Raw genomic sequence first — 72,089 nt, 5'->3', positions numbered from 1 at the left:
CTGGATCTGTGTGAGGCAGGCCTTGAGCCTGTGGATATCGTGGATAAAGGATATCTTGAGGTGGATCTGTGTGTCATCTCTGTATTGATGAATGTGGATGTTGTGTGGAGAGAGGAAGATTCTGAGTGGTTCCATGTAAAGATTTAAGATCACGGGGACAGGATGGATCCTTGTGGCACTCCACAGGTTATGGGTAGAGTTGGTGGACTGAAGGTGGTTATTGGCTCCGATGTGTTGGAGGTGTTTTGTGACTACTGCTTTCTCAAGGATCTTACCTAGAATGGGAAGATGGGTAATGGGGCAGTAGTTGCTGAGATCGTCGGGGTCCAGTGTTAGTTTCTTAAGAAGCAGGAGGATTTTCCGGTCTTGAGGGTCGGGGGGAAGGTGCCTTGAGTTAGGGAGCTGTGCTTCAGTCAGACGGGTCTTGAGAAAGGTGGTGGGGAGGGTGTCATCCATATACAATGTGGCCTTGAGGGATGCTAAGGTAGCAGTGTGGTCTTCCATACGTAGTGTCTTGAAAGTTGTCCAGGTAGTTGTGGTTTAGCGAGATGGGATGTGTAGTGTGCTGTCAGTTGTGGCGTTTATGTCTATGTTTTGGTGGATCATGTTGCTCTTGTTGATGAAGAAAGAGTTGTTTGCAGTGCATTCTTGAATGGAGTGTGCAATGGGTGGGTCGGGCAGAGGGTTGATGCAGTGGTTGATGGCTTTGAAGAGGGTTCTTTTTTCATTGTTGGCCCTGGCTATGGTGTTCTGGTAGTAGTTGGCCTTGACAATCTTGATCAGTAGCCTGCATGTAGCACAGAGTTCCATGAGCAGGAGGTGGTTGTATGTGCTGCAGGATTTTTGCCAATTATTTTCTTGTATTCTGATGGTTCATTTGTTGAGGTTGAGTTCTTGAGTGTACCAAGGTCTGTAGGAGTAGCTAGGGGCTTTGAATTGAAGGGACTCTGAATGTTAGCATCCCAAAAAGCTCATAATTGTAGCATGAACATGTAGCTCATCATTTTAGTATACATATGTAGTGTGGGCTTGGACTGCAATAGGGGATCAGGGGAGTGAAACTGATTTTTGGACCCAAGAGTGTGAGTCTCAGTCAGAAATACACAAGGCACATGGTTGTTAATACATAAGGTGCATGGTGGGAAATGCACAGAGCGCAGAGCATGTGCTTAAAATTGCATATTATTTCAGGATGATATTTCAACTGACTGAGTTGCATCGAAACTAATACTAATATTTCAAAAAAGGTAGCAGGCGCTCCTCTCCAGAAAGAACATGGCATGATAACCTGTTCTGAGGTGAGAGTTTGCAGCACACACTTTTTGCTCACTGTACCTTTCACAGAGAGACAAAGCTTCACCTCACTGATGAGGCCCAATAAGGCTGAAACACGTGTATGGGGTTGCTTTTGGTACTCTTGTTCAGAGAGGGATTGCCATAGCATTTCGGTGCTGGACTGCCCATGTGGGCGGGACAAAGACTGATATGCAAATTTATATTTCCCATCTGTGAAAGGTACAGTGAGCAAAAAGCGCGTGCTCCAAACTCTCATCTCAGAACAGGGTATCATGCCATGCTCTTTCTGGGGAGGAACGTCTGCTACCTTCTTTGAAATGTTTACAAGGAACTTGGGGTTGGTCACCCTGAGTTACCTGGGGGCAACCAGACGTGGACTCCCTGCTCACTGTGCTCAGAGAGACAAAGCTTCACCTCACTGATGAGGCCCAACAAGGCTGAAACACATGTAGGGGGTTGCTTTTGGTACTCTTGTTCAAAGAGGAATTGCCATAGCATTTCGGTGCTGGACTGCCCATGTTGATGGGACAAAGACTGATATGCAAATGATTATTTCCCATCTGTGAAAGATACAGTGAGCAAAAAGCGTGTGCTGCAAACTCTCATCTCAGAACAGGTTTTCATGCCATGTTCTTTCTGGAGAGGAGCGCCTGCTACCTTCTTTGAACTAATACTAATATATTAACATACTAACCCAACCCCAGTAACATGTCCACTTAATAACATTTAGTGCAAATTAGTTTTATCGAGATAACCTGAAAACAATTTTGGAAACTGCATTGTGCTTTGTATAATGGAATTCAAATGTGCAGACTGAGTTTTGTGCCGTAAGTTAAACAAATATGAAGATCCGCTCTGCTGAGGTGAAGCATTGCTGAATCAGGAAGCGAAAGAGAAATGTTACATTTTTCTTCTCCAGAAATCCAGTTAGTACAATGAGGAAAAAGACAGAGGTCGGGTGATGTGGAATGATCTGCAAGGGGAGGTGTTCCCTTGAATGATAGGGGGAGCTATTAAAATGGCATTGAGTGGGTGTAGCTTGGTCAGACACCTTCAAGTGCTGGGAGAGATATCTTCGGGCTAAGACAGAATTGACAGGGAGCTGGCAAGTTGGCAGAATCCGGAGCTGGGGGCCGTTGGGGCGAGTCCTTATCTAAGCCCCTCAGTCCCACGGTAGAACAGACAAGAAGGCTGAGGAAGATTTCCATGCCAAGCTGAGACAGAAATATCACCAACAGATTTAGGTAATTATCCAGTAATTGAGGAGCGTGTAGTGTACGTCAGGTTTTGTGATAGAAACATGTTTGTTTTTTAAAGTAATTCACAATCTATATTTTACGTGGACTCTCATTTATGAAGTGAGCCTTTGTTAAATGACAGGCTCCTAACTGCTAAAAATTGTGAGAGAAATATTCAACGTTTCCTCGTCAGACTGTGCACTGGCCAGCCAGCAACAAATGTGTATGTGAAGCTTATTATTAGAAAAGCTATTTAATGTGTGTGAGCTCTCCAATGAAGTGCATTTTATCCATATCCAAGTATAAGTCACTGTAAAGTAATATAGCATAATGCAACTGTCTGGACATTTTCTGAAGTTTAACATTTCATAAATCCACAAAAGAGAAGAAAGAATTGGGTGTGTACTCGTATTATGTGTCTGAATTGTTGTTAGTACATAGGTCCAACAGTTGGTAACCAACTATTATAGATACACACAGACCGGAATAACGGTGAGACCATTAATATCGTATTACTACGCACCTAAACAAGTTCTGCGCGTACCTTTAACTCCAGCATAGACACAAAATAAGAGGCCCCGAATGAGCAGCATTGTTCAAAAATATTAGGACAATATGTCGTTCACAATGGAAATTTAATTTTCGGTTGGGCGCATGGCCTGGTCTTTGTTTTCAACATTTTTCAGCATTTCTATGGCAATCCTAATGATTTAAGATTGGGCCAACACTGCATACCTCCATGCGGGAAAAATAACTAAGTTTGATACTTACCACAGTACATTTAACTGTGTCTGTCTTTCAAAACTCAACATATGTACACAACCCTAAGAGTGGATCAAAAAACAAAAAACCATAGCTGAGACCATGAACAAACGCATTTCCTTCTTTCTTGCCCATAGATACAGAGTGCCACCAGTGGATGACATTGTTCCCCTAATACTGGGGATGTACACGTAAATGAAACTGGTTAATAGAATACTGACTGTGTTGGAGCCAATGCAAGGTCAGTCTAGCCTTTTCCACCAAATAACAGCTATTAATAAACTCAATATTAAAGAGGTGATGATCACATGACCTCTTAACCAATTGAACAGATTTAAACCAATTTTTCGTTTTTCCAGTATGATGTGTTTTTTGTACCAACATTATAGTACTTTTAAGAATAGCATGTAATCATTTGCATATTCTTAGCCAATCAACTAGAGGTGACCCTTGTTTATTCTTTGCATTCCAGGTTCCCTCAAGAGATTTTCCAGTCCATGGCATTTTGAAGTGTGGTTAAGTACAAGCCACCCTAGTTTTTTATGCTCATTACACAAATGAAAGTACCAGTTTTTAAACAAAGACAGTCCTGATGAAAGTGGCTCTATCTACATTCGCCCCACTGAAACCGGTAGACAGTGGTTGCTATATACAGGAGGCGCAATTCAGACTACCTTTGGTTCCCCACTCACTGTTAAGCCAATTCAATACAAAACATAGAGTCAGGAATTGTTTGTCTTCTTGTCTTTTTTGTTTCTTTGGTTTTTAACCCAAGTTCACCAGGGTTTATCAGATATTCTATGGGTCATTAAATTACTAGATACCCACACAAGATTTCTGAACAATTGCCTCAGGTGATCCTTTTTAACATCTTTTCTCTTCCCATACACCTACTTAAATGGGAGAGTGTGGTCAAGGAAGGACAAAGCTGAATGTTTTGCATATTGATTAACTGACAGTAACTCTTTAATGTGGTAAAACATAAGATAAATTGTTGTTCTGTGAATTAAGTTACAACTATTTGGTTGTGAAATTATCAATTTATTTTGAAACTCAGCCACAAGGGCATTGCACGGTATTGTACATGAAATATTGCGGGAAGGGGGCATAAGCTATCTACCCAGAGTGTATCAAGTCCAATGATGTGTTGTTGTTAGAGACCCTGGTAAAAACAATTGCTAGGCAATATTCTGAATCTAGTCTCACCATGATAGAATTACCCCAACAAATTACCACAATATACTACCACCATAAAATATCACTCTTTATCACCATAACAAAAAAGATACCACAAAGTATTAATATAATTCCAAAAATATATCCAATGTATTTGATGCATTGGCCGGGAAACCTTAAAAAAGTTACTGAGCATGGCATTGCATTCTAAAGCATAGCCATATTGTGCACTGTGCACTTATTAATTGAATTAGTGTTGTGAAGTGGTACAATACTGTGTGCTCATTTGAATCACACAATAGTGTCACCATGTCCCAAATACAGGTTGTGTTTCTCTGAACTGGCAAGCTATCTTGAGGCAAAGCTTTTTGCCCATGCAGTTTGGTCTCAGAAAATGAGACAATATGGAATGACAGGATTATCACAGAGGTAGAAAAAGAGGCAGTTGAATTGATGAAAGGAGCATTGCCCAGGTGTGCCTTCTGAGGCTATTCCAAGCACCAGAAAACAGGGAGGAGAGAAACTGCATTATCAGATAGTGCACAAAGTTGTGGTTTTTGCTACATGGGTCCTTAAGAATGCAAGGAAATTACAATGACAATATTAGAAAGTTACAATGCAGTTTGGACAATGAATCTGATCAGGTGCAGCAGCTAAAAGGAGAATTAAGACAGAGAGAGCTAGACACAGATTTGCAATCTACATGCAGGAATATAGTTAGTTGATTGGCTCAGAAAGAGAAACAATTTAATGAGAGTGATCAAGAACTAACACACTTAAAAGCGATTTTAGAAGAAATAAGGCAAGACAAAGAGGTTGCTATTTCAGAAATACAAACCCCTACAGAACATAACATGGAAAAAGACAGAGAATTCAGGGCTATGGAATAGGAGATATTCAAATTACTGGAAGAAAATGACAAAAGGGACAAGGCATTTGATCAGTGTCAGGCACAGAGCAGTGAATTACAAACAATAATAATTAAGGTCAGGGATGAGAAATCTGATCTGTGTTATGTGGCCGAACAGCTTCATAGACAGTGCAAGAACTGAGAACAGCAAATGGTCTCAAATCTCAGGAAAGGCGACAGGGCACTACATTTCATGCAATTGAAATCAATCACAGCTCTGTCCAAGGAAACAATGTACCAACAGCTGTTCCTGTGGCCAGACCTGGGTGTAGCCCAATAGTGGGGTATCAATCACCAGCAAATAGTTGCAATCATTCCTGCCCAGAAGAGAACAGAAATGAGCGACAACATGACACACACCAGAATGCACCATGTAGTCCTATCAAAATCATGAAGTCAACCAAGACTTTGATTAAACCATTCAAAAAGGGAGGCAATTGTTGCATGGAAGAGCATTTAGAAACAGTTCACGATATATTTAAAGCCCTCCATACCTAGGAAACAATATACACAGTACTTTCACCTAACGCTTGATTTAACAGCTGCTAGTGTCATTCGGGTCTCAATTAACAGGAAAACTTGTCACGGGCATACTCTGAGAAAGAGGTTAGAAATCAGTTCTCACCCTATCAGTCTATACAGGATGCCAAAAAAGCAGCTCATACTATGACTGTGACGCCAGATATGTCCCCTTCCCAATACCTTCAAAATGTGAAAAGAGCATTTTCACGCTTTGATGTGGCCTTAAACCCTAACACTCTAGAATCTAAGACTGCATACTTTAATGGACTCCAAAAAGACATTGTATCCCAGTTAATTTGTGAATTTGATAGGGAAAACCCACTAGAATGGATAATAGAACAGTGGACCAAACTATATGAAGTGATATTTGGTGAGAGAGGAAGGGACTAAAAATAAGCAGACACAATCAAAGTCTAAACAACCCGTGCCGGTGATTCTAGAGGTAAAATCTTTAAAGATGCTGCTTGAATCAGCCCAGACTAAGGCAAGAAACAACATTGCACCTAGCCAAAGGGGCATGCTTCCACAGAGGACATCACCCCAAACTCCTATGTTCCAATTCATTGATCCCAGCAATAGGGAGTCTTACATTAGCCCTAGATATTTAGGTAATTCTTCCCGGGTGGGATTTCGCCCTGATATGTCAGGTCTAAATAACAATCAAAAGCAAATGTACAATGGCCCATACCAGACACTAGGGACTCAGAGTAGATTTTTACCTAATAATGGCCACTAAGAAAGACCAAGATATGTGGATAGATTAATTGAAAATGCAAATTAGCATAGGGGACAATTCCCAACAAATAAAAGACAAAATATCAATTATGTCCCTCGCCAATAGATCCAATCACCACCACCAGTCGACCATGGTCAAAGGATGGTCACTCCGCGTTCTCCGCCTCCTGTGTCACATGAATTCAGAGATAACACAAATAGAAATCAATCCCCTGAGAGGTACCAGATTAGGCTTAAACAGGGTGAATTTAACCAGTACCAACCTAGGCCACAAAGAGGGGATCCAGAGATATGGACAGGTTTCAATGCTTAGAGGCCCAAGTCAAAATGTTGTCTGAACAGGTAGGAAAGTTATGTGCAGTTCAAAAGCAACAGCCAAATGAAAGTGCAGAATGTCAAAGGAGGGATCTTGTGCGTTCTGACAGTGAGTGACTATTTAATAACCCCTGAACTGATGAAAACACAGATGGCTGTGAATCACCTTTGAATAACGGTTCTGAACTGCCTACTGATTTGAAAATAAGCAAACAAATGAATGAAATTGAGACAGGGAATTCCAACAAACACAAAAAGGGAGTATGGTTCAATTTAGAGTTGAACCAGACTATTTAGGTGTGCAAATGAAGAACTAAAAGGGGAAAATGACAAGATAAACCCAAAGAACAGAGAAACAGATTTAAAAAGAGCATCCAATGTGAAAATAAAACACAAGACGAAGAGTCAGGATCAACAGTTACACTATCCTCACTTGATAGTCATAATACTGTTTATAACCATATGGAGAAAACTGTAGCTCAAAAGGAGGGTGCAAGTCAATCACCTAAGGAGTATTTTGAACCACAGATATTACAAGAGGCAGAAATGACAGGCACCATGCAAAACACAGATAAGTGTCATGCGCCAGAAGCTGACAGGTTGTCACGTGACACTTGTGAAAATATCCAGGCAAGAAATTGCAGTGTGAATACTGGTGGTCCCAAGTAAGGGGGTAGTAAGTGGCTACAGTCCAAATGGGTTCTGATCCCAGAGGAACAGACAAAGAAATTCAAAATGAAATGGGCAAAAAGGAGGGAAAAATGTCATTTCATATGCCCATTTGCCTAGCAAAAAGTAAAAAAGGGCTAAGAAGAGTAAATCTGGAAATCAGCAAAAAATCACACTTTTTATGTGTACTGGAAGAGGTTGAAGACAGGTACTATGCTCCTATTACTATTGAAAAAAACTGTAATGCATTTGCAATGATTGATGCAGGTGTCCAAGCAACGATAATGTCAAACGAACTAGTGAAAAGCATCAATGAAGGGAGAGTCCCACAAAATCAAATAAAGGTGAGACAAAACGAAGGCCCTGTGCACAATTTCAATGGGGAAGAAATACCTATCGAAGGTGTCACTGAGGTTGACATGAAGATAGGGAAGCATCGGATGAGACAGGAAGTGTTAGGAAGTGTTGATCACATCCATCAATTAAATATCCTGTCTCATAGGGACGAATTGCCTGAAGAGGTTGTCGCCCCTCATTGATGGGGTAAGTGGGGTATTGTGGTCCTTAGCTAAAAAACCATTGAGACCTAAGAAAATAATGACACAAAACAACAGTGTAAAAGTATGCCATACCGTTGCTAAATCAGAAAGTGCAGTAGAAGTATATCTTCAGAATGGCTGTGCCCAGCGTCACTGTCATTCTCGTGTGTCAGGATAAAATGCAGGGAGAAAAAGAGAAGCAGTCTTTAGAGATTTATTTGGACCGCAAGAAAAAGTGGCAAACAGAAATAGATGAAAGTTTTTATCTAGATGAAGAAAAATGCAAACCAAATGCCACTCCAGAGATAAATAAAGAAAAGCACATTTCAACCCTTTCAGAAATACACATGGGTGATGGGCAGCCATGGATTTCTATTCATGTGAAAGGGCATCCTGAAATGATAGAAGCCACGTTAACACTTGAACATGAAAGAAGTTTTATTAATGAAAAGGTACTCCAGCAAATAATTGACAGGGAAGAGATCCCAAAGTTCAGAATAAAGAATAAACACATTCTTGGCCTAGATCATCCCAAATCGGGGTAAAGAATTGTAGGAAAATACATGCTAAAGATTATAATTGGTCCTAAGAGTATTCATCACAATGTATGGGTCGTGAGCGGGACACAACAAAAAATCTATTTGGGAAATGTTATCATGCACAGTATGTTTATGGTATTAGACTTTCTAAATCAAAAGGTTTGGTCCAGATTGGGTTGACCCACACCTGAATTTGAAGACAAAAAAAAGCTTACCATTGTGCCCAAATGGCACCATATGCAGTTGAACTGCAGGTGAAAAAGGATGTCACCATTCCCGCGTTTACCAGGAAAGTTACAATAGCATTAAAGTACAGAAAGGGACAACAGATAAAAGGTTCTGATGCATTTGTATGCCTAATTGAATCCATGAAACAGCAAGGGTTAGAATGTGAATATATACCATTTGTTAAATGACATGCTCATAACTGCTAAAGATTGTGAGAGAAACATTCAAGGTGTCCTCGTCAGACTCTGCAACGGCCAGCCCGCAACAAATGTGTAAGTGAAGCTTATAATTAGAAAACTTATTTAATGTTTGTGAGCTCTATAATGAGCTCTATAATGAAGTGCATTTTATCCATGTCCAAGTATACGCCACTGTAAAGTAATACAGCATTTTGCAACTGTCTGGACATTTTTCTGAAGTTTAACATTCTATAGGGCAACAAAAGAGAAGAAAGAATTGGGTGTGTACTCTTATTATGTGTTTGAATTGTTGTTAGTACATAGGCTGAGGTCCAACAAGTGGTAAGCCTATTTTACTACAGGTGGTAATTCACATTACTGCACGTGGTAAAACATAAGTTAAATCGTTTTTCTGTGAATTGAGTTTTCAGAAGTGCTAGGCGTGTTTGTGTGTGCGTGTACAACTATTTGGTTGTATTTTTAAACTAAGCCACAAGGGCATAGTTATGTACATGTACATAAAATATTGCAGGAAGGGGGCATAAGCTATCTACCCACAGTATATCAAGTCCAATAATGTGTTGTTGTTAGGCACCCTGCTAAAAACAATTGTTAGGCAATATTCTGAATGTAGTCTCACCACGATAGAAATACCCCAACAAATTACCACAATATACTACCACCATAAAATACCACCCTTTATCACCATAATAAAAAAGATACCACAGAGTATTAGGTATAATTCCAAAATATATCCAACAGGTCCTGAAGGTTTAGACTTGAGGGTATGCCTTTTCGCTGGGATATGGTGGTGGATGTTTGTGAGGGTGGTGTTCAGTTCTTGGAGAAGAGCTGCAGTCCTGGTTTGTCAGAGGTACATCAGCCCATGTGAGTTGGATTTTGGTGAGGTCTTCTCTGAGAGCCTCCACTGGGAAGTTCTTGAAGGATCTGAACGCTTGATTGCTATGTTTCTAATGGGTTTACTTGCAACATGTGCTATTCTTCGATACATGTATTAGTCCACATATTGATTTATGTATTGGTTTCTCTAATTGTATTCAATGTACGTTTACATGTAATTGACCAATGCAAAGGAGCATAAACTATGTTAGTAATGTGTTAGGCATTGGAATTAATGTCCTTAGAAATAACACCAAGCAATTGAAGCCACACTGTTTCTGGTTCCACATTTCAAAGGCGCCTCTCATCATTTTCATTGTCAGCTTAGAAGTGTTTTTATGTTGGGATTGGTGGATGATAACCTGTGCATAAGCTGCTTAGCATGAAGCATACATTGGTTCTATGTGATAAAATATCTGAAACAAATACCAATTTTTAAACAATTTTACTTCATAAATGTGAAAGCCTCTCTACTGCAAGAGGTCCACTTCTTGATTGCTCTTAGTATTCATTATTGTATTTTATTGTTTATGTATAACAAACACACTTAATACCAGCAAATGGTTTCCAAGCGCAGGATCAGGGTCAAACCTGTGTTGTGCCGCATTGTCTTGCTTCCAAGACAACCGCGTTGCCCCTGAGCTATCCTTGCTTATGGGTAACTCAGGGATAATGCCACATATTTTATAATATGCAAAAATTGAGAGCCACTCTAATGAGAATGAGCATGGGAAACTAACTAGCTCTATTGTGGGCTTACCACTCAGGGTGGTCTTCAACCACATTTGAGCTCAGTATACTTTCCACAGAGGAGAAAAATCATTCTGCATATCAGTCTGGTCCTATTCACCAACAGAGTCCAGCACCAAAATACTAGGCAATTCTCCAAAGAACAAGAGCAGTGACTCTTGCTGGGATTCATCTGTGAGGTGACTCTGTGTCTCTCTGAGCTCAGTGATCAAGGGGACTTCATCTGGATTACCCTTTGTAATTTAGGGTACTACCCCAGAAATATACAAAATTGTGGAACCCCATCTACGGAGGACAAACATGGCACAATTACCTATATATGGGAGGTTGTCATTGTAAGGTGGGGGATTAGATCCCTCTCAGGTATCCCAGGGTTGATGCCAGAGCCAGCCCTGCCTAAGAGGTGAGGTGTTGGATTTAAAAAGGTCATATCCCTTCCCCCTTTGCCAGGTTCTGTGAACAAAGTATTAGTGCCTATCACCCTAAGCCTGAACAACACCATTCTGGCCAGTGTCTTTCTCTTTGTCTTGTAGGTGGTAGGTGCTGTGACATGATCAGCTGAGATGGAAAATTCAGCAAGTGCTAAGAGTGAGACCAAGATGAGCAGACAAGAGACAGAACAAAACACACAGGAGCATGGGCAAAGCAAGCCGCTTCACAATCTGGTCCCATTGAGACAACACTGCAAATCCAAGTGTGGAACACTCCTACAAAATCTATTGTCCAGGAGAAAGCCACCTACACCATCAGAATGCCAGCGTGAGAAGGCAACCGAATGCCCAGCAAGACTTGCATACGAAAGGCATTGCGCTCACCTGTAGGGGAGCCACAGAGAGGCATCCTCAGAATCCAGCATGCTTGCACCACCAGAATAACCTCACACAAACTGGGACATGCCTATTGTGGGCCGACATTACTGAATACCGCTGGTCATGCAGAGGAAAAGGGGGGTGCGACTTAAAAAAAATCAATTTTAAATCCTTGCCTGAATGTAACAACTCCCAGTGGAAGAGGACATACAGTAGTTGGCCCGGTGAACCAGCAAAGTGAGAGAGCAAATGGAGAGGGAGATGGGAGGATAAAAGGGAGACTGGAAATAGGAATGTGTGGCTTGTTTGGGTGAGGTCAAAGGAGGAGCAGGAGGACAAGAAGCCAGGTGGAAGAAGGACGGAGTAGAGCAGCAAGAAGCTAAATTATTGAAGGAGTGTGTAAGCTTAATATTTTGTAATTTTGGGTTTATGCAAATCGGACCAGCATTATATTTGCTACTGAATGTGAACTCTCCTTTGGTGACTTGATATGATATGCTATGATAAGTCATTTATAACGCACCTGTACACAAGTGTTTCTAGGCACTACAAGACAAGGAAGGGGACACAAAGGGAGGACAAAACAAACAATCTTACTAGACCCTGTGTCATTCAGATTGTGCAAGTGCAAGGGGAGGGGAGAGGAGATGTGCCAGAGGCAGAGGGGGAGAAGTTCAGGGAGGCAGTGACTGTGGGGTTGCAGATACAGTCCCCAAGTGCGCTGTAAACCCAGAGGCAGTGCATGGGGCTACAGGTCGTGAGGGAACCTGGTACCCATTAAGGTTCAGAAGTTGGCCAGGTGGCCAGTTGGAGCAGCAGGCAAGTACATCAGCAAAGGAGAGAGAGAGAAAGCAGAAGTAAAAAGGAAGGCCTTGAGTTCTTCCGGAACCTTGGGTGGTCTGGCTCAAGTTTGAGAGCGGCAGGGAGGCTATTCCAGAGTGGGGCACCAGCCAAGGAGTGAGATCTACCACCACTCTCTGCCTAGAGAAGCGTCTGACCCTCAGAGAGTTGGAGGTGGATGAGCTAACGGCTTGAGAAGGAGGTTGCTTAGGAAGAGAGTTGGATATAGTGTGCTCCCCAGCCCCAGAAAGCCCTGTGGACAATGCAAAGTGTCTCATTGCTAAGGTTCTAATATCTTTTTTGAGACATACACTGATGGTGAAAAGTAGACTAATTAAATGCAAGCAATGAGGGATGGAAAGTATTTTATTTATTTTAACTGTGAACAATTTTAAAGTACTTTTGGTATAATGTTCTTGATGTATATGTGTTCTATTGCTAGCGTTTTTATGGACACTTGTTATTTTTATGTGTGTATGCTGTTTCATATTTGAGTACATTTTTTATGAATTGTGATACTGTTTACATATGTACTTGTACTTTAATGGATAATCTATTGGAATAAAAAATAAATGAATGTATATTTGGGAAAAGTGCTGGATGGTCTTCAGTGAGCTATTAGGAATAACTATTGTTTCAAAAAATGTAATTATTATGATGATTTTATCACTGGCTATGCACATGACCCACCTTTTCAAGACCGTACAAGAGAGCACCTCAAGACCTCTGGAGATACCTAAATGTTGCCTGTAGAAGGCCAAATCCTCCATCAATCGTATTTCCGGCCTTTGAATCTGCACCATTGTACCAACATTCCACTTGGTACTGGGTGCACTGGAAAGATGTCATCAGCCAGGGCAACAGGAGGTTTCCTGGTAGGGTTGCAGAGGTTACATAGCAATATTTTCAAGTAGGAATCCTTCCTGCAAGCAGTGATTGGGGTGTACCCTTCATATGCCACGAGCATCCCTGTGCATGTTTGTGCTTCTTCAAACACCAGTGAAGACTGCAAGGGTGTGTACTGGGAGAGGGGGGTTACGGGGTACATGATAGTGGGGTAAAAGTGTCTTAGGCAGGTGAGACAGAGTTGTGGCCTTGTTGTTGAGTTTTGTCTTGTCCTGCTATCATGTAGGGGATGTCATTACGTACATAGCATGCATGCCATTCCTCCCTTATGGATGTCAATGCAGTTTGAAAAGGCACTGCTGCCCAAGACGTTAGCATTGTATGTGGATCCAGGAAATCAGGTAGAGCAGTGGATGATTGTAAGGTCAGTGACACATGTTATTCGGATTTTGATGTTGTTTTGTTGCTTCCTGTTTCCGAACAACTGATCTCATGCCACGGGTGGGACCAATGGGATATATGCGTATTCCAGGTATAGTATATTTGGAAAGTGTTCTATGTTGTATAACCTCACATTGGTGATATTAATGCATTCTGAAAGGTGCAGAATAGAATGAAATGATGTTGTGGTTGCAAGAGCACATCTAGTGCCTGAGGCAGTACACCATTAAATGTGGGCTGTAACCTTCCATGCAAAATGCCAATTAAGTGTTTGAATATGCTAGTGGCACAGAAATGGGCAATGGTGTGGGTGTTAGATTCACTCTATGTGTACCCCGGTATCAACAGCAAGATATGCCTGGCGATAATTTGGTCCAATTGATAAAAGATGTTCAGTTGGTGCTCCGTCATTGGCCATCAGATTTCCTCCCCTGTCCTACATTTTCCACAATGTCCTGATGGCCTGCTTAGACACAGGTGGCTCCATCATGCCTGACTAGGATCCTTCTAGTACTTTCTCATCCAAATGACAATCAGAATCACCATTTTCCATAATCCACGTACACACAATAAAATGTTAGCCTGTTGTAAATATTAGGCTCACGGTAAAGAATTAACAGCACAATATAATCATTTGGTCGGGATAGAAAAAGAAGAGAATTCCATTTACATTCCTTAGCACTTTATGTGCAACACATATGCAAGTTATTCATCATCCTGCAACAAAATTAAAGGTTTAATAAAACGTTATGTGCAGCACATATCCAAGTTATTCGTCATCCTGTAACAAAAAGGTTTCATACAACTGGGTCAATGCAGAATGAGCTTTATCAATCCCTCAATACAATCTCCATTTCAATATTCATCAGGGAGTCAATCGATACATCTGTATTATTATCATATCCACTGAAATAGCCTGCTTTTAATGCTCACATTTTCCTTGTTAGCATAGTGTCTATAACATCAAATAATGAATCCTGCTAAAAAGTAGTAAGAGTGTGTCAACAAACTAAAATTACCACTCTCTCTTCGAGTCTTCTTTTCTACAAAAAATGCAAATTAGTCCCTCAATATGGGGTTTTGTGACATTAAGAAGAAAACTAAATGCAATGATAATGTCATCATTCTACAGAAAACTGTAAGCTGAAATAATAATGCCACATGTTTTGGATGCAACCAAGTAAAGGAAATACAGTGTGCGTTATTTAAAACTGGGAAGATTCTTGCTAATTTGGTTCTATTAAAAAGGAAGAGTGATCAAATGGAGCTGAAAACCAGACCATGTATTATACATCACATCAGAAGTAATGTCATCTCTTTCTAGAAAGACTTATTGCTTGTTGCTGTTAAAACATTTAAATGGTTCAAATTAGTCCTTTTTCTCATACATCTAACATTAAAAATCTGTGAACTCAAAATTCCTTAAAGTGTTAATTCCATGCATAAGAGCCATTCCTTAAGCTTTTTGTAATGTAAGAATCTCCATAACTCTATTTACATACCATTTAGATTAATGGAATTAAGACAAGTAGATCAGCTGTGTTTAGTTAAAACAACAGGCCCTGTTTCTTACACTTCAAAAATAACCATAAATGCATGCATAATGTTGGAAATCCACCACAAAATCATTGTCGTGTTTTTAAAACTAACCTGAAAGACAATAATTCCAGTGATTAATGGGTGCCTGACTGAGCATTAAATGCTTTTTTCAAAGAGGCATAATAAAGATTCCCCCTGTAATAGCGCAGGGAGCTCTTGATTCTATTAAATATAAGGAGGTGAGCATTAAGCTTCATCTTCTCTTTTAATCTACGCTCCAGCAGTTTCAACAAATAAATAACATTTTATCAAAATAACATTTTTTTTCAAAAACTTCAAGTCCCATCATTCCCTGGAGTCTCATTCTCTTGTCTCTGTGACCTAGTCCTTCCTGTTCCTGTGTTCCTCCTCTTCTTTGACTGCCTTGAACTGCAATCTTCTGTAACTTCAACTTGCCAACGGGCCCACTAAACTTTGTATTTCCTGCTAATGAGTGGAATCGATCTCTTGCTCTAGAACTTGCAACTCGTTCTGATTAACCTCGACTTTCTCGGGTGCAAATCAGCTGTTCTTTAGCTCATCTCCTAATGTCAGGAATAACAATAGAGGTATGTTAGGGCTGGGAATACACACCCTATTCTGGGAGGAAATGATCATCATGGTTACTTGCAAAACATACATTAATTATTTCATTATCTATTTCCATTTCCTGTGTATTTGGGTCGAGAATTTAATGCTCGCCTCCTTGTCTTTAATAGAATCAAGAGCTCCCTGCGCTATTAGCAGGGGGAATCTTCATTCCATGTCAAGACGGAGGCGAGCATTAAGCTTGTTCAAAGCTTCTTACTACTGCTTCTGCTATTGTGTTGATTGGCCTAAAATAAAACGTCCTAAACGTATCGCTAGCCCAATCTGCCGCTTTCATGATGTCTTGTAGTGCCGCGCCTTGCCCTAGCGCTTTTGAGGCCATCGCTCCTCTGACTGAATGTGCTCCAAACGTAGCCATGTCAATGCCCACAAGGCCCATGATGTCTCTGACCCATCGTGCTATAGTGGCTGTTGCTAGTCCTTTGTGTGGTTTCCTGAGCGCTATTAGCAATTGAATTATCCCTACCGGCCTCAATTCTGCTGTTCTACACTTGTACTCTTTTATGCATGTGGCTATGCACCATTTTGGGTGGTCTTGCATGTATGGATATGTTATTGTAGAAGAATCTGTTTTCGTTCTTCTGGCCAGATTGAAAGTTACTCCTTCTGGCCCATATGTCTTTCTATTTACTTCCAAAGCTTTAACGTCTGCTACTCTCCTGCATGATACCATGCACAGTAGCATGGCTAGTTTCCCTGACAATTGTCCTAGCGATAGATATTTATTACTGGGCCAATCTGCTAGTAGTTTCAATACTACTGATACGTCTCAGAGTACCTCGTACTTCTGCTGTGGTGGTTTCCTAAATCTTATTCCTTTTAGGAGTCTTATCACAGCCATGTTCTCTCCTACTTGCATTCCTTCTAACGGCAGGTGTCCTGCTGAAATTGTGGACCTATAGACTTCTATAGTTGTATATGCTTTGCCATCTTGTAGGAGCTCTGCTACGAAATTCAGTATTTCGACTAGAGGGGCAGAAACGGGATGAATACTTCTCCTTCTGCACCATGTCGACCACTTATTCCAAGCTGCGTTGTAGCTCCTTCTGGTTGAAGGTGCCCATGACTCGGTGATGAGGCTTGCAGCTTGCGCCTAAATACCTGGGAGATTCCAACGTCTCCTGCTATCTTGCACACCATCAACGGCAGCGTCCCCTTCACTCTCAGGGGGTGATATGACCGAACTGGGTCAGTGAGCAGGCTCACTCCTTGGGGTAGGAGTCTCGGATAATCTGTTATCATTTCCATGAGTGTTGGAAACCATACTTGTGATTTCCATATTATAACTACTAGTATCAGGTTCGCTGTTTCTCTGCATGCTTTCGCCAGTACCCTGCTCAGCATTATGAATGGCGGGAAAGCATACAGAGTCTGCTCTCTCCAGTCTTAGAGGAAAGCATCCACTCCGGATGCTGCTGGGTTCAATCTCCAGCTGAAGAACTTTTCTTTCTGTGCGTTCAGTCTGGACGTAAACAGATCTGTATGAATCGGTTCCCAACGTTCTTCCAGCTGCCGGAAAATCTCCTGGTCCAGCATCCAATCGCTGGAGTCTGAGAGGTACCTGGAGTTCCAGTCCACTATTACATTCTGCGACCCTGGCAGGCATTCTGCTACTACCGAGATCCCTGACTCCAGACAGGAGTGCCAGAAATCCTTGGCTATCTCCGCCAATAACTTGGATCTCAACCCTCCTAAGTGGTTGATGTATTTGACTGCTGAAATGTTGTCCATTTTCAACAGAATACAGGAATTCTCTTTTCCTTTCGTAAAAGCCTTGATCGCAAATGATCCGGCTAGTAGTTCTAGACAGTTGATGTGCAGTTGGAGTTCTTCAAAACTCCACCTCCCTCTTGTCTGTAGATCTCCGCAACAAGCTCCCCAGCCTGCTCTGCTGGCATCTGATTCTATTATCAGGTCTGGCCGGTCGCCAAAAATGGCTCTCCCGTTCCATGCTTCCATGTTTGCCAGCCACCACTCCAGTTCCGTTCTGGATTCCTGGTCGATGTGTACTAACTGGTGATACTGCAGACCCTGTTGTAGGTGTCTTATCTTTAACCTTTTCAGAGCTCGATAGTGTAGTGGCCCTGGGAATATTGCTTTTATTGAGGCTGCTAGCAGGCCTACTTCTCGTGTGGAGTGATATGACAGTTTTGCTGAGGCATGTTCTTATTTCCCTCTTTATGTCTCTTATCTTTCTGTTTGGGAGTTCTAGGGCTGGTATCCTGGTATCTATGACAAACCCTGGGAATTCTAGCCTCCTGGTTGGTTTCATCTCTGACTTATCCTGATTCACTAGGAATCCCAGGGATGTCAGGAGCTTTACTACCCAGTCGGACTGGTAGAGAAGTGTCTCTCTGCAGCTGGCCATCAGAAGGATGTCGTCTAGATGTATAATCATACGTATCCCCTTCGCCCTGATCGCTGCAGCTACCGATTTCATGATCTTCGTGAATGCCCATGGCGCTGATGCTAGACCAAACGGCATTGTGGCAAATTGCCATAATTGCCCGTCCCAGTTGAACGCTAGGAATGGGCGAAAATCTCTTTGAACTGGTATCGTTAGGTATGCATCTTTCAGATCTATCCTTACTAGCCAGTCGTCTTGCCTGAGTGTGTCTCTGGGCAGATGGGTCCCTTCCATTTTGAAATGGTTGTAGACTACCCATCTGTTCATGTTCTTTAGGTTTATTACTGGCTTCACTTTGTCTTTTCGGTGGACCAAAAACATGTTGCTCACAAATTTTGGATGTGATTCGCATGGCTCTATCGCACGCTTCTCTGCTAACTTCTGGAGTTCTGCGTGTAATAGTTCTTTCTCTACTTGTGTCATGGCTAGAGGACGCGGTGTTTGACATTCAGCGGGAGTCTCTATAAACTCTATGTGCATGCCTTTCGCTGTCTGCAGAACCCAGGCGTCACTGGAAAGCCAACGCCAATTCTCCCAGAATACCGCTGTCCTCCCCACAACTGGCGGGTACATAAAAACTCTCACCAGTGGGGAAGTTGTGTCCTCTCCCTTGTCCTTTTGCTCGCCTTCCTCTAGGGAAGCGATCTCTTTGCGGGAAGAATGAGTCTGGCTGTCTGTTCTCCCAGTAGTTATTTCTATTTCCTTGAGGCCTTCTGAACGCTTGATAGCGACCGGTTGCTCGGCCTCTGGACCGACCGGTCCCGCCAAAAACTCTCCCGGGGAAGATTTTCTTCATGGACGCTCGGGCCTTCTCTAGGGAGGCATAGGTTCCCACAAACCTCCCCATTTCTTTACCAAAGGTTTCTCCGAACAGGAGTCCTTGCGCCGCTTCACCTGCCTCATATGATGATAAATCCCCTAATTTTTGGCCGATCTTGAGCAATAGCCTTCTCCTGCGTTCAGACGAGATTGTGCAATTAGCATTGCCTAAGAGGCATACTGCCCTTTGAGCCCAGTTTGCTAGGACTCGTGGGTCCACTTCTTCTCCAGTGTTCCTAGCCCGTTCGGCTAGGTCCATAATCTTTGCTAATGGTCCTGCGATGTCGAGGACTTTGTCTTGACAGCTTTTCCAAGAGTGGTCTATGCCTTTCCTCGGGTCTCTGTTAGATTTTGAAACAAAAGATAACATTTTCGGATCAAGCTCTGGTGCCTCTGCAACTTTTCCTGGTAATTCCGGTCTCGGACATTCTGCTCTCATCCTCTGCCTGACCTCTTTCTCTAGAGATTTTCGTAATCTTTGCATCATGTATTTCGCTACTCTTGGCGATGTCACCCATTCAGACGATCTAGGGTTTCTGATTCCTTCAGGATTGAACATGTCCGATGTCTCTTACTCTTTTAAGTTGTTAAGCTTTCTCAGCCTATTCCTCAGCGGAGGTTGGCTTCCCTCGTCCCCTTCGTTGTCTGCCTCTTCTTGTGAGGAGGTAGGGGATTCTGGTGTTTCCTCTTCGGGGAACCCTTCTTCTATATTGCCCATATTATCGTCCCCTGGATAGGGGGTCTCGAGGCTCACACCTGCGATTTTTTCATGAACGCTTCTCTTAGTTTGCTGAAAGCGTCTGAAGCCTCCAGGGCCACTGTACCTGCCCCTTCAATTTGGCCCGGGGGGTCAGAAGAGTCTTTGCTCTTCTGGGCCTTGCTACACCCCTTGGGGTCCTTTGTTGCAACCCTAGTAGACGTGCTTTCTTCAGTGCTCTTTTCTTTCTGGCTCAGATACAGTTCGATAGTGTGTAGTCTATCTTGTAGGGGTTTTACACCCTGAGCCACTGCCTCTTTGAGCGAATCCCCCAGCACTTCTTTAAAGCTGTAGGCTAAGTCTTCTTGATAGACTGCCTCCTGTTCTTCCTCACTCCACTCAAAATTAGACATTGTAGTGCTGTTTAGGTGCCTTTCAGTACCTTTTCAGGTGTAGTGGCACGTCCACTGATCCACTCTGTGAGGTTGCACCTGTCTGTACTGCTTACTGTAATGTGCAGGTCTTCTCAGGGCTAGTCCCTATGCCCTTTATGTAAGAAATATACTTTCTTTATGGTTTTCAATCAATTTCTGTGAATCAAATGAGCTTATTAACACTCTGTATCGTTCTGTGCTGTAAATTCACTTCTGAATCGAAGCTTTTCACTGTGCTGTGTGTTCGGCTCCGCCCCCCCAAGGGTGGGGCTCCTAGAGGCGAGCGTTTGTGCTCCTTATTGGCCTCTTTGCTTGCAAGCCCAGCTCATCCGTCGCAAATGCGGGGGTCACTCGCTCATTCTGAGCGCGAGCTTCGGCCACACGCTCGCGCTCAGCTCCACCTCCGCGAGGGTGGGGGCTGCTCACTCTATGCGTATGCGTAGGGAAAACAAAGATTTCCCACTTGTGCCGCTTGCTCTGCCCCCACAAGGGTGGGGCTGCCTGCACTGAGACGCCACGTAGCGTGCTGCAGGCCTGTGTGAGGAGATCGGCTGGCCCCTGCTGTGCCAGGTAGTGCAGCACGGGGCCGCCGACTCCTGACAGTATAAAGAAATGCTCCAAAGCTTAATGCTGCGCTGCGCTCCCTTGGGGCCTATCAGTGATCCCTTATTTCTAAAACCTTGTCAGTGGCTTGAATTACGGTACAATTTTAATCCTAAAGCATAACATTACGGAGCTAAAATAAACATGTACTTATCTCTGGAGAGCAGGAAAAGAAGAGGAGGAACACAGGAACAGGAAGGACTAGGTCACAGAGACATGAGACTGAGACTACAGGGAATGATGGGACTTGAAGTTTTTGAAAAAAAATGTATTTTGTTAAAATGTTATTTATTTGTTGAAACTGCTGGAGAGTAGATTAAAAGAGAAGATGAAGCTTAATGCTCGCCTCCGTCTTGACATAGAATCATAAAGATGTTAATTAACCCATTACTTTGGAATACATTATGCCTTGATGCTGAAACATAGATTGCCAATTCATGATTTTGTCAAATTAAAGGACATTTTAAAACAACACAGGGTTTCCATTGATAATGATCTTGCCCACAAAGGTGAGGCTCAGCTGATGTATAGTAAAATCAACTTTAAAATGTGTATCCAAAGTGAGAATTAGAAAGACATTATAAGCTGTAATTTCTGAATCATTTGTCTCGCTTGACTGAATAGAGATCTGGATTTAGCAGAAAACCTGGATCCAATGCATACCATGAAGTAATGGATATTATGCAGATAATTTGCATATTTTAATGCATCAAGTGGCAGAAATAAAAATGATACCTCCAAATTCAAAAATATTCATACAAATCTGCAAATCTGAACATGAAATGTTCACCAATACTACATGTTCATGTAGAACATTACTTGAAAAGTTGACATATCTGCTCTTTATCAGTTTTCACATAAAGGGGGCTAGTTTTAGGGAAGTTTGGCTACAGTAGATTTCATCAAGAGAGAATTGGTGGTTTTCATTTTGCTGCATTTTACCGTAAATGTATATGAGGTGTGGGTTAGTAGAATACTAAGGTTGGGGGGAGATTGGGACATTTGCAGTAAAATGTCCTTAAAGAAAAAATAAATGTGAGCTATTCTCCATCGATGAAATAAATTTCACACAGACATTTTTTTATACTGAAACATCCCTTTTGACACATCAAAATTCAATTGGCCTATAGAAGCAAGGAGGAGGGGCCTGGTGGTTATAAGAAAGTGAAGGGAACTCATCAAAAGGTCTGTCCTATCCAAATGGCTTTGTAAAACGGTGCTGCATGCTTGGAATTTACTGGGTATTTAAGCTCAAATACAATAAGAAAGGAGAGTTTTTGGAAGAGCTTGTTTGATACGAGGGAAGCTAATTGGATTCCAACTGGATGTACCTTGTTGGAAAATCTTTTTAAAAGGGCCTTTTGCCAGTTGGACTGAATGCTCAGGCCTTTTCCAAAAACAGGAACAGATTAAATGAGAATAATTCTACAGCAGGTGAGGAGATTGGAGGCAAAACCTACCTGATTGAGCGGCCTATTGATGGTCTGTGACACAGGGACGTCATTTCACCAAAATGCCAGGGGTCGCGGAAGTGACATCACAATGTCACGCCCCCAAGAGTGACATCACAGGAAGTGATGTCATTTGACCACGCCCCACGTGACATCACATGAAGTGATGCCATTTGACCACGCCCCCACGTGCCATCACAGGAAGTGGCCTCACATAGCATTGTTTCTAAGTACACTACGAACAATATGGTCACGATAACCCTGTAAATTGATGTACATTTCATACAAGAATGGATCACCATATGTATCGTTAATATCAGTGCGTATTGGCCCATATTACCAAATCACAGTGATTGCAAGCAGATGTCCAAGGCCAAACGATAATGATGCTTTAATATATAGCACTTAAGCACTGCTTGTGCCTCATGCCTCATGCCTGCAGGACACCGTTTCCTGGCTCCACAGAAGACAAGACAAAAGGCACGTGGAAGTGAAAAGCACTTGCACTTGCAGTAACTTTGCAGTAACTTTGAAACAAAACATGTGCATATCAAAGATCCAGGGACAAAAACAGCGCCTTTGACTCTTGCTAAATGGAAACCACTAAAATCCTATTGCCACCTGGACAGAAGCAGAGGGACGTCTTTGCTATACACTCAAGCCTGCAGATGTGAAAGCGATATTTGTGCCTGTCAGGAGTGACAAATTACAGGATTGGGGAGAGAAGGTGCCTGAGGAAATACTGCGAAGCTGCCCAGCACTTTTAGAATTCCTACACATTCTCCCCCTGCTGCCTTGCTTCCTAAACGAAGGGTAAAGCACAAGGCAGAGAATAATGTTCACCAACAGTGCGCACTGCATGCAGCCCTCACCTTGCTCGGATGCAGTGTGGTTCCGGCAGACCCCCTTGCCGTGCATCAGTGCTTGCAGCGGTAAGTTCCCCTTGGCCCGGCCGATGCAGCGCAGCCCCACACGCAGCTGGGAGTGTAGACCCCACATGGCTCCCCCAGGGCTCTGTAGCAGGCTGGGTTGCAGGGCTCCCCAGGAGCCACTCTGTAGCAGGATTGGTCGCAGTGCTCCTCCGGGCTCTGTGGCAGGAAGGGTTTCTGCAGGGGTCGCTCGAGTAGTCTTCCTCGGGGCGCGTAGTCTGCTCCTCCGCGCATCCAGATCTCCGCCGGTGCAGCCGGGGCATCCCCTCGCCCCCACGCCCTGGACTCCAGCAGCAGCACCATCAGCAGCCAGCAGTGGGGACACATACTTTGGGGGGTGTTTGAGAGGGAGAATAGGTGTGCTGGGGGTCTGCGTGCGCGCGGCAGCCGGTATTCTGTCTGTGTGTCTAGCTATGACATCAAAGCCGGGCAATGCAGGAAACAAACATAGCGGAGGCGAGGTCAGACCCGACAAAGTTCATGGTTGCCAGGCAACCATGACCTCGAGTGCCAGCCTCCAGACCTAGTGGAGCCGCGCACGCCCCCAGGCAGGCATCATGGAGCCTGCCCTGCAAGTCGCTGCGCGCGCGATTCAGCCCGCCAGTGACTTGCCTCATAATTCTTTTTAAAATAATCGGAGTTCGAAAGGCACTGGCAGGTTGACTCGCGCGCACGGCAACCCGCATGGCAAACTCCATGACCTCTGCGATGCAGGAAACATAGCGGAGGCGAGGTCGGACAAAGTTCATGGTTGCCAGGCAACCATGACCTCGCGTGCCAGCCTCCAGACCTAGTGGAGCCGCGCCCGCCCCCAAGCAGGCATCATGGAGCCTGCCCTGCAAGTCGCTGTGCACGCGATTCAGCCCGCCAGTGACTTGCCTTGTAATTCTTTTTAAAATAATCAGAGGTTGAAGGCACTGGCAGGCTGACTCGCACGCACGGTAGCCCGCAAGGCAAGCTCCATGACCTCTGCAATCTTTTCGCGACCCCTGATTATTTTAAAAAGAATTATGCAGCAAGGCTTAATCAGAGGTCGCAAAAAGATCACAGAGGTCGCAAGGGAATCACCAGAGGTCGCAGTTGCGACCTCTGGCGACCCCCAAATGACGTCCCTGCTGTGACACCTATCCCATGCCTTTCAAAGACAAATCAAAAGTGAGTACCCATGACCCCAGATTATCTAGAAATGTTTTCAGAGATGTAAGTAAATCCCTGATAGTATTCAAAATTATTATGAGAAACCTGTTTAAAGGACTACCACTGAAAAGGAAATATAGTCCAAGGTTAATGTGCCCTGTTAATTATGTTTAATATTAAAACGCTATGTGGAATCATCGTATTATGGCTTTTGTTCCTCAATTTGGGATCTGTGCAAGTTTTGGACATCACAAATGGAAACGTGTAATAGTAAGTTCTTTGATTGGTGTCTGCCTTAGTCAAAAAATAGTTATTTTCCTTTTTTAAATTAGATATTTTGATAGATTTTTCATTAACAAAATAAACATAAAAACCAAACAATAAGCACATAACAGTGTTGGCGATAGGAAAAACTCAAACCCCCTGTACAATAGCACACACATTACTGTAACCCTGTTTGATCTGAATTACTTCTATGCGTGGGTCTGGTTACATTCTCACATGCAATTGATGCCACCTTCCATTCTCCCACCTGTACCAGATCTTCCCAAACTTGGTGGAGCAGCCCCAAGCTCAGCCCAGCACCCGTTTTGAGATCTTGGATACCTCCCTTGCCCCCTATTGTCGAGCATTATTCCTTTTTGCCACTATCAATGCATAGGAACTGAATCGTTTTTCATAATAGGTGTAAGCCATTTGCCCCCATATTTCCATCAGCAGTAGTGTTGGTTTCACTGGTAATGGCCCGGCCACCATTGTGGAAAATGTATTGATGGCCCTGCTCCAGAACCTCTGAATCTTAGGGCACTCCCAGATGATGTGATAGAATGTTCCCTGACCTACATGACACCGTACACAGCTCAAGTCCATCGCCTGGCCCCAGCGACACAGCAGATCCTGGGTCCAGTATACTCTGTGTGGGATTTTGAATTGAATAAGTCCAAAGCGCGGTCGAGATTAATATCTCCCTGTGTGCCATTATCGCCTCCTGCCAATCCTCCACTGCGATAAAACTGATGTTTACCTCCCATTTTTCCCATAAATTGGTAAGGTATGTGCTGTACAGCTACCAAGATTTTGGTACAAGATCGAAATTGCCTTCATGACCAGCAGTTCAGCATACGCACTGGCTTCCACAGGGGATTGCTCTGGGCAGTCGTAATTTAGGTGGAACTGTGACCACATGGTGTATATTAATTGGACAATTATCATAAGCAAGTCCTGCAGCTTGTTGCACCTTAAGAAAAGACTGTAGATGCCCCTCACCCAGCACATCCCCCATCACCTGTATGTTTTTCCAGTACCAGTAGGTTGCAAAATCTAGCTTTTCCAGTTCTGTAATGTCCTTATTATTCCATAGTTGGACTCAGAGTATGACTAGCCCCTCACATCCCATTGCCCTCCGCGTTCTTTCTTCAGCTTGTACCACCTGTTGCGAGATTGATGGCAGACCAGCCACCCTACTGCCCCATGTAGAGTCTGCAATGGATGCATAGGTACCATTTCGGCTTGTTCTAATCGAAAATGAGGACAGATTGGATCTCTGTGCAACCACTAATTTGCTACCACCAGCTGAGCTGCCAAATATTATTTAAGATTTCTAAGACTGATCCCTCCATCCCATACAAAGTTCACAAGGCAATCCTCCGCTTGGACTCCTTCCACAATCATTTCCCCAAGGCTCTTTCAATGGATCGTTACTCACCATCCAGGATTCTGATGGGGGTGTTGGAAAAGACATACAAATATCTGGGCAGTGTCATCATTTTGAACATTGCTGCTCTACTCAGGAGTGACATGGGAAGAGCAGACCAAAACCTACTGTCATCGACAAATCTATCGAATGTGGGTGTCAGATTACGGGTGAGAAAGGCAGCCGGATTCCGGAATATGCAGTTACCCAGATGTTTGAATGAGTTGATTGCAATCTTGAATGCACAACCATCCAGGATGGTCTCAGGGGCCCTTCTACACTGGGTATATGATAGGTGTGTCCCAATTGATCCCCAGGCTGCTGTGTTCCAGATCAACCTTTAGGGTTCCCAGACGTAAAGCAACAGGTCATCTGCATAGAGCGAGACACGATCTTTGTGTCCAGTTGGCCACCTGAAACCTCTCATGAGAGGGTCTCCTCAAAGCCAGATCACCAGTGGCTCCATGGCCAGTATATACAGTGCTGGCAAAAGCTGGCAACTCTGCCTCATACCCCATTCCAGCGGAAAGCTTGCTGACATCACCCCATTAACCCACACAGTTGCCAAAGAGAACACATACAGCAGTTTAAACCACTGAAAAAAGACTGGACCGAAGCCCATGCCCACCAGCACGGCAGAAATAAACTCCAAATACACTGAATCAAAGGCTTTCTCAAAGTGAATGGCTACCAGTGCCAGTGGTTCTGGAATACGGTCGGCCATGGCAAAGCCCACTTGAAGCCTGCATATATTCATTCAGGTTGCCCTGGACAGCTGGAGGCGGTTTTGGTCCTGATGAATCAGTGCTGGCAAGACTGTAGTCAGTCTTGTTGCCAAGATTTTGGCCAGTACTTTGGTCTCCATATTGAGGAGTGAAATGGGCTGATATGGAGGTCATGCATCAGGTGGTTTGTCTTTTTTTGGTTTCACTATTATTGCCAGCATCCACAGGTTTGGCCGCAGTATGCCCTCCTTCCTACTATTCTGAAACATGAATAGGATTGGCCCCGATATGCTTTCTTGGAGCCTTTTCTATAGTTCTGATAGGAAACTATTGGGATCTGGTGTCCTAGCCTACTGAAGTGACAACATCGCTGCTGCCACTTCCAACTGTATGTTTTCGACCTCAAGAGCCTCTTTTTGCACTTCTGTAATTTGGAGGATGGGGATTGTTTCCAACTGGTCTGAATATCTGAGGGGCCGCTTATAGAGCCGTGTAGTATTCTGTGAATGCATTGCACAATTTCTCATCCCCGTGAATGCATCTCCTCCCCTCATCGTGATGTTCCCTGCATGCCAGTAGCTTCCCTGCCTTACCACCAACCTCATATACCCTGGACCAGGACGCCAAATTGGCCTGTTTGGCTGTGCCCACCACAAGAGAGCAAAATAGGTCTCTAGCCTGCAGCAGCTTCCTTTGATTAATCTGGGATCGGTCTTCCAGGAATTGTTGTTCCAGTTGTAACAGCTGTGTTTCAACCTCTGCCACCTTACCAAGTCTTTCCTTTTCCCTGAAGACAAGCACAGAAATTGCTTTCTGCCTTGTAGCCCTCTCAAAGCGTACCAAGATTTCCCCTGATGACGTGTTTAAATCAAATTATTCTGACGTCCTGTCTCGCAGTTTATTAACCACCTAGGGGAAGCCCAAAAAATATGCATTCATTCGCCACAAGGGCTGACCTGTTTTCTTGTCCACCCCAAGTGATACCATGAGTCGGGAGTGGTCTGAGATGCCTCTTGGTAGCAATTCTGACTCTCTGACCCAGTGTGCACCCTAATGCGGAACAAAGAAGTAATCAATCCTTGAAAGGGAGAGGTGTACCCCGGAGTGGAAGGAGTACCCCTGTTTCTGCAGGTGCATCATGCACCACACATCAACCATTCCAGTTGCTTGCACAAAGTCATACAGCTTTGATCTCCCCAGTCAATCACCCCTATTATTTGTGAACCTATTCCAGTCATAGTCCATTACATCGTTAAAGTCCCCCCACCCCATCAAGCCAGAGGCATACCTGGTACTTTCTGAACACCCTCTGTAGTTCATGCAGGATATTGATCTTTAGTGGTGGTGGGGCATACACATTGAGTAGACCCAGAGTCCTCTCTCCAAGTGAGCCTGTTAACAGAATATGCCTCCCTACGGCATTCTGGACCACCGCTGAGGTTGTAAACGGAACATGCTTCCAGATAATCACCATAACCCCATATAACCCCTCGTGTATCCCACATGTGTACCATTCATGCATAGTTGGTTACTCTAAAGAACTTGCACTCCATACCCATGAGATGTGTTTCTTAAAGGAATGCGAAAGTGGGTTTATACCTGTTCAACATCTGCAACACCATTCCCCTTTGGATTTTGCCAGAGAAGCTGTTTACATTCCAAGACATGCACAACATTTTCTGATTGAAAGTGTCATCCATTCCAGCTATCTAAGGGAGCATTACAACCCTCATATATACTTTGTTACTGCAGGTTAGGCTCAGTATAGAGTTCCAATTTAGTTTGATGCACGCTCATGCTGTGAGAAATATATAACAACAATAGCAACCACCCTGATTCTCAACCATAACCCCCCACAGAAGCTGTGAACTTGGTGTATCTGTTGCCCAAAATTAACCTTGAACAACTGATAAGCATCTCGAGGAAGACACATAAAGAGGGGATCTCCTCTAATGGTCCCCAGAGTCGTTCCCTCGCTCGACCAACCCAGACCAAAAACATGCCCTCGCCCACCTCCCCCTGATCCAAAGACCAGCGGTTTATAGCAGGCTTCCATGTATGCAACCAGCCGGTACCTCCCTGGTCGTCCCACCCTGTTCCTTACAATACATTCCCTTTAGTTAGCACACCCCTCTAGGCCGTTGCTCCACCTCCTTCACTTGCTCATCCATTCCCCGCTGAGAACCAAGAGCGCTCCTTTCCCTTATGCTGAATCATGGTGGCCCATTCACATCACCCTGCTTCATCAACAAGTTGCCATCTGGCCCCACCAGAACTCTGCTGGCTGGGTTCTGAGCTGGTGTGGCCATGTCAGTACGCCCTGAACAGCTTGCTCATTTCCAACCAGTCTCTTCGCCAGTTTCTTGCCTGTTAGAGTGCATTGTTTCCCACCAGCCCCAAGCCTCCTAAGGCCTATGAAAGAAAAAGCAGCGCCCATTTGTCAGAATTTTAAGCTTGCTGGGTAGAACATCATCTATTTGTAGCCCTTTTCTCACAGCTTCCTGCAAATTGCATCGTATGATCTGCAATGTCTTTGTACTTCTTGAGTGAAGTCTGGAAAGATCATAATTTTCGGGTTACCCACTATGTATACCGAGTTCCTTCTGGCATCTTGTAAGATATCGTCTCTATCACTAAAATGAAAGAGCTTAGTCACAATTGGTCACATGGGCGCTCCTATTGGGGGTTTCTTGCATAGCCCTCTCGACTGAGAACCAGTTTGATAAGCCCCTTATCTTCAAAGTGTTCACAAAGAGAGCCTCCAAAAATAATTCCATACTTGGGACTTTGCTCCCCTCCGCCACACAGAGAATTTGGATATTGTAACTGTGTGAGTGTCCTTCCGCATCTTTGGCTCTCCTCCCTTCCAGGAATCTCATAGCCATTGCGAGGGCATTAAGTCGAGCATGCAATACTTCTACCTCATCTTCCATCTTGCCGAGCCACTTTACCACTTCTGACACTCTCTCACCAAAATGTTTAAGGGTGACGCAGACCAGGGACCCTTCCACCCCCACCTCTGCACCTTTGCCTCCAGAGAGGACCGGGATTCCTGGATTGCCTCCACCAGCTTTCCATGGTGATCGCCTCTGCTGGTGCCTCTGTCCCCACAGAGTCGGCAGAGCGCTCTGTTTGCGACATCCTCTCCTAACCCCCTTGCATTGTTCTAGCTTCTGCTGCTGTTGGTGTCCATGGCGGCTTTGCTATAAGGAGGCGTGCCTCCCTCCCTCACCCCCTCTGTCTACTGTCAGATATTGGGCCCCTGTGCTTACATCAGCGGTGTGCCCCATGAGGATACAGCATTGGACTCCTTGGCCCCCATAGCCCCGGCCTACACCTCAGCCTGTCTGCACTCCCAATTACTCACCTGGATCTTTCGGCAGCCAGTGCTCAGCGGGTGTAGCTGAGTGAGGTACCCTGTTTTCAGTCTCTGCACTCCTGCTCGATTGTCCACGGACCAAGTAGGTTTCTTTTATCTGTTAGGAAGATAGAGCACAGATTAATTGGTGTAACAGCTGCTTCGCACCCTGGATGTTTGAGTAATCAAAGCATTTTGAGTTGGAGGGCACCAGGCCCTTTCAGGCCACTCAGGCAGCCCACTCACTCCACAATGTATCTCCTCTGTAGCTCCGACCATTGACCATGGCCAGCAAGGCCCCGAGGTGGACTTGCAACCTCCGCTGTATCTTCCCATGACGGAGCCAGACAGGTAGCACCAATCCTCACATCTGGTCCAGGTGTCCACAAGTGGCCAGGGCCTACGGCCGCACTTATACTGGCAAGGGCAGGGCCCTCAGTTGGATCCATGGGTCTCAACGAGTCCTCGATTCTATTCACTGAACCAGGCAGTGCACGTCCCGAGCACACTCTGCTGTGGTTTCTGTCCCTGGTCTTACAGTGCTCAGGCAGTGATGCCGGGTGCCGCAAGCCAATGGTGCCGTAATTAAAGATGACGCCCCTAAGAGCCCAGGACCAGTCCCTCAGTCCTGATTGCATACAATTTCACCAATTTGGCCAAGACAGACCACCAGGACTGCCTGTGGTCTACTCCATCCACAGCCCTTGGTGGTATCAAGGCGACTGGATCTATCAGGCAGGATTTATCAGGATATCTTGCGGGTGAGGAGCAGAGGTCTTTCACGTCTTCTTCATGCGGCTCTCGGCCATGCCCTCGAAATCTGTTCCTTACATTAAGAGGTTGTGAGGGTGAATATGATTCCTCAAAAATAGTGAGAGAGCTAGGCTCCACTGTCCCAGCATTCCAAAAGCAATAGAAATCCTGAGAATAAATCAGGAATTGTCAATGCCATGTGCTATGCCCAAATCAGGAACCAATAGTTTGTCATTGAGTAAGATCAGACTGAGAACTGCCATCATCTGAATTAGTCATATTTCTCTAATGCCAATACTTCTTAATTTTTTCAGACAAAATTAAGTACATTGTTTGTTTTAACCCCTGAAGTGCCAAGGACGAGTATGCTTGTCCTTTTTGCATAGACTTGCTTAATAGCCTAACACTTATTTGAGAACTGGGCCCCCTTTTGATTTCAGGGGGAGTAGGACATAAGGTAGATGTAACCCTCTTCTGTGGATTCTTTGTTTTAATTTTTGTGAATCCATCATGGCTAAATTGTGTGTCTAACTATAGTAAAGTATCTGAGTCATTTGTCTAGAATAATTATTAATATTTATTTTTCCATATATGGATGTTTGTGCAAAGATTCAAAGTAGGCTGGATACTTTAGGTTAAATGAAAATGTTAATGAGGCAAAAGTTGGCAGGCTTTTTGTTTTCATTGTAGTTCAATGTTATTTGTATGGGTTGAAATGCAATTACCCAGCATTGGAAGCTACGTCAACACCTAAACATATTATGATTGAAGCAGCCTATTTCTTGTTTCAGATTGTGGGGTGGACTTTTTGTGGTGGGTGTATAAGACTGGGGATATTTCTAGATAACCAAATAACCAATTATAAAAGTAAATACATGCCTTAGATATATTTCATTAATCAATATATGTCTAGCCTAAAACATGAAAAGGTTCAGACCAACCTTTTTTTGTCAGGGACAGTTGGCTCACTAGTAACTGTGACAGGCACAAGAGAATCAATGACTGGTGCTACAGGATGCTGACTCTGCAGCCAGACCTTTGGCATAGTCCTCACATTTATTTGATTTTCATTTTTACATTTTTATTTTTATTACTTATACTGTGCACATGCCTGTGGGCCTCATGTGCCATCTAACTGGGAGGGGCATAGCAGGAAGTAACATCCTGTCATCCTTTACACTGTGCAACTGCTGGAATGAACATATCACATATAACAAATACTTGCAACAGATTACAGATAACAGATCCACACAAAACCTCTAAGAACCAGCAGAAACATAGTTTCCCCCTTGGCAGAACATAATGTTTCTTTTCTTGTACCAAGACCAGCTCTGAATTTCGGATGTAGTGATAATATTATTCAAATTGATAATTTCTAGGTCCTGGACTTGCCTTCCAACTTGGCCCAATTGTCCAATTATTCCTTCACAAAAGGTACTAATATCAGACTATCAAGAGAGTACCCTCCATCATCAACTTCTGCACTGCACTTGCAGTAGGTGGCATGTTTCCAGGTGGTTATCGATCTGACCTTTAATTGCAGTGTCTGTAGCAAAAGTAACCAGAAGCACCCCCACCATGTGGGGTCTAGCACTGTTTTCCTCTGGTAGACTTTGATCAGCATGAAATCCCCCAGCTGGAAGCAATGACTGAGTTCTCCTGGTTCTTTTGTCAAAACCTTCCATACCTGTATGAGCAAAGACGTAATAGAAGATATGAGTTACCAGCAGTAATTAGGCATTACATGATCTTTGAGGTGAATATTAGAATAAGTACTTCTGACAGGTGGTGATGATGGAAGGCACATTGGATGGCCCATCAGCGCTTCATGAGGGCTCAATACTGTACTTCTATTAGTTGTGCTGTGCAGGCTGAACAATACCAATGGAAGTGGCTCTGGCCAATTCAACTCAGTCTCTGAGCAGAGCTTGGACAGCTTCTTCTTCAAGTATCCATTTTGCCTCTCCACTGTTTTAGAAGACTGGGGCTGGCGTGGGCAATGCAATTTATGTTACATTTGTAATGAAGCACATAGTTATTTTACCAAATGTCTGGCCAAGTGAGGACCTCTATATTGCCATTCATAGTTACAGGCACCCAAATCGTGGCACAACATATTTTATCCAGCGTTTTGTAGAGGAGGAGCCAAGTGCCTCCAACGGTCCTGCACCTGTTCTCTATATGTTGGGAACCGAAAATTGTGACAAGCGCAACACCAGTAATGATGCCCATAACACGAAAAGCCTTTGAGAAGAGGTATCCATTGAGAAAACCTTTCTTCATGTCCACAAAGAGCTGACGGTCTCTTAGGAGAAATCCTGGAAGAAGTGTGAAGCAGTGAATGCAAGAGCCTGGTGACATCACATGAAGCAAAGATTCCGCACCAAGCAGAGATGCCGAAGAAGAAAATATATAAACCTTATAGATTCTGATGACAAAGTAAAGAATTGAGTGACATTTCATGTGCAGAATGAAGATTGCACGTGTAAAGAATACTGAAGAAAATGCAAGCCGTTTTATAAATGTACAGATGCCGAAACGCAAGCAGACTAAGTAATCATAAAGCTGGCTATATGTAGTGAATAGACTGCAGGCGGTGCCGGCTTTATATATTTATATGTGTATAGAATCTGGATGTTCCATGTCATGTTTTAAGCAAACTAGGACCCCATGAACAGAAGAGCTGAATGTGTGGTGCAATAGAAGAAAATCGCTGACAATGAAGGAAGAATCGTCAGCGATTGATGAATGAAGGAAGAACCTCCTGGTTTCCACAGGCACTGAGCGAACGGAAGGCGAAGGTGGTCAATTGGAGGAGGGGAGACGATACCAAAGGTCGAGAGCTGAAGAGCGAATGGTGAGTAGATTGAGGGGAATGGCAAAATAAGGGAATGGGATTGTGGCATTGTAGAAAAGTAACAGGGGTTGTTTAGTAGAAACGAAGAGCGTTTAGTATAAGACGAGGAGTGTCTAGACAAGGAGCGTCTGTAGAGCCCGGTTTCCTACCTCAAGTCAGGTTTAGAAGGAGTCATTTCAAAACCCCAAGTGGGGTATAATAGGCCACACCTAAACAGGTTTATCATAGGGAATGACTCAAACGCCAATCTGAGTATTTTAGGGACTAAGGGAAAAGGAGTACCATGGTGTATATGTGAAAAGTCAACTAATTTGTCTGTTTGCGTATTTTGTGTTTGAAGAAGTGTCGAAGAGCAACAAGAATAAGTTGTGTTAAGTAGATGAAGAGATAAAAAGTTGTTACTTATTTTAGGTCATTGTCAGCGCCGACTGAAAAAATAAGTTGATATAATAGAAAAATAGAGGCTTTGAGCAGCGAAGGTTGGAGTGCGCTCATATTTGGTGTTTTTTTAAGTGTATCTGTGTGAACGGCGGTAAGTATTGACAATCAATTGAGACTTGTCACAATGGGAGAAATTAGTCCACTTATACACCTCTGCAAGACGCTGCCAAAACATGCGCCTAAGCTCAAACGGTATAGTGCAGAGTTGGTAAAGGGCACATCAGATAGAATATTCATGCCATGGCCACAAGGGGGATCACTGTCAAAAGCGGTATTGCAACACATGACCACAAACTTGCATGCTGCGTACACAAGGAAGAAATTGGAGAAGAGGTTAGCTATTTTAGAGCTTTGGAAAATGTACCAGGAGGTGCGGGAGGATCTGCCTACTGAGGATTGGATGCTCAATCAGTGTAAGGAGGAAGGTGTTGAGCCTTCTGCTTCCCTTACCTCACCTGAAGTAAAAGGCGTTTACACAGAAAGTGCAGGATTGTACCCATTTAAGGAACTGAAAGCGGCGACAGGGTATAGTAACCCGACATATGAATCACCTGCTGATAGCAGTGACGATAGTCCAGAAGAGACTAGAAAAAAGGAGGAGATTTTTACGGTTTTACAGGACAAGGAGGAGAAAAATGAACGATCAAATATAGCCACAGAAATAGAATGAGAGATTAAGAGATGGAAAGGAGAAAAGGATAGAGTTGACGAGGTAACACTCATACAGACCGAATGAATGGGTGGACAGATATTGCTCAAACTTGATGGGAAAAGTATCGAGGAAGTCAGGCAAAGGGAAGATCAAGATGAACAGGATAGAAAAGACAGGGAACAAGAAAATAGACTGAAAGAGGATGAACATGAAAGAAAGAGTAGGCAGAGACGAGAACAGATGTATTAGGAGAAACAGCAAAAGAACAAGGAAAGGGAGGAGGAGCAAAGCAAGTATGACAACAGACAGAGAGCAATTGAAGAACGAGACAGGCAAGACAGAAAGAGAGAAGAGGAGGAAGCGCAGAAGTCAAGGGATAAAAGGATACAGAGACAAATGGAAGAAGAAGAGCGAAGGGCAAATCAAAGAAGGAAGGAGAAAAGACAAGAATAGGAAATAGTTAGATGGGAAATGAGAAAGCAAAGAGAATTTGATGAAGAAATGGAGCGAAAAAGGAGACAGAGGGAGTGTGATATTGATCACATTCAGAAAGAGTTAATTGAGCCGAGTCCAGTGATATGGTGGAGGGATATAGAGGAGTACCTCCCGTCGCAGTAAGCAACGCCAGGGCCATCTAAAGCTACATTAGATGAGAACTTCGAGATCGAGCATCGGAGATAGGATCGATAAAGCCTATCAGGATATGAGAGCAAGAGGTGAGCCAGGAAACAGAGGGAAGGAAGATCTATCTATAATCGCCCAATCATGAGGCAAAGAAGGAAGCTCACTTGGTCTTGAGCATAGAGCTTTGTCTCTTAGCAGGTTAATTTTAGACAGGGGCGAATGAGAAGAGAGTAATATTAGATGGGGACAGGACATGTCAGATGAAGAGTGAGAAACCTTCCGTGGGGAGGAGGGAAGAAGCGCATGCAATCCCCAAGGACGTCTGCAGACAGACAAGGAAGTACGACGGTCTGATCTAGAGCAGCCTAAAGATAGAACGCCAGATCCTATAGCATATCCAGAGCGACATAGACAACAATCACATAGCGAGAAGGGAAAGTCGCCATCATATGTAAACAGATTGAGGTCATTACCAGGTAGAAGGCGATCAGGATCCATTGTTCCCATTATGGATAGACAACCAATGGGAGCCGATTGTGGACTTGGGTTCACGCAGTTGAAGACAAGGGCCCAACACCCTCTCTGGGGTTTTGGCACCCCTGGACTGGGGAGCAAAGACTGGACACCAAGCAGGAAGGCAGGTAGCAGACACTCCGGCTGGGTTTCAAAGACATCTTTTTAATGCTTTACAGGATACCAGGAATCGGACAGCATTCAGCATAACACGGACATCCCTGAGCACTCTTCCAAACATCAGCTCCTTATACACAGTTTCAAGGCTGATTTTTAGTTTAGTCTAGTTTAGTTTATTATTTGTAGAGCCACCTAACCCTGAGATATCTGGGCACTTGACATAGAAGAATTGATGCAGTTATAGGTGCAGAATTATGACCAGGTTACATAGTGTTCAGTGAAGTAATGGCGATATTCAAAAGGTTGTGATGTGACAGACAGACCAGGTTACACAGTGGTCAATGTAGCATGAATGGACAGTCCTAGTTGCAATATACAGTGGTCAGAATGTCTACAGCAAAGCAAATGGTTAGCAAGAGACCAACAGGAGTGGAACAGGGAGCAGAGAGGTAAATGTGCAGTGGGTGGCCAGGATAGGCTCAATTCAGGAGTGGGATAATACTGTGAGCTGAGCTAGGTGAGCTAGGGTTGCTTAGGCAAAGAGCCATTCTTTCACTTTGCCTCTAAAAGTCCAAAAAGAGGGTTCTGATTTAATGGCTGCAGGGAGGGAATTCCAGCATTTGGCTGCTAACATTGGGAAGTTTGATCCCCCTTCCGTTTTCAGTTTAGCCTTAGGTATATTGAGGCAGTGTAGGTAGGTAGATCTGGCAGGTCTGGACGATTGGTGCCTTGAGAATTTGTCTGACAGATATTGGGATGGTGTGTTAGCCAGGTATGTGTGTGTAATGACGAGTCTGCAAAGTTTAATTCTGTCTCGTACTGGTAACCAGTGAGAGTCTCGTCTGGTGGTGGAGATATGGCTAGAGCGTGGTATGTTCAGGGCACAGCAAAGGGTGTTGTTCTGGAGAACTTCTAATCTAGTCAGGTCATTCTCCATACAGCTAGGAATAATGTGTTACAATAATCCAGTTTAGATGAGATCAAGGCCCTAGCTAACATGAGGCAACTATTAGTGGACAGAAAGGGTTTTGCAGCGTTGATTAATTTATTAGTCTATGCTGTGGTAGAGGCTGTATAATTTACTTGGTTTTTGAGGGAGAGGGTGGAGTCTAAGGAAATGCCAAGGGTTTTAACCTATTTGGCGTCTTTGATGATATTGCCATCAATGTTAAATGATTTGTACCGGTGGTCAAGTTTGTTCAGATGGGCTTGGGTGACGACGATCAAGAGTTCCGTCTTGTCGTCATTTAAACAGAGGTTGTGGGTAGACATCCAGGTCTGTATTTCAAGCTAAATTTAATTTAGCTTTTCAGAATCTCTTTCATAGCAACTAGTGAGTGTGATGAGGACCTGAGTGTCATCAGCATAATGGGTGTAGGTGACACCCAGGTTATCAAGGTGATCAAAAGGGAGCATAGTAAAGATTTTATAAAGCGTTGTTGAAACACAGTAACCTTGGGGGACTCCACAGTAAATGAGTAGTGGATCAGCAGCTGCGGTAGGTGCAAAAACTCTAGTTGTTTTATTTGTCAAGAAAGATTGGATCCAACTGGCGCATTTAGTGAAAATGCTGCCACAGTAGAGAGATGTTCAGTCAAGATTTGGTGGTCAACGAGGTCAAACGCTGCTGATAAATCCAACAGGAGCAGGATGACCAGATTGCCCTTTTCCTTGGCTTTGTCCATCTGGATTTAATATATCTAGGAGGGCTGTTTCTGTTCCATGCCTGGGTCTGAAACCGGACTGACGCAAGCCAAGAAGGTTGTTATCTTCCAAATGTTTTTGAATTTTTGGAGGCTACTCTATCTATTATCTTTAGAAGGAAATGGACCGTTGTTATGGGTTTGTAATTTGTCAGAATGTTTGGGTCTAGGTTGGGTTTTTTGAGGATAGGCATGACCCATGCCTCTTTAAGGTTATTAGGGACTATGCAGTTTTTAAAGGGTGAGTTAATGAGCGCAGTGATGGGTGCCAGTTCTTTAACACCTTCCTTGATGACTGGAGCTGGTCAAGTTTCTCCCTGGCAGTTAGATGATTTGAGGCTGCATATTATGTTTACCACTTCTTCAATAGTTACTGGAGTGAAGTGGAAGGGAGGGCAGGAGGTATGTTGTGGTGTGAGTGGTTTACGTGGGTGCTAGGAGTGAGGCTATTTTTTTGTCTTGATTTTATTTTGAAGTAAGATTAATTTGTCTGATAAAGCTTTCTGGATGTTGGCACACCATGTGTTGTCTTTTATGTAGTTCTCTGTGGGAGGTGCTGGAGACTCCAATTATCTTAGGATAGAGAAGAGCTCTTTAGTGCCAGATTTAGCATCTGAATTCTGGTGTTGTAAATCTCTCTTTTAGTGTTAGTGATTGCAGCTTTGTAAGTAGCCGCAGCAGAGGAGAACATTTCCGTGTTGGAGGAAGATGATGTTTTCTCCTAGGTTACGTAATGTTTTTAATTCAGCGGTAAACCATTTGCTTAAATGGGCAGCTGGTTTAGCCGTTCTCAATTTCAGTGGTGCAATTTGATTTAGTGCTTGTTCTATTGTACCATTGTACCAGTCAACCAGAGAAGAAAGGTCCAAGTTAGAATTATGGGGAAGACCAGTGATGGGATGTAGCATAGGTAGGAGGTTGTCTAGCGTTTTATTCTAGAAAAGGATTGTGGGGCGTGGGCAGATTGTGTAATAGTGTGTGTGCCTTTCAGTATAGAAAAGGTGATGCAGGGGTGGTCCAACTATGCAGGATACATTATTAAGGACAGTGGTGGAGCAGTTAAGGTGTGCCAGCCAATCCATTATTTTACCTTTGATATGAGTAGGTTTGTTGATATGCTGTTGAAACCCAAGTTGTGTGATGGCGTTGTCTAGAGTGGTGGCATTGGTGTCATTGGAGTCATGTAGGCCTAGATTTAAGTCTCCCAAAAGAATGATTTGCGAGCCCGGGTTTAGTATTTTGGGTTAGGACTTGGGTAATATCTTCTTCAAAGGAGGAAATAGCGATTGGGGACGATAGATGAGGTGAAATAGGAGGATGAGGGTGTCCGAGAGCAGAGGTTTCACTTAAAGGAGTTCCGCTGATGGTAGGCCTGTATTTGGGAATTCTCGGAGGTTCAAGTGGGACTTGGCTATGAAGGCCACTCTGCCACCTTTATCAGTGTCTCTGTATGAGCGGATGATAGTATAGTTGTCAGGGTTTGCTAGAGATAGGGATGGTCCTGCCGCCGGGTGTAGCCAAGTTTCTGTTACAGCAATGAAGTCCAGGTTGTTAGATGTGATGAGGTTGGCAATATCAAGTACATGGGCAACCAGGGAGTGTGCATTGAGAAGGGCTCCTTTGAGTGTTGGGATGTTGGTAGCTGCAGCTCCCTGAGTAGGACTGAAGTGGCCAGGAGGGCAGATATTTCTGCCGGCGTGAATTGTCATTGAGGGAAGGGTTGTGGTTTGAGAACTAATGATCCTGTTGTAGTCAACTGAGGCAGGTACTCTATGAGACATCTTACTGGGAAAGCGAGAGACTAGTCTTATGTTTCTCAAGCTAAATGGGCATGGAATTAAGGGATTGGGAGGTGAGGCGAAGCGGGTGATCCATTCAGCCGAGGAGATTGAATCTACACTGGTGATAGAGGCTGTTTGCAAGATAGCTGTAGAGCTTGGGTATGGGGGCTGTAAGGCTGGTAGGAATTTAGTTGGAGCTATGGAGTGAAATAGAGGTAAGAGGGTCACTGTGGTGAGCGTATCTCTCTGGAGGGAAGCCATAAAGCAGTGCACAGGTTGGCTGGGTGTTCAATAGTTATGTGGTGCAACGCAACACAATAATGCAGTGGGCTAGGTGTAGGCAGCACAATAATTCAGTGGGCTATGAATAGTCAATACAGTAATGCAGTGGAGTAGGAATAGGCAATACAATAATGTAGTGGGCTAGGAATAGGCAATACAATAATGCAGTGGACTAGTGTAGGCAGCACAGTAGTGGGCTAGGTATAGGCAACACAATAATGCAGTAGGCTAGGTATAGGCAGCACAGTAGTGGGCTAGGTATAGGAAACACAATAGTGCAGTGGGCTAGGAATAGGAAATACAATAATGCAGTGGTATAGGCAGCAGCGTAGTGGGCTAGGTATAGGCAACACAATAATGCAGTGGGCTAGAAATAGGCAATACAATAGTGCAGTGGGCTAGGTATAGGCAGCACAGTAGTGGGCTAGGTATAGGCAAGACAATAATGCAGTGGGCTATGTATGGGCAACACAGTAATGCAATGGGATAGGAATAGGTAATACAATAATGCAGTGGGCTAGGTATAGGCCGCACAGTAGTGGGCTAGGTATGGGCAACACAATAATGCAGTGGGCTAGGTATGGGCAACACAGTAATGCAGTGGGCTATATATAGGCAACACAATAATGCAGTGTGCTAGGAATAGGCAGCACAGCAGTGGGATAGGTATAGGCAACGCAATGGGCTTGTGGCAGTACAATTGTGCTGGGAGTATAGGCAACACAGATATGCTGGCCATAAAGCAGTGCGCAGAATGCGAGTTGACCGCAGAAAGTACTATGGGGCGCACGCTACGTAGGTCAGGCGAAAGACCTCACACACAGAATAAAAAATTATGAAATATAAAATATGCCCAAATAATATTGAATACTGAATCAATATGTTAAATGCATTAGAAGTAAAAGATAATATAACATTGATCAAAAAGCTGATTTGAACACCAAATAAAACCATTAGAATCAGGCATTAACAAATAACAGTTTCTTGCGGCGTAATACAAAAGAGAATACATTAGAAAGGTATGCTTGACTGCTTGGGAAGCTGCCCTAGTCTGACTCCTCCACAACCCCCCACCCCTTGTTCACAGGGCACACATCAACAGATTAATGTGCAGAGGGTTGAGTTTGTAGGATGCACGTGGATCCATTGAGGAGTGATGCATATTGGGCGAAAGTTGAGGTGGGACAACAGGAACGTTGGGTGTAGACTTGTAATCATGTTCAAAGAAACAGTTGGTGTCGTTCTAGGGTAATCAGCAAAGCGAGGGCTAGAAGACAATTAGATGGTCGTGGTGAGGTGCAAAAGGTTGTAAGGTGCCTACCTTACGGGACGCCTCACTGGGTTAGTGGCAGCATGGGCAGAGCGCTCCGATGCACAAACAGGCACAACTAAAGACAACCCCCTCTTTAGTCAACAGTTGGCTGGCTTGACTGCCACTCATTAGCTCCACAAAACATGTTCGCATTGAGCTGTGAACTTTCAATGAACTGCTATGAAAGAATTATTTTTATTTCAGCATGACTTTGTGAAAATGATGAAAATTCTACCATTTTGTATTTCTATCAACCATCTTAGCATCTGCCTGACCATGTCGCAACCAAATGGCTGACCAATCTGTTTTTAATCAGGACTCATTTTCTATTCATTTTTCAGCCTAGATTTTCAATATCTATAATAAATGTGTGCTATCTGAGATGCCCTCCACCTAAAAAGTACATATCGCCCTACAATGTGCTTTTTTGGCCTGAAAAGCACTATGATTCTGATTTTTACAATACTGGAACCAGTGACCATCCTGACAAGTTATCTGTATTCAATTTGAGGGGGGTGGGGTGTAGCAAATCTAGCCCCTCCTCTACACAGTACCCTTTATTGGAGAAAGGAGGGGCCAGACCACAGTATATTCCGTGGCCACAAATGGATAAGGATAACTTAAGATGTAAACTCCCCAGTTTAACAGCGGGTGCAGGAAAATGGATTTATGAGCTAGAGAAAATGACAGGAGGAAATACCATAGCAATAGGGGACATTAAGGGACTCCTCGCAGCTATTCTTGGAGAAAGGGGTGATGACATTTGGATGAGAGCAGGATATTCAAATGTCACAGCACAGAATACAGTGCACGATGGAGCACCATTTAATAATTGTAGGGCAGACGTTTGGAGAGCACTCAGGGTGCAGTATCCTGATACATCAGATATGGGTGCAATCATGGCATGTAGGATGAGAGAAGATGATGATCTGCTTGCTTATATTCAAAGCATTCAGGAATGGTGAACTCTTGAAACGCGGCAGCCGTTGGGTAAATACAGTGGTAGTATTTTACCACATTTTATGTCAGGGACTACCTGAACAGGTACAAAGGAAGCTTAAGAAATTAGTGGGAATGGAAGCGAAGCCATGGGCAGAAATACAGTTGACCATAGTGCATCACTGTTGGCTGCTGCAAGAGAAAAACAAGAAGAAGGAAGAGGCTAGAAAACCTGAGGAAGCCAAGTTAGTTCATACATTTCTTTCAAAATACGCCATAAAAGGGGCAGTATTGACAAGCGGAGAAAGATTGGGCATGCAGCAAGCAGTGGGTACATCAGAGGCGAACAATCACCAACACATGGATAAAGGAGGAAATGGGTTTATGTTGCGAGGTAGAAGAATGGGCTTCAGAGGAAGGAGTGGTTTTCTAAATAAACAGAATGATAAACAGAATATGCAAGGAGGATTTAATCAAGGGGGACAAATCCTCCTGTATGTCGGACATCTGGCATGACAGGACATATTGCACAACCATGTGGGAGCCAAGAGTGTACAGAATTCTCAAGAGGGGGACAGCTTATCATCCAGCATATAGCTCACAGGCTAGGGGCGGGTTTGACCAAGATCCGACAGTGTAACAAGCACAAGTGCTGCAAATGCAAAAGGGTTTGCAGCCACAGCAACCACTACTGAATCCGCCATAGGGGAAGTCACAGCACGCACCCATGCAGCTACAGCAATACGCAAACACAGGACAATTATTGACATAGAATAGGGGGTGTCATTGTAATGGGAGGAAGTCTGTTCACAGGTACGGGGATAAGCATGAATTCACAATAGGACAGCTCACAGGGCAAATCTTTTTCTTTTTTAGTAGACACTGGGGTTACTCATTCTATACGAGAGGGCAAATATCCAATTTCGGGAAATGCCATGAATACGCAAGGATTCTCTGGCGCTACAAGTAGAGTTCCTTTTACTGATGAATTACCAGTCTCTATAGGAGAATGTGACATGTCTGTTCCATTATTGTTTTCTAGACAGACACTGGTTAACATTTTAGGACGAGATTTAATGACGAAACTTAACATGACAATTTCTTTCACTGATGAAGGCATAGTGTGTTCTACTCGAGGGATACATTATATGAATGTGGGTGAATTTATATTGGTGTTTACAGGGCAAATGGCTCTGCGAGAAATGCCACTGGAGCCAGACGCTTTCCTTTGTGGGGTACGCATTCTTTTGACATGGCTACCCGGACTAGTGGGGAAAGTTATGAGGATACCTGATGAATTTTTGTTCAGAACGCAGATACCTATGGACAAAGAGGGTGGCAGATTATTCCCCTAGAACTAGATGCAGCCATAGTGCGAGGAGAAACAAACAATGCTCGAAGGAACAGATGATGACGGCAGGCAATGGAGAATAGTGATTGCCATTGTTGAAGGGTATAGATTGACTGACCTGCCTGGATATGTTTAGAGATGATCTATCAGAAGATGAAGTAGTACTCGAGATGAGTATTACATTTTGGATCAGAATAGAGAAAAGAGAAATCCCACAGCGAATGGTTTTAGTATGTCAGTGTCCAGCATTTTTTTATGAAGACTTTGCCAAGCGCTTTAAGGACTACAGGCCGCTATGACATAGGACTATTGAATTGGGTTTTGGGAGGTTAAGATTAAGCTGAAACAAGGAGCAATTGTGCTTTGAGCCGGATAGTATCCTATGTCCCAAGAGGTGGATGAGGGTAATTTCAAGACTATTGCAGCCCTAATGGAACAAGGTATGTTAGTGACGTCAGAGTCACCGTGTAATATTGTGATCTACCCTAAATCGAAAGATGGTTGTGGAGATTCATACAGGACATGAGACCTATTAACCAGATTGTAGAGGCAGAGTTTCCTTTAGTTCGAATCCAGCAATGATACTAGGTGGTATCCCAGCAGAGGCATGGTATTTCACGGTGATTGACCTGAAAAATGCGTTTGTCTCAATCCCGTTGCATAAGGACTCCCTAGACCTGATGTAATTTACTTTTCAGCAAACTAAACTGAAGAGAACTTGCTTGCCCCAAGGGTATTGTGAGTCTCCATAGATCTTTAATAAGGTCCTCCAGATGGACCTAGGCAATATTGATTTGAAGAGTGTTGTGATACAGTACGTAGATGACATTTTAGTTCATAGCACAACAGAAGATCAGTGGAGACAAGATTCGATTCAGTTAATGACTATCCTAGCAGACAAAGGATATAAAGTAGATAAAGAGAAATTGCAATATTGTCAGGAAGAAGTGTTGTTTATAGGTCAGTTGATCTCATATGCGGGTAAGATAGTCACACCTGAAATAGCTGAGGCGATTATGAAAACAGCAAAACCACACACGACAAAACAAATGCAGCAGTTTTGGGGATTTTGCAACTATGTAAGAGTGTGGGTGTTTGATTAAAATGTATAAACAAGACCCCTTTGCATGCTTTAAAGAAAGCACAGGTAAATAAGGAAAACATATAATGGATTGAGGAGATGTGTGGGATATTTCAACCCATGTCAATGTGCCCTACTACATCCCTTTGCTAATGGGGGAAAGGAACTGCCAAAAATAGAGGTGGTAACCCCTGTGCGTGCAAAACTGCTCATGGTTCATAAATCACAAAAGGTTGCACACCTCTGCCAAACACAGGCAAAGTTGATGTCAAAACAGAACTCCCTGCAGGAGAATGCCAGTGGGTGCTGTTACCTGTCACATGAAGCAAGGCCACAGAAGTGGGCTAAAATCCCAAAATGCTTTTAAAATACAGTTTTCCCAATTAATTGCAACCTTCAAAGTGCTGTTTTGGTGCTAAATTCAGGTATTTTCCAATTGACCTATCGAAATTAAAGTGTGCTGAAACCACAGATCATCCAGTACAGTCAGAAGCCTGTTACTGCCTGACAGCTGCATAAGGAAATTAGATGCCAAACCCAGTTTAAATGTGTTCCTTTTCCCTGAAGAAATTGCAAAATGTGCCTATTTAAAGCATGGTGTGAAGGGTTTAATTCTTCTAAATGTCCAAATCTCTTATAAACTGTGCTTATTTTTATATGTGTTAAAGAAAAGACTTTATTGTGAATTTTAGAACAACCCAGTATTGGAGTTAAGTAAATTCTTAATTCTGATTGAACAGGGACCAGCCTGGGAAAGCTTGACACTTCAGTTTGACACTCCCTTGCGACAGGAAGGCTAAGGGATGCTGGAGTTTATTGCATATGGAGCAAAATAGACTTCATTAGACATTCGTCTTTTGGCTGAGCCAAGAACAAAGGACAGGCTGAGCATTGGCCTCTGCTGGGAGGGGCAGGATGCTTCCCTCTACACCCCACCCTGATCAAAGGGATCTGACAGCTGTTTGTTGAAAGGAAAGAAAAAAGGAACTTTTTGGTGTTTAAATCTTTATTTGTGGTTACGTTTGAAACTCTTTAACTGTGCAACCTGAAGGAGGATAAATCTAAAGAATTGGTAGATGTTCACCTAATTTTAGGCTTTTGCTTTGAAGACATTGGGCCTCATTACACGGTAGGCGGTACCGGTAAACCCTTACCACCTTACTACGAGGTCCCTTTGCGGGGCCTGACCATAACGGCTGGTTTTACCAGCCGTAAAGCAACGGGCCCACAAAGGGACCTTGGTGCTAATTACGTTTCCGCAATTTGCGGTACCGTAATTAGCGCCTTCCCCATTCCCATAGAGCCCTATGGGGGCAAACATGGGAATGGGGAAGTGCCTTGGTGAATGGGGAATTACCGCTCTCGCTCACCTTGGAGTAGGGCAGTAATTCCGCCATCCACCAAGGCGGACACAGTAAAATACCGGCGGCAACTATGGAGCTAATAGTGCCATGGTTACCGCCTACCGTGTAATGAGGCCCATTGATGAAACCTGTAACTCCTAAGGAATTAAAGTTACAGGAAAACCCTCACTGTAGCAGAACTATTAATGTTGCAAGCCTAAGATTGTATATACATGATCCAGTGATAATTGCACAGATCTGTACTGAATTAGAAGTTGTTAATCCAGACTGTTATGATTAAAATTGAGAGAATTCTATAGAATGAGAAAGACAGCTCTCACAGAGATGGGGATTGAATGTGAATATAGCCCACCAAATATGCAATGTACATTTGTGCAAAAGTTAAGTTTTGGTCAAAATCAATGTGGGAGTTCCTAAATCCCATCATAAAGATCACAGCTCTGTTGTGACTGCCAACCAAAACAAGGCAAGTGCCTGTGTCCAGTCACAGCCATGGGGGTGTGTTTTTAAATTCCAACCACACCATAAACTTTGTGATTTCACTTGGGAGGATAAATATAGGAGCTTCACCACACATAGACACACTGCTTCCTGAACACTTCCAGATTTCCGTGCCGCGCTTTATTCCTGACTTCTTCATTCTATCCACAACCTTTCACCTTGCAGCTGACTCCAGACTTCTTTGCAGAATCCAGACTTTAGCATTGCTGAACTCTTTTTAGCTAGGCCCAAATTCAACCATCCCAAAACTTGAGGTGATTTAATTCTGATTCAGTCTGGCTTGCTACCATTAAGGCTGCCCACTGAAACTCACATCCTGCTAATCTGCCATGTCCAGTGACCAGAAGGGCCCATCCAAATCTAGTCTGAGGTGCAGTCCAAAATTGACCAGAACTGCCCTGCTGATCTAATCCCTCCGGACATGCCCTGCTGCTGGTAGACCTGACCCGATCCAATGACCAGAACCGTGACGGTCCAATTTAATTACAAGGGACTGTAAGTATTAATAGAAAGAACAGTGACCCATAGTATATTTGCCTTGTCTTATCCCAATCGACACCATCCATCTTTAGTTTCAGAACCTTAGTATTGTCAAAACCATTCTTGCGCTGGTTTTTCTCATCTGTGTTAAAAAACCATAAGTCATTAGTGATTTTGAGTAACTAAAGTAAATCCCATAAAGAATTAGAGTATCCACCATGTGAAGGGTTATGCTGGCCAAGTAACTATGAAGATTCCCGGGTAGCATCCTCTTTTTTATAGTCATTAATATAGTGTAATGAAACCCATCTGTCATTTTTAAGACCAAATTTCTGTTTTCATTTTCGCGCCTATTTTGCAAAAACGCCTCTCACTAAATCCTCTATAACTTCTTCAATTTTATAGATAGAAATGGAATTTCAACTCTCACTGATACCTAAGTCCCTTAGCTACATCCACAGCCAAATCGCGCGACAGTGTATTTGATCCATTATTATCAAGAATCGCATAGTGAAATTTAGTTGCGAATTTGCAGTTTTCAAAAGTTTACATGTGTCTTTTTCCCATTTAAAGTGTTTCTTCAACTCCCATCCTGATCTAAAGTGTGTACTGTTGTTTATATTGTAGCACATGTGTGTTAGGACCTGTTTAGTGTTGCTTTCCTAAGAATTTTTCTCCATTTAAGCATTTTTGATCATTTTACATTATTTCACAAAGCCATTTGCACCTTTCATTTTAAAAGTGTCTATTTCCAAAAACGGTTTTCTCTGAAGATTTCATTTAAACTTTAGATATGATCTTTCATTCCTGAATACCTGCTGATTGCTTACCTCTGTGTAGGATTGCCCATTTGTACCTTAAAGAACTTTGCAGGGGGAAATATTAACCTAAACCGTTGTTCTTCCTGTGTTTTCTATTCTGCATTAATATAAGTGAATTCAATTGCTTTACTTATTTTCTGAATTGTATTGTAACCCCTTGGTGATTGCTGATATATATATATATATATATATATATATATATATATATATATATATATATATATATATATATATATATATAGATAGATAGATATAGATAGATATATATATATAATATATATATTAAAATGTATGTGTGATTTGAATATTAAATAAATAAATAAATACATTGTTACCTTTACAAACTAGCCTGATTCCTGGTCCAGTGTGACCTGGGGGGTATTTTGAGAAGGGTGTGATATGAGTGCTATATCATTCAGAATATTGAACACATAGACATAATAAATAAGTATTTCATTGCGCACTACATGCTGGGAGAGACCTGGGTGTGTGCCTGATTGAAATCCTTAACAGATGGAGGAAGGACTAGAAGAGTTGTAGAAAGCAATTTGTACAGCTCTAGTTTTAGGATTTCCCATCTATGTTGAGGAGTTCTTTTTATTTTCGCACACAAATGGGACAGTCATGACAGCAGTACTCACACAGAAAACTACATTGGGGTACAAACCTCTGGCGTATTTTAGTGGGATTCTATATCCAGTTGTGAGAGGGCACTTTCCTTGTGAATACTTGCTGGGAGTAGCCACATTTGAGAAAGAGAAGTCTACCAGTATCGTGATGGGGTGTTCTATGACATTGTTTGTTGAGCATGCTTTGTTTGCCATCTTGGAAAAACCTAAGGGTACATTGACATCTCAGAGAGCTTCTGTATATGAGGTAGTTATAGCAAATCCATCTATTAAGATAATCAGGTGTAAAATAGTGAACCCTGCCACGTTTGTAGCTGAGCCTGTGGCAAAGGGAGAGCATGCGCATAATTGCACTAATTATCAGAAGTTCTATGATAACATCCCACGCGCAAAAGAGAATGTGTCAGCAGGGGGAGAGATTCTCTTCATTGATGGGTCTTCGAAAATCTAACAAACTGATGGAGAAAGGCATTCAGGTGCTGCCGTGGTGAGACATAGAGCAAACAGGGAATTTGAGGTTGTAGCAAGTGCAAGACTACCGTCTCACTTTTCAGCACAAGCAGTAGAATTGGTGGTGCTTATTATTGCGCTTGAGAAACACGCAGGGCAGGAAGTGACGGTGTATAGTGACTCTGCCTGTGTAGCGTCATCCGTGCACGCAGGGTTAGCACCTTGGAAAAGGAGGGGCTACCTCCAAGCGGATGGCACTTCAGTGCAACACGCAGCATTATTGGACAGGATTATTAAGGCACTTCAACTCCCAGTAGCCATTGCAGTAGTTAAATGTGCAGCACATACTAAGCAAACTGACTTTACCTCTCGCAGGAATGAAGACGCAGACGAAAAGGCCAAAATGGTTGCATATTCACCAAATATTTCTAGTTTTGATACTCAAGATGTAAAGGAAAAAGTAGTCATGATTATGACAGTAAATGAAGGGTTTAATCACTTATTGAGAAGACAGTTGATAGAAGTTCAAGTGAGTGCACCACAGGAAGAGCAAGAATTGTGGACACGGAGGGGGTGTTCTTTGTCCCCCTCTGAAGCATTGTGGTGACAAGACAGCTCTGGAAAGCGTGTGATGCCTGTAGCCTTGTCAAAGGTAGTGCTTGAACAGCTGCACTACCCCACAAATGTAACTAGGGAGAGCCTTGCAGCAGCTATTGCGAAGGACTGGTTCGTACCAAACCTGTTAGAACACTTTGCATTATGTAGTAAATTGCATTATATGTCAAAAGTTTACCATTGGGCACACACTGCAAATGCTAAGTGGAGTGATTCCTTGACCGAATGGTCCTTTTCAGCATTTAAGTTTTGACTATGTTGATATGCTGCAAGTATGTAGTAGATATAGGTATATGATAGTGGCAGTGTGTCCCTTTTCCAGGTGGATCGAAGCAGGTCCTTATACACACCCTGATGCCACTTGTGCAGCAAAGTATTTAGTTTGAGAAGTTTTTCCCAGATGGGGAGTATGTGAGTTGCTGAGATCCGACAATGGGCCTCATTTTGTTAGTGAAGTATTTGACCAGATTAGCCTTTTGTTAAGTATAAAACACACATTTTCTTCTGGTTATGACCCACAAGCAAATGGAATATGTGAGAGACTCAATGGCCTTCTTAAATAGAGAATTGCTAAATTAAAATTGACACTGAAGAAGGGATGGCTGTATTATTATATATTATATGCATTGAAGAATCATCCTGGGTCAGACCACCACCTCACACCCCACAAGATAGTGACAGGGAGGTGAATGAGAACACCTTTGACTCCTTCATCAAGGAGCAGAAGTGATGCCCAGAAGTTAACCAAAATGTTAGGAAATGAGTTACGTGCTTATTTTACATGTATGACTCCTAGTATCTCTTTCATTTCAGATCAACTCATGCGCAAGGGGTGTCAGTCTCAGGACACAGATGAAAACCATACAGCAACCAGAGTGCAGGAATTACTGTAACAAGACTATTTGATGGAGATTCAGTGCTAGTGCGTAATTTTACCCAAAAGTGGCAAAAGCCATGCTTTAGTGGTCCCTACATAGTAGATAACGTTACTCCCTCAGCAGTAAAATCCAAGAGGGACATGCATGGATACATTTGGGAGGTGTGAAGCCATATGCTGGTGAGACAGATGTACCCCCACCCATCGATTTGGAAGCAAGACAAGAAAAAAAAGTCCAGCACATGCAGACTCAATCGATGACGAGGAAGAAGGACACCAAGGTTCCTGAGTAAATAAATGCAAGTGTGCATTTGCTCTGTGGCTCACCCCAGACACACATTATAGACATTATAGCAAGATTCAAACCAAGTTCTAGAGCTGCAGGAATCTATTGATTGTACTTTAGAAAGTATTGATGTTCTAAATATGGCAAACCTGGAGTTTGAGTTCGATGACTGGAAATGTGAGCAGTTTCCAGATTCATTCTTTGCTGAATTTTTGTGTGGTTAAATTCAATGGTCTTGTCAGATACTGATTCCCATAGGCTCCTTCTCGCTGTTTTCATTTTTATACTCAGAGCTTATCCTGCTCTTGTTGGGCGCAGTACTGATATACGTACTTTCATGCATTATCCTGAAAATGGCCATGCAATCAGGAGGTTGCTTATGGCAATAATTGAGCAGATCTTGCGATTACCTGATCATTTAATGGATTTGCCTGATTAAAAAGGCTTTTTCCTTCCTTAAGGTAGTACACAGGCACAATGAGGACAGCCGAGAATGGTGCAGTTTTGGAAAATGAATGTAATCATCAACGTGTGGAGAATCGTAAATGGTGGGGATTAATGTATTGGTGCATAATATATGCGTGCTCAGCATTTATTATTATTTTCTTGATTCCTTTTGTTCACACTGTCTATTTTGTTGGTGCAAGAAAGATAGCAGTACCTTTGATTCTTCCCACTCCAGTGACTCACGCAGAACTATCAGTTACCAAAGAGCTAAGACCATTTGTGATTTTCCCTGCACCAGTGGCCCGTGTAAGGTTGCCTATTTCCATGACAGGTGTTCCTATGATTCCCCCTATAGGAATAATTATTACTAATATACTTCATGAGCTTTATGCACACTCTCACTTTGAAAAAGAGAGACACAAGAGAAATGCAGGGGAAGAAAACAATGAAATAAATGATTCTCTAGATAGCACAGCACATTTGTTTCATAACATGTTGTATCAGCACATGACATAGTGGGAGAGAAAACATCCAAAGAGAGTTGCTGTGTCTGTGCTCTCATACCCTATGCCATGGATGATGCCTGAACTTTCATAGCCAGAGAAATTCCGGAGTACGATGTCAGATGTCTCATTAATCTTGCAGCATATATGAAAAGATGCCAGTTTCAAGGGAACTGGGCTACATTGCGATGGAGGTCAAAATGGTCGTACCCATACCAAGATGATTATATCAAGACTACACAAATGGGAAAGGAGTCTGCATGGAAAAGTAAAATGCTTATGGATCCTAGGGCATGACTGTATGAAGTAGTTATAGAAGAAATTGAAAGAATCAATTGTTGTGATAAAGAAGAAAAGCCTTGGGTGCCTGGATGCTGGCAAAGAACTCAGACGTTAGTCTATGGATGAGTAAAAACCAAGAAAGGATGGGAAGAAGGACTGATGTCCTGTGCATCACATCTTTTGAAGTCAGAATATGTGTGAGAAGTATAAATGTTGAATGATGAATGTTTGAAATCATGGGCTGAACATGCCAATCTGCTGACATTGGTAGAAGATGAATCAGGTCCACTAGTGGTGATTCCGTTGGCAAATGTGACATGTTTCAAAAGGGAAAGAGCATGTGAGAACTAATGTAGGGTAAAAAACTACAGTTGATGTCTCTAAAATGGGAGAAGGAACAGCTGTCATAATGGATCGATACTGGGCTTGTGAATCTAGAGCCTATATGAAGTAACCCAAGAATTGGGGAGGGACATGTTCCTTAGTGATTATTAATGTTCCAGCATTGGTGATTCCGAAAAGTGACCTGAACATTTGAGAGTTCCCAAAAGCAGATGCTCATCTGAGGAAGAGGAGATCAGTTGGATTTCTCAACGAACAAGAAGGGAGAATTACTTTTCAGCTAAATCTATAGAAACATTTAATGACATTCCGTATGAACACAGATTGTTTAGTCAGACCTCAGTGATGTTCACGACTATCTTCATGCCAGGCATCCAGACGGTGGCTAATGCAAATGGTGGTATATTACCAGATGGGAGCTCCTGCAGACGATCAACACTACCATAAAGGGATTCAATGTGATCAAAGAAAAGCTGTGAGCCATAAAACTTATGACTCCGCAGAATAGGTATGTCTTGGACATGATCACAGCCATGGAAGGAGGAATTTGTGCCAAAATTGGGCCATCATGTTGCACATTCACACCTTCTCACGATTACGAGAATTGGACCTTGACAGAGGCCATAACATTGCCGATGAACTTGCACATCAAGATGGAAGATGAAGTAGAAGATATTGCACATGACAACTGGTTTGCATCGATCTTCTTATGGGTTCCACAATGGATGATGAATATTTTCAAGTTTCTTGGAGCACTACTTTTGATGATCATGTTTGGATTCTGTGTGATCAGAATAATAATCACACAGTGCAAGAAGACAACAAAGAAAGCAGTCGGAATGAAGACCATGATCGATGTCGAGTTAGGGTTTGGACGCAAAGAGCTGACAAATGAAGAAATCAGAGACTACGTGAAGGTCATTATTCACACACCTGAGACAACAAAGTTCCTATATCCGAGAAACCACAAGAAGTATGTGGAAAGATGGATCTACTGCAATCCGAAAGGACAATGTAGTCTTATGACCTGGAGTATTGATGAACATGTCAGTTCAGCAGGATCTCTGAAAGAAATAATGAAGATATGGACTCCAAAGAAGCACTTTCTCAGACGAGGATGCCTGGATGTGAAGGCTGATGAGAGAGTGGTTGATAAATCAACCAGAGGGGGAATGTACAGGAGGAGCCAAGTGCCTCTATCGGAAGTCCGCCCCTAGTTTGCCTATATGTTGGGAACCGGAAATTGTGACAAGTGCAACGCCAGTAATGATGCCCATAAGACGAAAAGCCTTTTAGAAAAGTTATCCTTTGAGACAACCTTTCTTCATGTATACACAAAGAGCTGACGGTTTCTTAGGAGAAATTCTGGAAGAAGTGTGAAGCGGTGAATGCAAGAGCCTGGTAGCGTCACATGAAGCAAAGATGACACAGCAAGACGAGATGCCAAAGAAGAAAGTACATACACCTTATAGATTCTGATGATGAAGTAAAGAATTGAGTGACATTTCATGTGCGGAATGAAGATTGCACATGTAAAGAACACTGAAGAAAATGCAAGCCATTTTATAATTTTATAAATGTACAGATGCTGAAACGCAAGCAGACTAAGTAATCATGAAGGTTGGCTATATGTAGTGAATAGACTGCAGGTGGTGCCGCCATTATATGTATGTGTATAGAATCTGCATGTTCCACATCGTGTTTTAAGCAAATTAGGACCCCATGAACAGAAGAGCTGAAAGTATGGCGCAGTAGAAGAAAATCGCTGACAATGAAGGAAGAATCAAGAAGGCTTGTCTGGCCCAGTGTCCAGGGTTGGGGCAGCCAAGATACTGGTTATCTATTTGAGAAGATTCAATGAACGTGAGAAGTGAGACATGCTCCTGTTGAGGTGCAATGGAAAAACACTATGAGTGCCATGGTTTATTCATTTAATAGTATTAAATACGAAAAGAAAGAGCTCAAACACGGTCTCTTGTCACATGGTCTAGATGGAAATAGACTTTGGGCAAGCTACATCGAGACTTGAAGATAAGACCGTGCTCACAATCCCTTCTATTCTCAAGAGCGGTGATAAAGACAATTTGAATGGCAGACAGTAGGAGTGATGATGTGCTAATTGGTTGGGGAGGCATAACCAAGCCAACCCTCCAGCACCTGAGGTAACAGCTTGCGTGCTGCTAGCGAGTGGAATATTCCAGAAGGGTAAAAGTGTGCCAACCAATTGTAGAGGGCCACATAGCAAAGAGCCCTATAGTTTGAAAACCAATGAAATGTGTATTTTAAGACAAGTGAATATGACTTGCACTAGGGTTGGCTATAGTTATCCACCTGACTAGAGAGACCCAATCACAACCCTATCCCCATAGAAAATATATGTAGATGTTCCCCATAGACCAACCATAATCCTAGTTAGGTTTTCTTATTTTTCCACGTAGTATGACATCACGTATGACACATTTTTAGTATAAAGCCGAAGTCTTTCATGAAATGTGTTAAGTAAGTTGGAGAGATTTTAGCGAACATCCATTGATGTCCATTGTACTCCCTGTTTTAGATAATTGCAAATAAAACAGTTATGTTTTTCCAACTTCCTGATCCGGTCTTATTATTGGTGCAAGAGTAAATTCTGCATCCCCATCCATCCCAGATAGTACTACCTCGCTTAAAGGGCCTATGGGTTCAGTTTTACAACAGTTAGGTGTCTGCCCTCCAGCATGGCTAGGCCTCTATCCAACCAAAGAATGTGTCCACCCCCAAATAAAACATACTGATAATTGTTGCATTTGTGGAGATGGATGAAATCAATTTGTATGTTTATGAATAGGCCATATTTTTATGGATGTACTCCAAATGTTCCCTGTACAGCTTTCCCCACATTTATTAGCTGGCAGATACTTCATGGTCTACAATTGATCTGTGCTGTAGCAAAAAAATACTGTATTGTCTCAATGTGGTGAACATAACCCTCTTTCCTATTTGGGCAAGTCCATGATAAATGCGAGCCAAATAGGAAAACCATACCTTTGGTGGGACAAGAAGATGCATTCATTTTGTCAATAGGGAATCCATGTGTAGATGATAACCTCTCCATGACCAAGAGTTTTTTTTTTGATTCCGCAGATGCATCTTGAATGTTCACTAGTAAGACTGGGAAAACCTGATTAAAAATGATCTGTTGGTTCATGCAAATCTCCTAGTGAGATTCAGGTAGGTTCACAGGTTCCAGTGAATTTTTCTTCTAGCCTGAATCTGCCTGAATCTTCTTTAAGAGCAATACGTCTTTGGGAAAATTCAGGAGAAGTTCACGCGTGTGCAAGATGATTCTTGTGGAAAGACATACACACAATAACGTCAAGAAGGAAGAACACGGTTAGGGGGAAAGGGAGTTGCGTGAGGGTGGATGGGGGTTAGCAAGAGGCAATGTGCATCTGTGAAAGTTACTCAAGTTGGCAGTGCATCAAACTTGGCAGAAACATGTCTTAGCGGATTGATACTCCTACAGCATAGATCTGTGTATGACCCTCAGGTCCCAGGTTTCAACCTGGGTAAGAAGAACTCGGCCTTCCATTGTTCTGAGGTTTATCAAATTAGTAAAGTTAAAGGGGGAAATGTAAGACTGCATGTCAGACCAGTAGAGTCAGTGACATGTCAGGCATGCCTGGGTCTGATTTTCATTATCCAGAGGTTGGCACATTGAATATTTCAGAGGTTTATAATATTACAATATAGGAAATTTATAACACCCACAGTCCTCTGAAAAACGTATCGTACAGCATATGTCTTATGGTAATAAATAAAACATGCACCATCCTCACATTTCCTTATTTGCATTACTTTCTGTGAATTTGAAAGATTACAATTCAAATGCAAACAAATAGTGAAGAAACAGGTTCTTTGAGAGTGAAGAAAAAGGTCCAAATCATACATTTGGACACTACACTTTTGAGCAATCCTGCCAGGAAAGGTCTCACCTATTTCATTAACTTTATACTTTGCTTTGAACATGTGCTTGCAGGTAAAAGTCCGACCTCTTCAACCGAATGTTTACAGCAACATTTCATCATCATTAAACTGTTGTTAGCTTAACCCAAATCTATCATCCAAATCTACTTATGACTCTGAAACACCCAAATACTGTGAAAATGTGTGCAATTTGGGGTTCAGATGAAAGGTTTTGCACCAGTGTATTCATTATCTCTCCCAGTATTGTGAATGTAGTAGTTTGCGTCTTACACTTTAGTCTTAAAACACATTCAACAGTAGAGTCAGAAATGGCTACCTTTTTAGAAGCAGCATCTGCTAATGCGCTTCCATGGGTAATCTCATCATTAATCAGCTGGTGTGCAGAGCACCTCATGATTGCTAGCTGACTACATAAAAGAAAGAATGGCTTCTAAGAGGGCTGCTACATAGCTGTGACTTCTTATGGGGTAACCCAAAGATGAAAGGAATCCTCTCTGCTTCTACAGCTGCAATAAAACAATGTGCAACTCTGAATGCGTAATGCGAGTCAGTGTATATATTAATGCTCTGCTAGTTTGTATGCATGTGGTCAGTGCAACCAGTTCTGCTACTTGTGGTGAGAATACACTGGGTAAGCTACGCCTTTCTGGTGCTTCCTCAGGTGAACAAACTGCATATCTGACCATCAGTTGGCTATCATTTCTGGTACAAGATACATCAACAAAGTAAAATAAGTCCGTGTTTTAGAAAGGAGTATCAGATAGGACTTGTCTATGTTCAAACAGTTGATTAATACTGTAAACAGGATCATGCAGTTCACCATCAAGAGGAGGAGTTAACAGCAAATATGAATTTACAACGGGGCAAAGTGTTAGTGTTATATGTGAGGAGTTCAAAAGCAGCATCTTGTTTTCAGTAAGTTGTGATAAAGATAGATGTTGGGATTTCGTTTTGAACCATAATGCTCTTCCACATGTCGAACAAGGATTGCTATTATCAACCCTAATACTACAAACTCACTTTCTTGTACTGCAAGGACAGCAGATGCTACTAATATAAGAAATGGGGGAACTCTGCCTCAACTGTGTCAAGAGTTTTACTGTAATACTTGATTGGTCTCTGCTTTTCTCCATGTTTTTTGCAGGTGGCTAAGGAAAATGCGATTTAGCTTATGAGAGTACAATATGAATATTTTATTTTGTATCAGGTAACCCTTATGACGGTGCATGATGGTCAGAGTGGCTTAACAAGTTCAGCATAAACTCATATCCATTGTCACCAGTATCTATTAATCCCTAGCAAAGTTCTCATCTGAGTAACCGTATAAGAAATGGGCACCTTGAAAATTGCTCTATGTATGTATTTGCTATGAATTGATGACCTGCTGTGATGCCATGTCCTTAATGCTGGACTCTTTCTCTACACAGTTGCAACTTTTGTTTGGAGGACCTATGTCCCTTGAGAGCTAAAGTTGTTAAGAGCACCTGCGTGTCTTGTTTACATATGTCATATGAAGGGGAAGCTCAGAGGAGGTCATCTACTTCCTGTGCTAAATCACACTGTGCATGGAACTTAATGTCATCTAGGCCCTTTAACAATTGTTTCGAGAACAATATGGGCTACTCTGTGTAGCCTTATGGGAGGTGAACAAATATCTACTACCTAGATGTACAGGAACATAAAAGAAAGCAGAGATCTACAATAGAAAAGTGTGTTTCTGTATTAGTAATACAGGAAAGTACGGTAGCTGGATTTATGACCATTGGGAACGATGGTAACATGATAGCGTTCACAGCCATAAAGTCTTGGACAAATCCATAAGTATCTATCCGTGGCTTTTTACAGGCCGTATTGGGTACTACATGGACTGATAGTTGAAGATATTATTCCTTGATTCAGGAGTAACTGTATGACTTGGGCAATCTCTTCTTCAGTCTATTGTTGCAGCTGATGCACGGTAATTCTAGATAATCATCAAGAATGGTCTATCTTGATTTGCCATGGTGCCGCTATGAGAATGTAACCCACCACATTGGCATGTGTTTGTCAGGTTACGACCGCCGACACTGCATCCTCGCTTACCTGGCAGTTACTCGAAACACACAGTAGGAAGTAAACGAATGAACTTCCCTGCGGGCATCCGCTTGCACAAAATACTATTTCGGAGGCGTTGCGGGTTGCCGTGGCGACGCTGGCACCTGATGCGGCTCCAGTCATGTGTCCCTTTTGCTTTCTGCTCACGTGACTCCTGCGTTGCTACAACACCAATATAGGTCCGCCCCTTTTTTCCTTCCAGCGCTTCTGATTGTTTTCACGGACTGCAACAGTAGCATTCCATGCGATTCCGATTCTACGTTCTATGACCCTTGCCTGTTATATAGACCTTTGTTTGCCTTGCCCATCTAACCCTTGCCTATGCTGTACTGCTACGACCCGGATTGTGTAATTGGCTCTGCTTTCGCCTCGTGTTTTCACCACATTTAGTTTGCTTTGAATTTATGACCCGGACTGGCTATGGACTTGCTTGCTTCACGGACATTGTTTGGATTGCTCTACAAGGTACTGCAGTGGAAGAAGACCAATCCTAGGCGCACTCGTGCCGGCGGGAATAGGGATATTTCTGTGCTGGACTTGAGACTGCCTGCAGCACTTGTGGGACATTATCTGTCCTTGTTTGAGCGGTATAGGTGGTGTTCTTGTTTTTTCTTGGATTCCATAGACTTGCTTATGTTTATCAAGGCTACGTCTTCATGTTTTGGTAACAACAATACGAGACTCTTTTCAAGGACACACGGGTAAGAAAAAGATTGCTAGAGTATGCCATTTCTACAAAACCCCATTATTGTCCTTATCTTACTTTGGTCTCGTATGTTTTTTCTTTAGACTTGTTTCCATTCCCATGACTGTCTATTCCATGCCTGATATGTAATGCGCACCTTGTTTATAGTCAGGTAGGTTACCAGTTGTCATTTTATGATACTTGTACCATCAACTAAAATTGATGTTAACCCAGTGTTTTCTTTGCAGCCATCAGGGTTCCAGTGTGTCCTACCATATTCCAACCATCTTTCAACCAATTGAACGCTCAGTCTGTTCTTAAGTACACCTGAGTATCTCATTGGTGGGAAGAACTTGTTTACTGCACTACGAGTTCAAAAACTCCTTCATGGTTTCAAGGCTCTTAGTTCTGACAGTGTTGGCCAAAGGAAACTTAGGACTGTGGCCAATTTGTCAATAGGTTCTGGTGACAAATGTGCTTTTTTGGGAATCTGAATTTACTGATATTATGTCATGCAACAGGCCCAACATTGTTTCAATTTTAAGTCAGGTGTCTCCAAGAATAATTCACCGGGGTTAATAAATGGTATAGTTGAATTAGCAAAAATGTTTTCTGTCCAAGACATTTCCAGGAGCTGATAGTCTCAAGAATGCATGCTTGTTGGTAATAGGTACCAGGGTAACAGAAACTGATTTATTCACTGGACGTGGCACTGTTGCATTGGATATGCCTTCTGAATTAACAGTCCGTGAAGAAGAAGGGATGTCAGGAAAACAGTCTGAATGGATCGCTGACATGCCAGCACCATATATGCTAGACAAGAGATGGCTGTCCTCCTACTGCACACAGGATGCATGGGCCATCTTGATTCACTGGAATTATGGGGGGTATGACTAGATTGTTTCTCAGACTCTCTCATTATTGATCTTAATCTCAGGCATTTAGCACTGACTTATTTGGGTTGAATTTAGGGGCACTTGGGTTGGGAAATAAGTATGAGTCTAGGCAATGGAGTAACACACAATCATCTCGTTCACCTAAACCCATAACAAAGCAGGGGCCATGCCACACCTTGGGCTGGCATGGACCACCACACATGCACAATGCCCATGACGATTATATTGTTGAAGGGGTACATGTGCACTGAACTAGGTGAAAGATGTAAGTATGGTTTTTAATCAAAGCTGAAATCTTTCACCTAGCATAGAAACAAGGGAGCAATGCCTTGTCCCTGGCATACAAATGTACCAGCCATCAGTGGTAACAGGTGAATTGCTTTATTGGAAGAGTGTAAATATTTTCCACAAATGAGAGCCTGACCTGACAAAAGGGGATTTGAGAGGATATTCCCCCCGAGAAAGATTTGGGATCAATGGGTTAAAATTGAGCCTTTTGCAGCACACTTTCTGTAAAGAAATGCAAGTCATCAACCATGCAGGAGCATTTCCTAATGCATTTCTTGATGCCTTTCACTACAATATATGGCTGCACCAATATATTGCTTTGTGCATAATGCCAGTAATTAACTATAAGAAAACATCTACTATCTGACTATGCCAATATATGCAAGTACTCCATGAAAGAATATACTCTTGTTGGCTTTGCCGTTAAAATCCAATGCCACAGTAAGTAAACATGTCCAAGCTTGCTGCATCCATGTAGGCCAGTCCAGCTACATATTAACACTTATGATGCTAGCTTTATCATAGCTACCCAGTAAAACATGTCATGCCACAGTAGGCAGGTAATCACACTCATCAAGTTGGCTCTGGCCAAATATGGCAGAAAAACATGTCATGACACTTTAAGGAAATGTTAACAATGCCCCAGTGCCCTCCAGACTACTGAGCACCTCGCACACACATATAATCACATTCATGTCCATTCACCCACCAGCCACTCACCCATATACCTTCTCTCACACTCACTCATATGTGCACCCAGGACAGTCACACACAGCATTCTCTACCTGCAAACCTACTCAGAACATTCACATAAACCAGATTCTCATTCACAAGACACACGCACTCACATCCATACATACATGATGTTCATATGCATGCATATATAAACATCTGACACACATGCACGCACCCATAATATTGTTATTGTTAGGGGATTCATAAAGCGCAGTGGTCACCCTTGGGTATCACTACACCATAACTGGGATGAATCTTAGTGATAGGAAGCAATATTTAATCTAAGCATCATTAAGATGATATGTTTTGAGATGCTTCTGTAAAGTAATTGGATTACACTCTCTACTAAGCGCTGGAGATAGAGCATTCAACAATTGTGGTGGTTGGACTGCAAATGAGTGATCCCCCTGTAGCTCTTTTCAATATTTTGGTATAGCTATCTTTCTAACCTGGCTAGATCTATATATCGTTATTCTAATGCAAGTGAGAGGATATGAGTGAATTCATCATCACTAGTACCTCATGTGAGAATGATAAATAAGGGAGACGATATTTCATTTTCCTAATAAGAAAAACAAGCTGATGTTACTGATGTAATTTGACTTTACAATGTCAAGTTTGTCATCCAGGATTATGCCTACATTTTTTAATTACAGGTTGGGGGATGTGGTGTGGCCGAAAGTGTTTGGCTAGTAAAGGTGAGTTCAGATATTAGATTTCTCAATTACAATTGAGTTCTCAGTTTTATCAGGATTGATTTTTATATAACTCAAGTCCATCCAACATTTGATCGAGATCCAGGAGTCTTCAATCTTTCCAGACAAATAGGTATCATCCTCCTGCAGAACTACCAAGATCTTGGTGTCATATACATAACTAAAGAAGTGTGACGAATCCCTGAATGTTGTCACTTCTCCCCTCTGGGAGCCACTTTCCATGAGGACAGGTAAGCAAGGCTGCTAACCACTTGTCCCGTGGGGTGGTACTCAGTAGGTGGATCTCATGGGGAGGAAAGCCCCCTATGGGATAAGTGACAATCGGGGGAGAACATGGTATCCCCATAGCCCACCTTACCCTAACCAGCCTTCCTCTCTATCCCTGTACAACACCATCCCTAGTGTTCATTTTTCCTTAAAACCAGTAAGGCAGGGAGTACTGGGACGAGGAACAATCCAACTGGCTCACTAGAAGTCCTCAAGATCAGTACTGTTATGAGAAGGAGGTGCAGAAGCATAGGGAGCACCTTTGTGAATCATACTGAGCAGTCTAGTCTTTGTGAACTCCCTATTGGCCAAGACAGAAGAGAAATAGAAGAGGGGGATTCAAACTCAATGAGTGATCCTCCCTGGAGGATACCGGGAGCTGCAGGCCAGTGGTCAGGAGCTGAGCAAAGCATCCAAGGACGGGACACTTACCCATCAGCAGAGATGGCCCAGAGAGCTTCACTGTGGTCGGGTCGTGTTTGAAAGCCTTCCTACCTCCACTCTTTGATATTACGTCCCTGCTCAACTCCTTCTCTCACTACTCCCATTATTTCCAACTACCACTCTGCTACTCTCTCCACTGTTATTTTCTCCTCCCTCCTTTCTACTACTGTCTCCTTATCAGTACTACCTTTCTACTACTACCTCTCTGCTCTTATCTCTACTCTCACTCTGCTTCTACCTCTCTCTATTACCACCCTGCTAGTACCAGTACTACCTCTTACTTCACCTGCTCTCTCTCTACTGCTACTACCACTTCTCTGCTACCCCCACCACTCTACTGCCTGTTCTTCCTCTAGCCCTACTACACTCTCTCTAGTGTTACTCGTCTCAGCTGCGTATGCTTAAATTACTTACTACCATCACTGCTTCTCCTTCCAACTACTACTACCTCCTTGCTAACATACTCTATCGCTATTACCCTCACTCCTTACTCTCACACACAAATATTCTACAGAAGCCTCTCTTCAATAGCCTCTGCACTCCTGTCTCACTCTCCTCCTCTGGTCTGTCAGATGTCCTCCCTAACCTCCTCTCCTCACCCAAATAACTCACACCTAACAACTCCCAGGCTTACCTTTAAATACCCCCTCCCAGGATTGGCCAACTTTCCTTGCACTCAGGCCCCTTCAGAGGGGTGTTTGGGATGGGCACCCAGCAACCACTGACAAGCCCTGGAGACAGGCCCTGTCACAAAACAGGTAGGACAAAAACAGGAAAGGGAGGCACTTGTACGCATCACAAAGAAAGGTCCAGAGCAAAAGTTGTGGGTGCAATGCTGAGATAGCATGAAGAGGGTAAACCATTCTGACTCAATTAAGGATAAGACATGCATGGTTGCAAGGCTGGAAGTTCAAAAAGAGCAAAGCCACATCAGAGAACTGTGAGGAATGCGGAAGACTAGAGGCAGTGGAACAAGATTTGATGGTTTGTGAAAAGTTCAAAATGCAGAGGGAGCTAATGGAAGCCACAATGAGCCATATGCCCCGAGGCGGGGCTGGCCCTGTAGTTAAGGGCCCGCCGTCCAAGTTAAGGGCCGAGTGCATTGAGGGTCCCTTAATGAGGGTGGTGGTGCTGTTACCGAAAGGATTGCCCAGTGCCAACGGGCATGTTGCCATTAGCACCTTTGCAGTTTCCTATGCGGTTGCTAATGTTTATTTTCATTCTATAAATGCAAAAAGCAAGAAACTTACCTTTCCTGTGTGGCCCCAACCGGGCCGCACAGTGCTACTGAAAGCCCCCGGGGGAACATCATCTATAAAGATGGAAATCCCTGCTCCTAACTTCAAGAAGCCACCCCAAGAAGAAGGATAAGATGACAGTGGGCACCATTACAAGTTCGTAGATAGCCCTCCGGTGCTACTGGCGGGTTGCCGCCTAACTTGTACACTGTTCTGGCACTTGATATCCAGGTGCCACAGGGATATTACACGATTGCCAACGGTGCCGGTGCTTCGGTGAAAACTTTGTCTACAGCGGCCGGTGCCCCCGGCACATCAGACCTGCCCAGACCAACGGCCCCTACAGGCATAGTTGTAGTCTGGCTGTCCGGAAAGGGTGCCGGTAGGCTGATACCAGCACCCTTATTTCCAGACCGCCAGGTTTATAATGAGGCCCAGTGTTTGTAATCCTGCGTCACTTGGGAGGATATCTGAGCAGGTACTTCCCCTGCTTTTTTGTTCTTAACACCAGCCATTCCAAAACCAGTCCAAGAGACCAACTGGACAAAGTTGTAATTTTAATTTACAAGGATGATTCACATAGGGGTCTTGCGAGAAGAAGGGTCCTTGTGCTGGTGCCAGAGACCTGCAGGCAGCCCCTTCATGCACATTAAGTGCTGTGTAGATTCCTGCACTTGACTATGCATTAGCTTATGGACCTCTAACTCAATTGCAGTCAGTGAGTGCTATTGTTCTAAGGCATCTTGAAGGGTCCGTCACAGTAAATGCATTTTTATATTTCCACCCCTATTCATTGTGTGGATATGTAGACAAAATCCAACAAACACCTACAAAGCATAAGCATCTATACTTTGGCGAGTGTAACCCGGCCAGCAGTGTTTTCAGACTCTTGTCAGCAATGCACTTTCCCGGGCACTTTCCCCAGTGCCTGGGTAAAGAGGCACACATTTACCAAACCTCAAAGTGCATCCAATTCTGACTTGGGCTACCCGTTGATCCGTAGCATAACCCCCCACTCCCTGCCCATATTATCCAGGTGGGCTTATTAGATGATGTGAATCTACCAGTGCAGAAGCATTTCTGAGGCAGATTCACTTTTGTGACTCGGCCCAAAGTGGCGAATGCAGGAATGTTGCCAACGTGCGGGTGAAAGAGAATAAGAGTCCCCGGTTTGTTACCACAACTATAGGCTGTTAGGTACACGTCGGAGTTAAAGGGCTTGCTTGAAAAAGGCAGACATGGTAGAGGAAGAGAAAGAAATATATAAACATGGGGAGTGCCAGTGTTATAAGGGAGCTAGTAAAAAGGCCCTCAAAAGTAAATTAATGAACAAATACACCTAGAGGACGGGAAAAGATGAAAAGTGAGAACAAATGCAGAAATCTAAAGGGAGCGAGAAAAGATGACAATGAAAGGTGAAAAATGGAGAATGATTGGATAGCGAAAGAAAAGTCTAGCAGTAATAAAGTAAGTAAGAAAAAGAAACAGATTTGAGGAAAATGATGAAAGTAGAGACCGAAGAAGAGAGGAATCCAATACAAGCAGAGAAAAACGACACATAAAGAACACGTTTGGGGAAAATAAAATGACTCCATGGCGCCCATGTATTTGAAGTAAAATGATGTTTACAAGTCACATTGGAGTTCTGTAACCATCTAACCTCTGTTTTGAGTTCAATAGTCACAGAACTCACACAACGCACAGGTGCTTTACCCCATATCCGTTATGTTGGGGTTGGGTAGATATGTAGGAACTTTGTGGGATTGAGAAATGAGTTGCTTGCCTGATTCTTTTTTTTTAAATGTCACCAAATATTTGAACAAAATGATGCGGCAGTGTGCTAGTAATATAGTGCTGTGCAATAAATGTGATGTTTTAGATCATAGTATTCGCATTTTTAAAGCTGGCGATTGCATTAAGAAAGGTAGACATTAGAAACAGGACTTGGGATTCCTATTAATGTATTCGGCAGTGTACTTACAAACTACTTATATGAGCCAAATCTAGGTCTAAAATGATGCCGAAAATACATTTAGCATTTTCATCATTTTTTGATAACCGACAGAACGTGTTTTTTTGTAAATACATTTTCAATTAAAAGAAGTATTGAAATTGAAAGTGAGGATTGCATGAACGGTGTTAATTGCTCTCTGCAAATTAGTTTATAGAAATTCTGCAGTTGACAAGATATGTTGACATGCCCAGGGACTAGCGCATATGGCTTGTTGTAGCTGATGTACAATAAGCACTGCCATGTTGGTTAGGCTGCCAACTTGTAGGGACAGGTTTTCATTTTTTTGGCACATCAGACAAGCCATTTAGCATTCGCAGCTCTGGTGTTGAGATGCGAACATCTGAACGTGTGAATTTAAGCCCGCAAGTATAAGGTATGGGCAAACATCTCAAAACACCTCTCTGCACATGAACAACACTAATATTTATCTGGCAGTGGATGAAGTGAACCGAGCACAGAAAACAATGCACCATATGGCATGATACTTCATTAAATTAGTGTGAGATAGCACTCCAGTGTGGGGGCCAATGTCAAGCCCCCGGCCTTGTGTTATTTTATATTTGTGAGAAAAAAACAATGAAAACGTCTGATCCTTTGTGACAGGAACCAAACCATAACCCAGAGGTCTCAAGCAAATGTAACAATTATATAGCGTGGATGGTGTGATACGATGGTAGCCAAAGTGCACGCTTGTGGTCAGTTATAACAATCCTCGGAAAATGTACACTATTTAAGAAGTGTCCACGTTGGTTATTTATATACATGCTCAACTTCCCAAATACCATAACGTCACGCTGGAGGGAACGCTAGAGGCTCGTTTGTGTTCCTTGTGCATGCTGACTTCATTTAGTTTCACGTGTGTGTTTAACCAGGGCAGTTTCTAGCTAACTTGGTGCCCAGGACAAAACATCAGAATACGCCCCCCACCCCCAACCCCTGACTGGCACACGTTACTCCCAAACTACATCTCTTTTGTGTGACAAAACCCCTCCTAAATATGAATAAATAATGTCTATATAAATGAAGCTAGTTTCATTACATTGTAATTCAAGTACTTTACAGAAGAATTCTAATGTGAAAATACAGCTGTTGCTGCCCAAGTACATGTTTTACTGTCACCTGCTCTTAGGGAAGGCCTTGCCTGAATGCAGTTTCAAACTGGCAGTACTGGCACACTGTGGTTGAGCAGCCAACCGGGTCTGAAGCCCCACTGACCTGGCCCTGTGTTGCAGGTATTCTTTTCATACAACTGCACTTGTATTTCGCAAGGGGCAAGACTAGACTAGCCATATGAATTATTTTCTGATAGAAGGTTTATCATTCCAAGATGAACAGTCTGGTACACTCTTGTTGTACTCTTTCAAAATACCTTGCAGAGAGTGGGAAAGGAGACAAATAGCACCAATGAGGATTCCTGTATGCTTATATCACAGAGCATTTCAGGACTATAACAGTGATCAGAGATCTATACTTTTGATAAACAAATCTGTGATAAAAGGATTGTATGTGTGAATCTCTAAATTCATAACTGATGCATGGCTTGCTGCTCATATCACGGTTCACAATACTCACCCTAACATTAAAATGTTTGTAACCATGAACCATACATGCTCATTTGGACAACTTCCATTTTTTTGAATGTGAGTATAAAGTGGCTGCAGCATCAGCCACTCAAATGGGATACAAGGGCTCTTTTGCTTCTTGGTTCTGAAGAATTTTAGAGGAGGAAGGGCTGGGTCTCAGTGTGGGCATGCCCAACCCCAATACAGAAACATCTTTAGGTAATTATATCTACAGATAGGGCAGGATACCACACAAGAGAGACCCAATAAACAATGCACAGAAAGGCTACACAGAAAGGATTGTACCTCTTTCAATATTTAGCCTGACCAGTAATAAGCTAATAAAGTGTTTGAAACAAAACCGGCTTCTGATGCATGTTAAAGAGTCCACAGTTCCTCAGCCACTACCTCCTCACTATTACGCAGACCTCAGGGGTTATTTAATTAAAAAAGAGCGGGCCAGGCTTTATCTAACAGAGCTGGCATTAGCATCTCTTATTAGTTCTGGCCTGCAACTAGTGAAAATCATGGTGTGGTAGTGTAGAAAGGGTGTTTGGCCTAGTGGATTTACAATTTGAGGCAACTTCTTTAATTGCTTTATGTGTTAAGTGTGGGCACAGTATGGCATGCTTGTCAGAGCCACATACATAAAACAGCCCAGTGTGCTCTTGTATGGACATTGAGCACATCAGACAAAAACAGGTATATGTTCTGTTACATAAGTGAGCACCACATAGACGCCTTTAACCAATAGGGTGGTGACTTGTGCAGTGGGCAAATCATTGCTGCAAACATATCACTGCATTGATTTGCCATGGACTACTGTCTGCACGGTGACACACAATGATCTCTGCTTTCCTAATTAAGGTGCCAGATGACAGTGAGGTGCCATCTGGAGTGCACGATAGGCAGTGGCTGGCTTGTTTAGCCAATTAAAAAAACCTTTGATGCTGAGCAGATGTATTTAGTCCATGTCGCAAAACACCCAGTAGAATACTTAAGCAAGAAAATGAGAGTTAACCTTCCCAGGGATGCGTCATATGTAACTAAAAAGTAATATATATAAAAAATCATTTTGGTATGCCAAATAAAGAGACATAAAATAAAGAAAATAGTATAAAACCTTTCTGTGTGGCACGTTAATGTTCTTTGAAGAATGCATGGGTTTGATCAGCTAACTGATATTTGAGCTCGCCTGGTAAATAAAAATGCCCCATGTTCAGTGTTTTTAACACTGAAATATTAAGCAAATACTAATGGATTGTTTAATGAGCCATCACCTATAAATTGCACCACTTGAACAGCTGTCAGCACAATGAATGAGGGGCACGGGGTGTGTGACCCCAGAGCATCTCACAACCTGCGTTTGGAATATGCATTCCTTGGTTTTCATATTCCAAACGCATGCAGTCATCCACAAGTGAGTAGAGAGCAGCCAGCCAAACAATGCAGAGGAGCACCCACCGGCACAACAGGCTACTTAATCTGCTGTCCGGCAAACTCAGAAGCAGCTTTCTTGGTGGACAGAGATGTTTTTATGGGAGGGCAAAAGGGGCAGTTGCCCCGGGTCCCCATCTTGGTGGGGCCCCACAAGGCTGCCTGATCCAAATAAGTAAGATTCCATTTGTCACCAGACTTAAACAGCACACATCAGGATATTTGATGGTCTGCTGCTGAGGCTCTAAATCTATTGCCTGTCGGTTGTTCTGCCTTTATCAATTCAACATGTAATGCTGTCTGTGTTCACTGTGGTGTACATAGTGGCTCACTGCTGCACAACTCTTGTAGCATCCCTTCCTTCCTGTGGGAATTATGTTGATCATGTGCAATAGCCAAAGGTCTAATGCACTCATTTCAGAGATATGTGTGTATGTGCAAGATTAGAATAGCACATTCCAGCTGGGCTGGCTGAGCCTTTCCTCTGACTGAAGTTTATAAACATGCCTGCATATCTGCTTGGTTTTGCAGCACAGAAAGGAGCTATTATCAGCAATGTACCTGCAGCAGGTAGGGGTTTCTATACAAACTAACATGTTATAGTATGATGAAGGTCTCAAATTTTGCTTGTTCAGATGGGGTGTTGTAAAACCTAGGCAATCATCTCCAATGATGAGCATACACTGTTAGTCCAAGGGGTGAATAAGTATACAAATCAAGACTGTGGAACCAATGCATTCATGCCTGTATCCTGGATTTGCCAGCAGATGATACAGGGATTCTGGTCAAATCATCTAATATGTCTTACATCACTATGCTGTCTTCTCTTGCATGCTGGTAGCATCGTTCAGCCCATTGCTTGATCTTTCTTCTTATGGAAGCCATTTGAGTGGAAGGGGTGGTAGACAGAACAGAGCGAACCAGATGTTATAGGCCTCGGGCAAGCATATTTTAAGGTCTGCTCATTTGACACAAGAAACGGTTTGCTTTTTTTGTAAAAGACAAAGGTTTTTCTGCACGTTTATAAATGAAAATTTCACAAGCCAGTGTTTTGGAAGTATTTAAAGCTTTAAAATACAAAAGACAAACCCAGAATAAATCTGTTAAATCACATCGATTGGTATGCTGGTACTTATATACTTCCCTTCATGATGGAGAGAATGAAGCTAGACTCATTCCCATTTTGCATAACACCCTACTGTAACATTGCTTCTTTTTAAATGGTCATGTTTCGTAATGTGATTTGTGTACCTAAACATTTTAAAATTGTCAGCACTTCAGAGTGATATCCTTCTCTGGATCTGATCTTCAAAAAAAACCACTCATGGTTTCACTGGCCATAGTGTTGCTTTCACTATAGTAGTGAGCATTGATATATTGCACACCACAGGCATGTGTTCCCTTGATCTCTAATGGCAGCACTATTTGTAAAACATGTACACCTTCTAATCTCAGTCCGTCTGAACACAGACACCTTCCTGGTGGCTTGTAATCCGCATCCACTATCCATGCTATGCTATGTGTAGCTTTCACCTTCATTACAATTGGTCTCCTGTATCCATGGTTGAGCACTTTTGCATTCTGTGAGGCAGCTAATGTGAGTCTCTGTCTATTCTGGGTTACATGTACCTTTTACATACGGTCCACCAATAATACAGGCTGTATTACTTCCTGGATGCTATTGATACTAGAACAGAAGTAACCTCTTCACAGACTGCTAATGTTTGTCTTCAAATGCTAATTATGTTCATTCCGATTAGAGCAAGAATGAAGTAGTTAAGGGGATTTAAAGGGAGTAAACATGCTTACCTTTGCATGCTGCGAGGCAGCATTTCAACTTATATGTTGTGTGCATATTAAATGTTAATGTTGTTATAAATTCACAGCGTCACATGTTTATGTTTATGTTTATTATTTGATAATGCGCTCCAAACCCTGGGGTAGCCGGGCGCAGCAGGTACAAGATTACTTAGGCTTAGGTTACATACAGAGGTTACAGACAGCTGATGCAATACATGTTATATTACCATATTTACAGTATATCTATACAAAAAGTACAAGACAAAGGGTACCTCACGACCCACAGAGGGCAATGAGATGGTTTATAGTCCAGATTTCAGAAGTATCAAGGCAGTTGTATGCAGTGGTCCAGGGCCTAGTGCAAGGGTTCAGTTTGTTAGCTGTCATTGGTCCAGAGCCAACTTTTCACCTTACATCTAAATCTAGAGTAGGGTAGATTAGCTCTCAATGCAATAGGAAGTGCATTCCAGGCTTGGGCAGCTCTAACAGGGAAGCTTGCTCCACCCGCTTTTGTGCGCCTAAATCTAGAAGTTTCTAGTAGGAAATGGTTGGAGGCTCTGGTGGTGTGGTGACTGGAGGATTTTCTGATCAGTCTGGCCAAGATGTAAGGAGGTGCAGTATTGTTCAGTCCTTAATGGGTAAGAGATAACGTGTTGAGAAGAACAATGCCGCTGATCTTTAACCAATGGTGGTCTTTCCTGATATTAGAAATGTGTGCTCTGCGAGGTATGTCCAGGGCTGCTCTAAGAGCATTATTTTGCAGTATTTGCATTTTGTTTATGACAGTTTTATTGGCGCCCGCATATAGGGCATTACAGTAGTCCAGCTTAGACATTACTAATGCGTTGGCTAGTGTGTTACAATTGGGTTTGGAGAGGTAGGGTCTGCATGTTTTTCTTTATAGCAATGAATGTTTCCACAACATTTCAGCCTGACCTATGCCCGTCAGGTGGACTGTAAATTCAGAAAGACATACATAATGAATCACCTAATTATATGGATGGACATATTTTAGATTTTACAAAGATATACAGCCTGATTCATTGAATTATTTGCACGAAAAACGCCGATTTGCTCGCCTTTCTGCCCAAAAATCCTTGTTTGAAGTATGGGGATTTTTGAGCAGAAAGGCGCGCAAATCTGCATTTTTCACACAAATAATTCCATGAATCAGGCAGATAATATGGTACCAAACACCTCTCCTGATGCCTTACCTCAGTTGAAAGCGATTGACCATTACTCAACAGAATATTGTCCTGCATTGTAATTTTGACAGTTTGGCTGTGTTTGTTTGATCCATACCTACTAGATATATCCTTGTAAAGTAGATCAAACATTAAGGAAAATCGTACATCTTCACGCTATCAAAATTCAGTGCCGCAAGTTACAAAGCTACTCAAAATAGCAAATCCTTACTCTGAAAATGCATTGTAAATATGCTCCCATTTCAAGGTTTGGACAAAAGCTTGATCATCAAATCTAATTAAAATATTTCTTCAGAATTTTTAATCTCTGTTTGAAATTCTGCTATTGTATTAAAATATACAAGCTCTCTTAAAAGTGTGTGTAATCTGGGCGTCCACATTTTCCACACTCCATTTGCAGGACTAGCTGCACTTAGTGCTCCAAATACTAGTATCATTGATCTTGAGAGTGGTGCTACTTGGCATTCTGCTAGTTAAATCAGCTGAATGCAGACAAGCTATTGTAGAAAGCAGGCAAAATCAATCATTTAATTAATTACCCCCAGTGTGATGCTCAGGAGGGTCTGCTGCCAAAAGATTTCACATTGCAAAATATGTTTATA

The sequence above is a fragment of the Ambystoma mexicanum genome, chromosome 8, assembly GCF_040938575.1.
Source record: "Ambystoma mexicanum isolate Mex_15411 chromosome 8, UKY_AmexF1_1, whole genome shotgun sequence".
NCBI lineage: Eukaryota > Metazoa > Chordata > Amphibia > Caudata > Ambystomatidae > Ambystoma > Ambystoma mexicanum.
The sequence above is the reverse complement of the archived record's forward strand: the minus strand, read 5'-3'. Positions refer to the sequence as shown.